Source organism: Acipenser ruthenus, chromosome 9, assembly GCF_902713425.1.
Source record: "Acipenser ruthenus chromosome 9, fAciRut3.2 maternal haplotype, whole genome shotgun sequence".
Classification (NCBI taxonomy): Eukaryota; Metazoa; Chordata; class Actinopteri; order Acipenseriformes; family Acipenseridae; genus Acipenser; species Acipenser ruthenus.
The window spans coordinates 57,215,104-57,273,824 of NC_081197.1; the positions used below are offsets into that span (position 1 = coordinate 57,215,104).

General features: G+C 39.3%; 1 protein-coding gene and 1 long non-coding RNA gene across 3 annotated transcripts in view; one reads left to right on the top strand and one right to left on the bottom strand.

Annotated features, from left to right (window-relative positions):
• Positions 1-554, top strand: part of LOC117406142 (uncharacterized protein C3orf38-like) — a 2,537-nt gene extending 1,983 nt beyond the window's left edge. The window contains exon 3 of the mRNA XM_034009982.3: positions 1-554. This exon is cut by the window's left edge and continues 215 nt beyond it. Within this exon, the coding sequence (XP_033865873.1) occupies positions 1-370 (370 nt within the window). The 3' untranslated portion in view covers positions 371-554.
• Positions 555-27,151: 26,597 nt separating this feature from the next.
• LOC131737945 (uncharacterized) lies at positions 27,152-43,251 on the bottom strand. 2 transcript variants are annotated; one of them, XR_009329528.1, is made up of 4 exons: positions 43,169-43,251; positions 37,347-37,543; positions 33,501-33,549; positions 27,152-31,221 (listed from the first exon to the last, which is right to left on the bottom strand). It is a non-coding gene; the product is annotated as an uncharacterized LOC131737945 (long non-coding RNA). The 2 variants fall into 2 exon arrangements; XR_009329527.1 differs by lacking the exon at positions 33,501-33,549.
• Positions 43,252-58,721: the final 15,470 nt, after the last annotated feature.

A 58,721-nucleotide genomic window follows, 5' to 3' on the forward strand; every position in this document is an offset into this window, starting at 1 on the left:
CTCAGAGCAGCAGTTTGAGGAGTACCAGGGGGCAGAGCTGGTCAGCCTGCGCCTTCTTGCACTTGTAAGAGACGAACTGCTCTTCCTTAACCCCAACCTGGATGCAAACGGGCTGAAATGTGTGTCCTCTCCCCACGGACTGGTGGTGGTGGCGGTAGCTGGAACCATTCACAGGAACACTGCCTGCTTGGGCATTTTTGAACAAGTCTTTGGTCTTATCCGCGCTGCGATTGGAAACAGCAGCTGGAAAATAAAGTTTGTGAACTTAAATATCACAGGGCAAAATGCTGTGGAAGATGGGGAGGCTAAGCACCAGCCACTGCCTACATTAACATACCAGTCCAGCGAACTACAGGTCTTCTATGGATGACCATGTCCACAGTTCCCCTCTCCCCAAAGAATGGCTGCCAAAATATATTGGCCATATATTGCAAGATAGGGGGAAGTTAAATGTTATATACTGTTCATGCAGGCTTTGTTTAAAGGCATTACTCATTTATGTTACAGAGTAGAAGTTATGAAATAAAACTTGTGCATGCGTTTTGGATCTTTCACTAAGATCAGGTTCTTTGTTATCCAGTATTTTGTAACTGCTCTGACTGAGGAACTCCAGCACGCTGCTGTCAGCAGTAACTGTGGTTTCTGTTAAACACACGGAAATGATAAGTTTTAATGTGGTCAAGCTGGGTTGATCTAGATACATGATCTTTCCCTGGTAAGTTTGTTTTTTGACAATTCACTCATAGCTTTAAACACTTGAAACCATTTTTTCTCTCCCATCCTAAACCCAGTGAGGCTCCTGGAGAGATCAACTTCCAGACCACTATCTGACCACCAGGGGGATTCTGTGTGACCACAAAAGACCCCCATACACACTTACCAGCCAATCGCTTAATTCATTTTTCTTAAAAAAAATCTAGTTTAACCTGGTAGGATAAAACTAAAAGTTAATCAAATTGAACCCTCATTGAAGATTATTGTAATAGTAGTTTCCAACAGTCAGTTCACAATCAGTTGTGACCGAAGGGCATATACATGAAAATAAAATAAATAGAATTATTGCACTAATTTAGATTATTACACTCATTAAGATTATTACACTCATTTAAATTATTGCGCTCATTTAGTATTATGGTTTTACTTTTTTTTTTACCTTCAACATGTTACAAATAACCCTGGGCTCACCAATTTTTTAATGAGTTCTAGAAATCCTGGATACAGGATTTAAGAATATAAAGGGATCTCTCTCTATCTGAAGATCATACTACTGGCAGAAAGAGGGGCGATTAAAAGGCCCACAATATGTCAAGGGTCAGTCTGACACCAGTCTCCAGCTACATCACCGTCACTGTATACAAATAAAAAAAACACACACACAAAACAGAAGCAAGTCCCTGCTGTGCTTGCCTCCCCGGCCGCACAGTAATACCGTGTGCACTCCAGTGTACAGTTACTTCCCTAGAAGTCAGTAGTTTAGCCTGGATTTGAAACCACATCCCTGTTGCAAGTCACGCAGCCTCTTAACACTGACGTCGTTTTTTTTTTTTTTTTTTTTTTTTAGAACATTTGGAAGAAGTGAGGAATAGCATTAAAAATAAATGATTCCTTACCTGGTGAAGTGAAATATTTCTATTTTTCTTTCTATTTCTTAATCGATATGAAACCGATCTGTCACGCAGCCTCTTAACACTGACGTCGTTTTTTTTTTTTTTTTTTAACCTGGTAGGATAAAACTAAAAGTTAATCAAATTGAACCCTCATTGAAGATTATTTTAATAGTAGTTTCCAACAGTAAAGTATTCCCTTCTAAAAACAAAAAAATCAGTCAAGTCACAACATTCTGTATTAATCAAGCTGGTTAATACGTTGAGACAAGCGAAGTAAACACAATTTTCGGCTAGTCGCAGTGTCTTCATGAGCCAAAATGTAATTTGATGATTGAGTGTTTAAAGCAATGGCGTATATAATCTCTACTTTCTCTGGAAGCAATAGGAGTGTACGCGTTTGTTGAAAAATGGCTTATAATAAGTATTGCAGTTATTAACATTTTTTATTGTATACAACAACAAAGAATGCTAAGTTTTAAAGAAAGGTATGCTGAGTGAAGAACTGTCCGTAAACCTGCATTGTAGCAAAGGAGCAGAAGGGTGTGTGGACAAAGGGGATGAATACTTGGCATGTCCACTCACATTTTCAACCTGAATTGGTGTGGGCGGCTCAAAGATGTCTCCTGTAAGGCAGAGAGGACGATACATGTCCATTCTGGGCTTCCATGGTTTCCAGTATTTGCAAAATGATTCTGCAGGTGAGGCTGTTCTTGTCAGGAGAACAATTGTACTGTTAAACACATCCAATGATCAGCAGCTTAGAATAGAAAGAGGTACTTTTATCACAAAACAGACGTTCTTGGAGAATGAAAGCTTTTCCAGAAATTGTGAGTGTCAGCCCATGCCATCAAGAGTAGACACTCTTGTTTTCCTTCATATAGTACACATGCCACTACATGTCTGCCAAGTTCTGTGCAATTCAGGCATGGGCAAAAAGAAGGCCCTTTGGACTTGCAAATCTTAAGGTAGGAGTCTGCGTCAGCATGAAAGCAGTAAGAGGCAGGTGCATTCCTCAAAAATCTGGCAAGGAACAATGAAGCAGTGCCCAATGCAGAGGGGATTCTGAGACACAAGGGTCTACTTTGGTTACTAATGGTTTTGCCAAACCAGTCCGTAATCTTCAGTTATTATAACCAAAAAAAAAATAACAATGTGATTTATTGTTTAACATTTTTACTTAAAAATTCTTTCACCTGTTTTTGTTAGTAAAGATAAATACAGTAAAAAGTATTGCATTCAAATGTTGGAAGGGAGTCATATGACCAATAACTGGAGTCAAGCGCACCACTGAGGTGTGATTTATGATTTTGCTTTACAGTGTGGCTTTTAAACTCAAGCATTTAATGCAGCTGATATCTCGTCACTGGGTGTCACTGGCTTTCAGTTTTCTCTAATATATAATACAAAATATATAATAGGCCTACATTGGAAAAGCACAATGCTTGAAACTTTGTAAATCATTGGTTTGTCTGTATGATGTTTAAGCATATCCAGTAAATGCTGTTTTTTTTTTATTGTAAATACATGAGCGTGTGAATAGTCCTATAATAACTGTTTCCATGTGCATTTTGAAGGGGGATGTGAAACAGCGGTGTTTTACATGAAAGCCGAGTGCCCAAGGCATTCACTGGCTTTGTAGTCTTCTGTTGATTTTGGAGATAGGAATAAACATGTGGGGAAATTATTTTGAGTCTTTCCTTCAAAGGCCACTGAACAGTCTCTGTCTTTTTCTGTAGGCTTCTTTTGAAACAATGTCCTTCCTGTGGCAACATTTCTTATAAAATGCACTGATCTTTTCACTGTATGAAATCTGTCCCCTCCTCCCATCTCCCTAGCATTTGGCATCTGTTTTAATGAGAGGCTTCTGAACAAGTTCAGAAATACAATTTACTGCTGTCTGAGGACGTCAGTGACGTTTTTAATAGAACAATCTGTTTGTCCTCAGTAACGTCTACTTATTTCTAGCCCTTTCATGTTTTTAATATGCAGCAACATTTTTTCCCCTAGTGTTTCTAAAGAAAATATTGGAAAATAATATTTTGGTTTTTAAAATAAAGTAATTGCAGATTAAAGCTAGCAAAAAAACACAAAAGAATACCCTATCCTTCATGTTGCTCAGTGGCTATTTGCCTCCCATTGCTCTCTATGTTGCGCAGAGTGCTCCTTTCACTTTTTTCTATAGTAGGACACTTGAGTGTTAAACAGGGTGTTCTATTCACTTGTTTCTCTAGTAGGACGCTGTAGGTACAGGGTGTTATATTCACTTGTTTCTGTAGTAGGACACTAGGTACAGCCAGTGTTAAACAGTGTGTTCTATCTGAAGAGACTCTATCTTGTTCACCCAAGGAATCGGGAGAATGTGCTTTTTGCAGTTTTAGTTTAGTTTTTTTGTAAGTTTAGCTTAAGTGAGTATGGGTTATGCTAAAAAAAAAAAGCATAACCCATTTCTTATTTTTATTTTTAACTTTGCATCACATTTTAGGACATGTTGCCTTTTTGTGACCAGATGAGCATTAGTCTCATTTCTAGGGGATGCCATGGCTTCTGATATATAAGTTCTACAATAAAACAGTCTTGGTATTTTATTTTCATTCGTAACATTTTTTAAGACTTTTATTTCCTGAATAGTTTTATTGGCTTCTCTGTAATGATTTACACTAAGCCAGCAGACAGTTTGAACTCTTTACTAAATAATAGACATGCCACTAGAGGGCACAACAATACTATCACATGAGTCTTCTCATTGCACCTCTCTTAGCAGCCCATATGGCAAGCTGTACTGTCTGTAGCAACAAGAACAATAGCAACCAATCTGCAATAGAAAACAGGACAGGTAACAATCAAGAATAATCAATTCATTCATAATATTATTCAAAAGCAAGACGCAAAAAGAATTGTGTAGGCTCTTCACAAAACCCATGAAGCAACATGCATGTGCATATCATTAGATTGTATGAAAGGCTTTATTTATCTATGCTAGTTATATAATACTGTATATATGCATTTGATGCTCCAAATAGGGCACCAGGGTGACTGATTGATCAATGAGTCTTGCAAAATAAAAGCCATGGCGATCAATAATCGATTTATAGAACAATTGTTGTGCCTTTAATGGTACTTAATAGAATGCTACTTGAACTTCTGTGCTGTGCTCTTGTATTTGTCTCCTTCATTGATTTCAGTGTATTAACTTGCAGTAAACAATGTAACAGTTCACTGTGGTACAATGATAAAAGCATACACAAGTTTAGTAGGAGCTTAGTCAATACTAATAAAAAAAAAAAAAAAGATTTTTCTATTTTTGCATCTCCTATGTAGTCCTGAGGCTCTTGATTTTAATGCTTTTGTTTCTTTACTGTGTGGTATTGGCACTTTGTGGGTTTTGTTTAATGTTCACTGTATGTCTTTTTGCAGGTCTAATATCTTTTTGTTTGTTTTACCCGTGCAAGCACTTCCTTGAGCTCTTTTTGTTTTGTTGTGCAGTTGTCTCTTTTGCGTGCACAATAATGCCCCTCTTTTTCCTGAGGCTTTGCATAACAGATCTGTTAAACCATTGTTTGTTTAGTTTGGACTTGTTAATCTTTTGGAATGACTTGGTCCTCCATTTCCTGCATGATGTCTCTGAACTTTGTCCATCCATCCTCCATGGAGTCACCTTCCAGTGGCAGGCTTTGAGTTGTTCCTGCAGAATTGGCCTTCTGGAAGTGATAGAGTACAGTTGTGGATGTTGCTGCCTTGCTTTTCCTGTAGACTTCACATTTGATCATGTTGTGAGTCTTTGTTCCCAGTGATCCCACTCTTTTAATTCCATTCCCTGTCTTGGTTGTTTTAGAATACTAAGTCTAGGCTGGTTCCCTCTCTAGTATGGACATTTGGTGTGGCTCCTGCACAGGTTTTAATGTTACTTCTGAGATATTTATAATTTTAATTAATATGAAATAATATTTAATCTGAATGTTGAATGAACATTCATATAAGAAAAAATATGTACAGCAAATAAACAGCATTACAGATTTTTTAAATGTTACTCTGACACATTCATATTTTTTTTAAACAGCAAAAAAATATATATTTCAGATACATTTCTTCTGTTGCTTTTTTAGCAATTAAAATAAACCAAATACTTAAATTTCAAAAACGTTTTGCTTGAAGCCTGTTTCATGAACTGAGCACAAATGTGTCCTGCTGCTGTTTCTCAGGTACTGTCCTGCTAAATGAATGGATCATTGACTTGAAGTAGTTCACTTTGTGTATCAGTAGAGGGTGTTGGAGGCATACAGCTTGCATTGCACCTTATCATAGCACAGATCATAAATGTATACTTGTAACTTTTTGATTAATTAATTGATGTTAAATTCCTTATCTTACTTTTGTTAGCATAATAATAATAATAAAAAGTTTCATTTTTATTTTTTTAATAAATTAAGTCACAAATGGAAAACAATTCTGCAAATATGAGTGACTCATTTAAGACACGAAAGTAAAATAAATAATTACTTCGAGGTCTTTAGATAAAATGTTCTTTATTTAAAAAAAAAGGTAATCTCCTCTATGAGCCACCATACAGATAGATCATGCAGTCCAGTGTTTAAAACTGTTTACTAACCTGCGTCTAGTGAATGAACTGACTTTGTGCTCAATGAAATATGCAGCCGCTGCTCCCACATACCCTACCATGACTAAATGCAATCCAGCACACTGTCTTAAATTCACATTGAGTCCACTCTGGGCTATATTCTCAGAACTATTGGTATGTACTCCGTATGCACCCAAGAAAGTACCAAACTAGAAATAAACATCGCAGACATTTCATTTAGGGGCTTATGAGTAGAAGTCAGTTCTTACTCATTTTAGAAGTGCAGTTGGCATGTTTCCTGTCAGACAAAAAATCTGCATGTGCTGATTTGGAGCAAACAGCTTTGAGAATCTAGCCCTTTGCTTTTTGTTTTTTCCTGAAGTCAATGTTCTTATAATTATCTTCAGTTGTGTTTCCCACTGTGTTAGTTTTAATAAAGTGTATATTCTTTTAATTTCTAGCTTTTATTAAAACAATGAGATTTCCCTTTGTCACAGCGTGTATAATTGTACCATCATGTTGAGTTTTCTGTCTATGTATCTATTTTATAATATAACTTTTGGCAGGGCAAGTTCTCAAACAGTTTGTAAATTTGTCGGAGAACATTCAATAATTAAACTCTGATGTTGAACTGAGAACACCCAGTATTTATTACAGCACTGTTCAGTCACGATTTTCAATGGCTAGCTTTCTGAAAAATATTCTGTAACTTGCTTTCCGATTGAATTTCCTGTTCTCGTAAGTTCAAAATAACAGGTTCATTAACATTATAAATTAGCCGTAGTACTCCCCAGATAACACAGCAGAGCGTGTTGTCTGTTCCTGGCTGGAATTAGAGAACTGGTTTACACATTACTGTTGCACTTTTTTTTTTTTTTTTAAATTTAGTCGTTGCCAATTAGTTTTTATTATTTTCTCCCCAATTTGAAATGCCCAATTATTTTTAGGCTCAGCTCACCGCTACCACCCCTGCGCTGACTCGGGAGGGGCGAAGATGAACACACGCTGTCCTCCGAAGCGTGTGCCGTCAGCCGCCCGCTTCTTTACACTCTGCAGACTCACCGTGCAGCCGCCTCAGAGCTACAGTGTCGGAGGACAACGCAGCTCTGGGCAGCTTACAGGCAAGCCAGCAGGCGCCCGGCCAGACTACAGGGGTTGCTGGTGCGCGGTGAGCTGAGGACACCCTGGCCGACCTAACCCTCCCTCCCCCCGGACAACGCTCGGCCAATTGAGCTCCACCCCCTGGGAGTTCCCGTCCACGGTCGGCTGTGGAATAGCCTGGACTCGAACCGGCGATGTCCAGGCTATAGAGCGCATCCTGCACTCTAGCGAGTGCTTTTACTGGATGCGCCACTCGGGAGCCCCGTCTGTTACATTTTTTAACATTCAGTAGTTTATTATAAAAAGAATACACAAATAAAAAAAGATTTGAAAGAAAGCATGAGGGGAGCTTGTATGAGTTTGGAAATTCAGCTGTTATTTTTTTTAATAAAACATTTCAGACACTGCTTGATATTTTCAGTGTTATGGAAACTCCTCAAACAAAAACAAACAGCACCCGTCGCTGTGTCCTGTACCTAAAATGTCTACCATAGTGGGGTTATTTGCCTTTTTGATTTCTGGATGATACTGTGGGTGCTCTATAAGTAAATTGTCTCAAAGCCTCATATCTCAAAGCTCTGGGCATATCAATAAGTGCAGGTTACTTCTATTGAGGTGACTGTTCTTCTTCTTCGTCTTCATCTTCATATTAGTGGTAGCAGTATTATCAGTGTTATTATTTCTATTAGTATTAGTAGCAGTATTAATAATAATAATAATAATAATAATAATAATAATAATAATAATAATAATGTGATATTTGTAGTAGTCAAAGTATTATTGGTGTTATTATAATGCATGTATTACTGTTTAGTGCTGTTGTTGTCTATTAAGACATCTTCTGTTGACTGTTCAATGTTTTAATAAGACTTTGCTGTTGACTGGTATACAGTTTAAATGAACTGGACATGCCTCATTCGGTGTACACCAGTGATTACACTCATGTATTTAAACTCCCAAAGACCTCCGCTTTCACTTTTTACCCGTGACATCACTGTTTGGACATTTGGATGTAATTAGCAGCGGCTGTTAAAAATGCACACTGTGTGGGAGTTTGTGTGTGGAAATATATTTGCAGAAAATATGCTTTGCAGATTCTCTTTGATTACAAAATATTGTCACCTGTATCTGCTCTCAGAAATTACAATAGCAACATTAGGGTGTAGACTGGGAACTGCTTTACGTTACATTGAAGAAGGCATTGAGTGAAGTGCTTGCATACAGTTTTACTAAAGAAATGGTACAGACTTAAAATCTCTAATTGCCTAGTATTAACGATACAGGCGAGTGCAGTGCTGCTAATGTATGTATTTGCATTTGCATTTGCGTGAAGTTTCTGAATAGAAACTCTAGCATTATAGTGACTGAAAAGGAAGAACATTTGATGACCAAGAGGTAAAAATGACTTTTGTTTTAGAAATAGAAAATGATCTGTTAAAAAAGGGTTTTACAAGAAATATTGTAATGATATCCGAGCCCTACTTAATGAGGTGGGCCACACAGGGGCTTCTCTACCTTCAGGTACAGTAGCTGGGTCCCACTTTGGGTGGGACCCCGGGCTGGGGGAGCAAAGTAGTGTTCAATGACATGCTAATTAGCGTGTTAGAGATGATGCTTGGCTCTGGTAGGTCAGACTGTACCCAGGCAGGGGGCAGTGGTATAGGTCAGGCTGTACCCAGAGGCAGGGGGGCAGTGGTCAGGGCCTGTGCGGTGGCTGGTGTAAGAGACAGTTCTTTAGGGTACAGTGAGGTCCCCAGTATGCACCTAACCATGCCTGAGAAAGCTGCTGATGTCCAAGTTCTCTGAGCCAGTCTGCCAGTGGAGTTCTACCAGGCAGTCAGACCCTGCTGCTGTTTGATGTATACAAGGAGGTCTCCTCCATGAAACGGTTCTTTCTTAGCTAAGAAAAGCTACAGTATTAATCATTTGTGAAGAGATCATTAAGGGTCAGCAGGTCGCCGCACTTTACAAGTGGAACGCAACCATTTGTCTGCGGTCCTACCGTGCTGGCTGCTGTTTTCATCTTTATGTTGTTTTATTAAGGCTAATGCAGGAGTCACAGTGGATTGTAATCACAGTAATTATGTTTGCTCGCTACATAAAACACAAGCATATCGTAATCAAAGTACAGTAGTGTCATTAATTAGACTGTAGTATTGCTGACAAATGAAACCCGCTGAAGTTATGAACATCCACTGAGCAGGACGTGAAGTAGCACTCTGCACCTCACTGCTCCTAGGACCTGTACTCTACTCCCCACAGTGCCTCCTGCACCCTACCCCATTCCGTAAACTAAACGTGAAGTAGCACTCTGCACCTCACTGCTCCTAGGACCTGTACTCTACTCCCCACAGTGCCTCCTGCACCCTGCCCCATTCCGTAAACTAAGCGTGAAGTAACACTCTGCACCTCACTGCTCCTAGGACCTGTACTCTACTCCCCACAGTGCCTCCTGCACCCTGCCCCATTCCGTAAACTAAACGTGAAGTAGCACTCTGCACCTCACTGCTCCTAGGACCTGTACTCTACTCCCCACAGTGCCTCCTGCACCCTACCCCATTCCGTAAACTAAACGTGAAGTAGCACTCTGCACCTCACTGCTCCTAGGACCTGAACTCTACTCCCCACAGTGCCTCCTGCACCCTGCCCCATTCCGTAAACTAAGCGTGAAGTAACACTCTGCACCTCACTGCTCCTAGGACCTGTACTCTACTCCCCACAGTGCCTCCTGCACCCTGCCCCATTCCGTAAACTAAACGTGAAGTAGCACTCTGCACCTCACTGCTCCTAGGACCTGTACTCTACTCCCCACAGTGCCTCCTGCACCCTGCCCCATTCCGTAAACTAAGCGTGAAGTAACACTCTGCACCTCACTGCTCCTAGGACCTGTACTCTACTCCCCACAGTGCCTCCTGCACCCTGCCCCATTCCGTAAACTAAACGTGAAGTAGCACTCTGCACCTCACTGCTCCTAGGACCTGTACTCTACTCCCCACAGTGCCTCCTGCACCCTGCCCCATTCCGTAAACTAAACGTGAAGTAGCACTCTGCACCTCACTGCTCCTAGGACCTGTACTCTACTCCCCACAGTGCCTCCTGCACCCTACCCCATTCCGTAAACTAAACGTGAAGCAGCACTCTGCACCTCACTGCTCCTAGGACCTGAACTCTACTCCCCACAGTGCCTCCTGCACCCTGCCCCATTCCGTAAACTAAGCGTGAAGTAACACTCTGCACCTCACTGCTCCTAGGACCTGTACTCTACTCCCCACAGTGCCTCCTGCACCCTGCCCCATTCCGTAAACTAAACGTGAAGTAGCACTCTGCACCTCACTGCTCCTAGGACCTGTACTCTACTCCCCACAGTGCCTCCTGCACCCTGCCCCATTCCGTAAACTAAACGTGAAGTAGCACTCTGCACCTCACTGCTCCTAGGACCTGTACTCTACTCCCCACAGTGCCTCCTGCACCCTGCCCCATTCCGTAAACTAAACGTGAAGCAGCACTCTGCACCTCACTGCTCCTAGGACCTGTACTCTACTCCCCACAGTGCCTGCTGCACCCTGCCCCATACCGTAAACTAAACGGCACACTCCTGCTATGACCAGCAGCAGCAGCAGGGGGGTATGAATGGCATCTGAAAGCTCTTCTGTACTCCGAGATTAGTTATTGAAACACAGACTACAATACTACATTATACATGTATTCCACTACATTCTTTGGCCTTGCCTTTGAGGTACCCCCTGCCCATAAATTAGCTTGCAGTTAAGTGGAGAGGCTGAAGGTAGTTCTGCTTAATGGATTATGTTTTGATTCATTTTTATGCACAAAAGTATTTAACCCACAAAGAAGCTTCGTGTTTTCTGTTTAGCCCAAGTGTAATTAACCATTTACTTTACGATGGTAGACTTAATTAGGCATTTTATATTGCAGTTACTATGGGAAGCACTGGATTTAAAGCTTGTGATGTCAGTGCTACAAGAAGATGGCCATTGCAAACCCACACGCGTAGTGTAAAACGAAAGCTCTACTGGCACTACTCCCTGTGCATAATTTGAGAGTTCTGATTGGGTGCGACTCATAAGATGTCCTGTCTTCCGATGACATTATTTCTACTTGCTGTGCTTGAACAGGTCACACAGAAGGGGTGATGTTGAGAGTGGATGGAGGATGTCTATATATGTTCTTGTCTTACTGAGGGGAAAACTCTGTTAGTCGATCGACAGATCTTAGCTTTTATTATTATTATTATTATTATTTATTTCTTAGCAGACGCCCTTATCCAGGGCGACTTACAATCGAAGAGAAATAATTCAACCCCATCTCCGCCAGTTAGAGAGAGAGAGAGAGAGACTTCTAGTAGGTAAAGCTGCCTGTCAAGTGTCTCATGCTTTCTGTGTTTTTGATAAATGTCAATTACACAAAACGCACATACACGCCACTCCACACCAAACTCTTTTTATCCATGGTGGGTCAATATTATTGTTAACTGTGGTGCCTCCAGGATACACACATCCTTCAATTCATGTCAGTCTCCTTCATTATCTCAAGCAGTCTCTCACACTCTTGGATGAGGAATTTAAACATTTCAAGTGAAAGAACAACTAATCATTTCACAGACATTTGCCCCCGAGTGCAACACATCACAACGATCTTCATGGCATGGGTGTTCCTGTGTGTAAAAAAGCTTTCAGAAATAATTTCCTCATTTAATGGAACTGTCAGGGATATCACTTTCAAACTGAATGAATTTAATGAATCAATAAATAAAGAATTAAAAGAAACAAGCAGCTACAAAAGAAAACACAGCACTTGAGCAGCTGCTCCTTTACTGCATCTCATATTCGAGGGCTATTTCACTACGTGTCACCTGCATCTGGTGCAGTAGCCATTCATATTCAAATTCATATTTATAATCATTTTAAATACAAGCCATTTTAAATACAAGCCATTTAGAACAGACACATTTAGGAGGCAGTGTGGTCCAGTGGTTAAAGTCCAGGGCTTGTAACCAGAAGGTCACCAGTTCAAATCCCAGCTCTGGCACTGACTGACTCACTGTGTGACCCTGAGCAAGTCAATTAACCTTCTTGTGCTCCATAGAATGCACAGTTCACAGCCTACCTCTGTAAAGCGCTATGAAAGGTACTATATAAAATTATTATTATTTAGTTTTGCTCCATGTCCCATGTATAATCCTATAGAGTTACACATTTTTTATTGCACTTGTTGCTAGTTGACTGCCTCAATACGTCTGAAATAGCAATGATAGAAGCACAAAGGATAACAAGCACAGCTTTCTCATCCTTCTCAGTCCAGCCCTTTAACACCTCATTGATTGTGTCATTATGCAATCCGCCTGCATTCAGCAGGTCCCAGTAAAAGAAACAAGGATGTCCAGTCCGGTTCGCATCATCCAAATCGATGTGACCAGCATTCCCTGCATTCCCCCGGACATTGCAGTCAGCCTTTTAGACGTCTCGGAGTCGCCAGGTGTCCAGCCTTATGCCACTGAATAGATTTCAAAAGCTTCCTGTCGTTCGACCTGCCTTTGGATTTCCTGTCTGCACTGTTTCATTCCACAGACAGTGTTAGCTCTTGGAAGTAAGAGGTCTACTGACCCGGTGAGGAAGTCCGATCACCAGAATGTATAAATATATTGTTAGACAAGTGACTTATACTTTTTGATAAATATATTGTAAGTCAGAAGCGATGCTTTAAATTAAAATAACTTTTGGGGAAAGCTGCTGTTTTATTCTGCCAAACTTAAATACTTTATTTGGGATTTTTTCACCTTGAAGCCAAATGTTCATACTTTGCATTTATAAATCAACTCTTACTAAAGGGTTAAACGCACCAGTAACTACCAAAAAAAAAAAAAAAAAAAAAATCAGGAAAAAACATATGAGACTTTCTAGTATCTCAAAAGGTAAACTAAATCTCTTATGTGACAGCAGTTGTAGTTGGTTTTATGTCAGACTCCAGAATTTAACCTGATAAAGAAGATGTGCTCCAAGCCTCCTCAAGATTGCTGCTTCAAACAGCAGTCCGCACACAGCATGGTTCACAAATCACAAGACCTTTTAAATACTTTGTACTCCTTAATGAAACAAAAAACTCCTTGATTCCAAAAGTGAATCTTCGAATGTGACAGAGTATGTCTACAGTGTTGCAGAAATTAGTTTCCTGCAATAGAATTGAACCCCCACAGATTTGTGTTCCTAGTTTCACAGGAGCACAGGAAGTGGGTACCTGATGTACTTTTTATTAATGCAATTATTATTATTAATATTATTATTTTTCTAAACAGTAGTTCTGCTGTAATAACACTGGTAATACACACTGCAGGCTCTGTAGGGCTATGAGTAATAGGACAAGGAGAACAAGTAGAAAGAAAACAAGAGAAGGCAATAAAACAGAAGCGGTGAAGGAAATAACCCATAAAAAGTGACGTTATGACTGATGAGCTTTATTTAGGAAATACCGGTGGAGGGAATGAAACGCTTAGAAAAATCAAGTGAAATACTTTGTTTTGCTTTATAGACATGTCTGACAGATTGAACATCTGTGGTTACGTTTTTTATTTCGGTGTATTTTTTAAACAGGTTTAGATTATGTATTTATTCAATCCTCGATTGTTCTGTTATGTTTTTGGGGTCATTGTAATACCATGAGAGACTATACCTATATACCTGAACCAAAATATAGTTGGCTGTAAATGAATTAATGTCCAGATGGAAATCACCCCAGAGACCTTTTTTTTAGCTGCACAGGTTCAGGTAACCTTACAGGACTATATTAACTACTTAGCAAGTCATCCATCGTCTTTAATAAAACAAAGTAGGGTCAAATTGAAACTAGAATGGGAAACGCAGTCCTTTATTATAAGCACTGATGTGTATGTTCTGCAGCATACCTCTAAAACAGCATTCTACCCTGTGAAGACTGAACAGAAGCCTTTAATATCTCTTATATTGAATTCCTATACATGTGACTGGGATATCAGAAGCAAATCTTTACCAAAATGTATCATTACAGTTTATCATGGGAATGAGAATTGCTCAAGGGTTTATACGTATTGGAAAATCAAAAAGTGATCTGTAAGTGTCCTGGATCTGTAAGCACCATCTATTTTACCAGATTTGTTACCTTTAATTATGTCTTACAAGAATCGCCTTTCCTCCACTTTCAAGAACAGTTATTCATGAACATCTGAGCTACAGAGGGGCTGTTGAGTCGCTAATTACACCTAATCACAGTTAATCACAGAATCTCATCATTGTTTGCTTGTGGAGCGTCTGTCACCTTTCTTGAATAGAAGCAACGCTTTCAAATCTGAAAAACAATGCAGTCTGATTTGTATTGTGAGAGGTACAGTAATGCTGAAACATTTTATTGCAAGGACCTCGCCGATATTATATAAATGATATGCTTTACATAATGTAGTTAAAGGGACAGTGTTACAGTAATGTGGGCCTGGGGTATTGGCCATTATTGATTCATTTTATTACTATCGTTTAAAAAGATTTTAAGCACTCTTCACAAATTATTGTAACTATAGAATACTGTATTTCATAACTGAGGCTTAGTAATGCCAGGCTGAGGCGTCTGTATGGAGCTAAGTGAAGTGATCCGTCACCACAGTAGACAATAATTGATTTATAGCATCTTAAGGATTTTCCTTTATATCAATGACATTTGAATGGGCAGATTGGTGCTAAGCTATAAAATATTTCTCCACATATCCTGTATCTCCAAACGTCCTTGTCTGGTTCTCACACATCCAAGTGCAAAATCAGTTCCAAGCCCAAGCCCAAATCCCAGGCTCATCAAACACTGGTAAATATAACCCAACCCGGTTCTTGACGGGGAGAGAGTGCCTCTCTGTTTTATGAGAATTAATTGGGTTTAGGCAAAGAGCCTGAAAGGAATCTGGAAAATACATTTCACAGAAAGTGGAGGAGATCGGGATCTAACAAGCGAACCATTTATCTGCGAGTCAGCATGTTGTCAAGTCAACTGTAGAAGTTAAAACTGGCTGTCACAAGCTGAGCTAATTCACAGTGAGATGTGTTCCAGTCAGATTCTGCTCTCTGAAGGAAATTAAACCCTCTAATGCATTCTATACACCCCCCCCCCTCCTCCTCCCAGCATGCAGAGGAATAGAGCAGTTATAGATAAAAAGGACACTTCAGAAGGAGTTTCTAAAATCAATTTGGCACTCCATAAATTAACTCTAATTCCAGTGCACACACGATAAGCAATGTTCACCTGATATATTTGTGTAGTTTTGGTCTGTTCTGGGTTTCTGTTCAGGTACTCACCTGTAACAGTTTTTACACTCTTCTAATGAATGATAATATTATATTTTATAGTTTGCACTTTACTGCCTACAGTACATCCACCAATGAAGACAGTATTTAATCACCTGTATTCTGCCATCAATAGCTTGCACACACTGAAGCTGAAAAGTACCATCTTCGTATTTTGTCATTAACAGCTTGCATAGACTGAAGCCTAAAAATGTCTTTGTTGGGGGGAGAGATGCATACGGCAGCCATTCAATAACAAACAGATGTGTATAATGGTGGAGAAAGCTAAAATAAAAAGCTAAGCATAGAAGATAAACCACACTTTGTTTACTTTATTCTTTTAGAACTAATACACACTAACAAAACAATGGCCAAACTGGCTATTCCGTGCCAAAAATATGCTTTTCATTACTCATTCAGCTAGGCCTCTGCTGGCTCAAATGTGTCGTTACTGCCCGTGTTAAACTACTAGTTAAAGAATGTTCTCATAAAAATAAATAAATAAAAATATTTGCACCATTCAACAAAAGATGTGTTTCTGGAGCGCCATGCTGCACATTCATGTATTAATTATATAATACGTTTTTGGCACAAAAACCTAACACACAAATACATATGAGTATTCTAAAGGCCACTGGAAACCTAGGGCAGCTCTGTATATGTGTGTTTACATGCATATTACACAGAAATACTATAAACTTCAAAACAGAATGGAAGGTGTGAAGGAGAGGAGTTCCTTCCTTTCTCTAATTTCAAAATGTTCAGCTTTCCAGATTGTCTCACGCTAAAGGTGATGCCAACACTCCAAGTACAGAAACATTCCAAGGTGCAAATTGCATATTTCACAGTAAAGCTCTGGAGGTATAAAATGCAGCCTTTCTCTAAGTCAGTGCAAAGCTATTCTTCTGTTTCTTTTTCCCTGGGGTGTCACAGACAAAAAGATTAGGCAAGGTAAAGAAGCAGTTCGTTCTTCTGAAGGAAGGTCACTTTGATTAAAAACATGTCTCTCAAATGGAAGATGCTGTGATATTGTGATCCACTTTACCTGTGTCACAGTCTGTATGGAAGAGGCTGTGATAGTGTGATCCACTCTCCCTGTCTCACAGTCTGTATGGACGAGGCTGTGATATTGTGATACAATCTCCCTGTCTCACAGTCTGATGGACGAGGCTGTGATATTGTGATCCACTTTACCTGTCACAGTCTGTATGGACGAGGCTGTGATAGTGTGATCCACTCTCCCTGTCTCACAGTCTGATGGACGAGGCTGTGATATTGTGATCCACTTTACCTGTCACAGTCTGTATGGACGAGGCTGTGATATTGTGATCCACTCTCCCTGTCTCACAGTCTGTATGGACGAGGCTGTGATAGTGTGATCCACTCTCCCTGTCTTTTGTGTTTGTTTGTGTGCTTGTACAGTACAGACCAGCATGCGGTGTGGAGTCTTTGATGATATCACTGAGCAGAAGGAAAATCAAGTGTTTTTTATTTGTGTGTGTACCAATTGCTGTTTAGCTGGTGCTTGCTCGGCAGTTGGTACCTCCTGCTGTGCCATTTGGAGATGCCTAGACCGATCACTTTTGGTAACACTTTAGTGTTTTTATTTTCTTTTTTTTTCTTTTTTTTTAATGAAATACTGAAAATATTATTATTATTGTAACAAGTATACAATAATGCCAGAAAAAAACTGTTGATATGTACTTGTGTGATTGCGACCTGTTTCACCAGGGGCAGATCAAACACAATCACTGCTGACATGCACTCGTGTGATTGCGACCTGTTTCACCAGGGGCAGATCAAACACAATCACTGCTGACATGCACTCGTGTGATTGCGACCTGTTTCACCAGGGGCAGATCAAACACAATCACTGCTGACATGCACTCGTGTGATTGTGACCCGTTTCACCAGGGGCAGATCAAACACAATCACTGCTGACATGCACTCGTGTGATTGTGACCCGTTTCACCAGGGGCAGATCAAACACAATCACTGCTGACATGCACTTGTGTGATTGTGACCCGTTTCACCAGGGGCAGATCAAACACAATCACTGCTGACATGCACTCGTGTGATTGTGATCTGTTTCACCAGGGGCAGATCAAACACAATCACTGCTGACATGCACTCGTGTGATTGCGACCTGTTTCACCAGGGGCAGATCAAACACAATCACTGCTGACATGCACTCGTGTGATTGCGACCTGTTTCACCAGGGGCAGATCAAACACAATCACTGCTGACATGCACTCGTGTGATTGCGACCTGTTTCACCAGGGGCAGATCAAACACAATCACTGCTGACATGCACTCGTGTGATTGCGACCTGTTTCACCAGGGGCAGATCAAACACAATCACTGCTGACATGCACTCGTGTGATTGCGACCTGTTTCACCAGGGGCAGATCAAACACAATCACTGCTGACATGCACTCGTGTGATTGCGACCTGTTTCACCAGGGGCAGATCAAACACAATCACTGCTGACATGCACTCGTGTGATTGTGACCTGTTTCACCAGGGGCAGATCAAACACAATCACTGCTGACATGCACTCGTGTGATTGTGATCTGTTTCACCAGGGGCAGATCAAACACAATCACTGCTGACATGCACTCGTGTGATTGCGACTTGTTTCACCAGGGGCAGATCAAACACAATCACTGCTGACATGCACTCGTGTGATTGTGATCTGTTTCACCAGGGGCAGATCAAACACAATCACTGCTGACATGCACTCGTGTGATTGTGACCTGTTTCACCAGGGGCAGATCAAACACAATCACTGCTGACATGCACTCGTGTGATTGCGACCTGTTTCACCAGGGGCAGATCAAACACAATCACTGCTGACATGCACTCGTGTGATTGCGACCTGTTTCACCAGGGGCAGATCAAACACAATCACTGCTGACATGCACTCGTGTGATTGCGACCTGTTTCACCAGGGGCAGATCAAACACAATCACTGCTGACATGCACTCGTGTGATTGCGACCTGTTTCACCAGGGGCAGATCAAACACAATCACTGCTGACATGCACTCGTGTGATTGCGACCTGTTTCACCAGGAGCAGATCAAACACAATCACTGCTGACATGCACTCGTGTGATTGCGACCTGTTTCACCAGGGGCAGATCAAACACAATCACTGCTGACATGCACTCGTGTGATTGTGACCTGTTTCACCAGGGGCAGATCAAACACAATCACTGCTGACATGCACTCGTGTGATTGTGACCTGTTTCACCAGGGGCAGATCAAACACAATCACTGCTGACATGCACTCGTGTGATTGTGATCTGTTTCACCAGGGGCAGATCAAACACAATCACTGCTGACATGCACTCGTGTGATTGCGACCTGTTTCACCAGGGGCAGATCAAACACAATCACTGCTGACATGCACTCGTGTGATTGTGATCTGTTTCACCAGGGGCAGATCAAACACAATCACTGCTGACATGCACTTGTGTGATTGTGATCTGTTTCACCAGGGGCAGATCAAACACAATCACTGCTGACATGCACTCGTGTGATTGCGACCTGTTTCACCAGGGGCAGATCAAACACAATCACTGCTGACATGCACTCGTGTGATTGCGACCTGTTTCACCAGGGGCAGATCAAACACAATCAATGCTGACATGCACTCGTGTGATTGCGACCTGTTTCACCAGGGGCAGATCAAACACAATCACTGCTGACATGCACTCGTGTGATTGCGACCTGTTTCACCAGGGGCAGATCAAACACAATCACTGCTGACATGCACTCGTGTGATTGCGACCTGTTTCACCAGGAGCAGATCAAACACAATCACTGCTGACATGCACTCGTGTGATTGCGACCTGTTTCACCAGGGGCAGATCAAACACAATCACTGCTGACATGCACTCGTGTGATTGTGACCTGTTTCACCAGGGGCAGATCAAACACAATCACTGCTGACATGCACTCGTGTGATTGTGATCTGTTTCACCAGGGGCAGATCAAACACAATCACTGCTGACATGCACTCGTGTGATTGCGACCTGTTTCACCAGGGGCAGATCAAACACAATCACTGCTGACATGCACTCGTGTGATTGTGATCTGTTTCACCAGGGGCAGATCAAACACAATCACTGCTGACATGCACTCGTGTGATTGTGACCTGTTTCACCAGGGGCAGATCAAACACAATCACTGTTGTTGTTAAGAACGCTTGTTTTTTTGCTGTTTCGCCATTTGGGATGTAAAAAAAAAGTCTCAGTTATAGAGGTAAGCAGTTATAGTTGATTAATTTTAAACAAAACAGAGGTATAATATGATTCTCTGGGGTTTCCCCATGTGTCAAAATACTATAGTGTTGGACAGTTGAGCAAAACAGTTGCTGAGATCTTTAAATGTATATGCGATGTTCATTACACACAATACTGTACTGTATTTACACTTGCAGCAGCTGTAATGTGCTTTCCCCATACTAACTGAGAGAAGGGACTAGGGTTATTTCTCAAGTGACTAATCACTACATTGTATTAATCTACTCCACAAGCAATTGCATACGGTATCTTTATATCTATGGCTGCCTACTGAGTTTGCATGTACCTTGTATATCCTGCACCTGGGCATTTTGCTTGTCTTTAATTCTACTGAATTGAAATTGTGTATCTGGCAAGGTCACATCTGGACATATTGTATTTAATAATACTAGTGCCAGATTGAATAATAAGAAGAATAGTGGATGAAGTATACTGTACTACCAGCCTGGATATGGCACGCGTTGATTTAATATGTGATCGCACACACAGTGTTTAAATTGTAGAATCCCATAGGTCTGTTGGTAGCATTCAATATTATTCATATTGCGTGAGAATACTCTTAAGGGGAGGCATTTTTTAAGATGAGGTCTGCCAGGATCCTGCTCCAATGTCGTATGCCTGCAAACACCAAGTGCTTCTAGAGACAAGAATCAAGCAGGTCAGACTGGGACACAGCAAAGCGACATATTAGCCTATATTCATAACCATGAGTGAAGTTCAAACTGGTATCAGTGCCTGAAAGAGAAAGGAGAATACAAAGTCCCTTGTACAATGTAGGACACAGGGCGCTTTGACAAAGTCACCCTGTTTGTAGACTAAAAGAAAGGGTCTCTTTCTATATTTACAGCACTTATGTTCTTCTGACCTCTGCATTATGGGGTCTCCTTCCTACTTTAATACTTGAATTCATTTCCCTGTAACCTTAACTGCCTTTCAGAGCTAAATATAATTAGCCCCTTGGTTGTGAATTTTATTTCTTCTTCTGAGAACTGAAGGTTACTCTTGTCGTGCTTTAATTCAAATAGCCCCCAGTATTTAGTTAACTTAGTGAACTTTTATAATTGCAACAAACTGTCTAAAATGATGTCCATCAATCAAATGCTTCCACTAAGGTATAAAGTTTCACTTCACACACTCAATAGGTACCGTTAGCCTCTGTGTTGCCCCCAGGCTAAACTAATCGTCCCCATTCCCTGTCTGTAAAGTTGAAATGGGAGCTCAAATTCTTGGAGATGTGATAGCATGTTATTGTCTGACACCAAAATGTAGTCTTGGCATCCTCCTAATTCCTGTATTAGGAACCTGGCACTGCTAGCATTGGCATTCTATCCTGAACTAATCCTTACGAGACTGAGAACGAATCAATATGTGTAGAACAGCTTGAAGATTTAATAACACAACTGTCCGTTTTGTTTATTTTCATGTCGACTATGGCAGGAAAGAGGTGTTATAAACCTGGTAAATCAATGAAGTTGCTTACCATATGGATTCATAGGCATGGACTTGTGTGAAAAACTTTTTGAACAAAAGCTAGGCAATGGTGTGTGTACAAATAAGTGAGTTTCAGGGCCGCGTCTGACAAACTGCAACGCATGGTAACCACGCCAGGTTCAAATGTAGCTCTAGCTTTGCTAGTGAAGCCATTTCGTTGAATGTGTGCTTTTGCAATACTGTGGTATTGCCATCTAGTGATGAATGTCTAATTAAACACGTAACGTATGTAAATATGGAACGCAGTTTTCCACACGTTGCCTCAGTCCTTGCACAGCAAACACAATGTAGTTACGCTTGAGGAATGTGTAACATGGTTTGGAAACTGTTATGCCTTTGCAATCCAGAAGACTGACACTTGGCCTGGAATTAAAAACTGTACCAATACCAACTATAGATCTAACTGAAATAGAATTGATGCAGACATTGTTACTAAGTATCATTGAGTTTACACACGTTTGTACAGTAGCCCTGACACAGAATCACTTTTGAGAACTGATATAGTTCAAGGTATCTCAATGGATTACCTGTGTATATCATTACTGCACTGTAGGTAATTCCACAAGGTAAGTTATGGAAGGCAACTAACACTAGGTAGCCTACAAAACGGCCTACGAGCACGTTTTAGTTTTTTCAATAGTTCAGAGTTCCAACTATTATGAAACTGCTACTGAGATGTTTGGTTTACTAATCTGAGTACAGAGATTAAAGCAAACACGATGGTGCCTTCAGCAAGCAGCATCACTAATTTATAATCCTAAATACATTACAAATGGATGATAGTTATTTAAACCCATTTATATGACTCTCCTTACACCTTCAAACTGCTCGTGTTGATAATTGAGCAGCAGCTGTCCCCCTTTTAAGTCAGCTGTAAAACTTATTAAATCTGGGGGGGGGTTTGGGACAAACATGGATTTTTGATTTTTTATGTTCAAATATAGTTTCAAAATTCTGATAAAAATTAGAATATTTTTTACATAGTAGAATGCATGTTACTTATTTCAGACGTCAGTTAAGGTTATGAACATTTGTCTCAATACCAGGAAAAATATGAAGAAACCACTTCTCTGATTTATACAAAAATCTCAGCCGGGCATGTTCCAAGATGTTATATTCGCCAACTTGTTGCTGACAAAACTGCCTTATTTTTGACTGAAGCACTGAATGCTGGCTGTAGTTTGTTGGGCTTTTATTTTCCCTTCAATCATTCCTTATAAACCAAATACTCTTTACCATGATATACTCATTGCTTTGCAGGAACCACATTTTCTCTTTGGAAATTAGTCTTGCTATTCTAAGAAAATGAATCATCAATGGCAAGGCAATCATATCAGCGGTTACTTGATAATACGACCCAATAGAACAGGGATATGGAAGTTAACATCAGTAGGGAATACAGAGAAATGGAGTGAGAGAAATGGAAAGAAAGGATGCATCAACCAGTTTTTCTGAAGTTGCCTCATACATGCCCTTTGTGCCTAATTCTCTGAGGTGGGTTTGAGGTGAAAGAAAGATGTTGCATTATTTTAGCATATGAATTGAATAGCAAGGGAGTAAACCCCATAATACCCAAGAGGATTGTATGGCTATGAGAGGTCTTACTTAGGAATGTGCACCAACCCAAATCCAGAATATTAAGGGTTTATTCGTTTGGTTATATCCTTAACAAAATAGTTAGGAATTCATTTTTCTTGGCTTTAAAATGACAGATGTGTAGTTGAAAACCTTATAGTTAAACTCATCTGTGTAGTGTTGCATGTTAACTAGATTTTGACTCGGCATGTAGCCCACAAATATTATTTACATTGCAGTGGGAAAAACATGAAAAGAGATCAGAGAGGTATTTAGACATACAGGAAAAAGACTTTGATTGGAGGTTTTGGAGAACAGGGCTGACACATGTTTAACAGAAGGTATGAAAGGTTAATAAAGTAATCTATTCTGAAAATGGAAATAATATGAACTGCAGGCTAGAATGACTTGAATAGTAAAAATGGAATAAGTGAGAGATAGTTTGAGACACAGCCTTTGTGAAAATGGAGTAAGTGAGAGATAGTTTGAGACACGGCCTTTGTGAAAATGGAATAAGTGAGAGATAGTCTGAGACACGGCCTTTGTGAAAATGGAATAAGTGAGAGATAGTGTGAGACACAGCCTTTGTGAAAAACGGTTCTACTTATTTCTCTGAGGTGGGTTGGAGGTGAGGAAATGCGGTAGCAAAGTTTAATGTTAGCACATGAAATGAATGACTGGTGGGTCCTCCAGTCTTATGGCTGAGCCACTGGTTTCAGAACTGTAACTGGGTTACTAAGATCCTACTTAAGCCCTCTTTGATTGACTTGGTGGGTGGTAAAGAGTAAAGTATTAGATCAGATCTCAAATAATAAAATCAAATCAACTGGAACTGTTTTCAACAGCAATATACATGATTATCTCACAAAGCACAAGTGTATTCTACAGGGTGTCCTATAAGTCAGACATCTGCGCCACACACTATAAATCTGTAAGAGCCGAGTCACGGCACCAATGTAAGGGGAGAGATTGGGCCACTATGCTAAAGAGCCAGGCTCCTCTGCATGTCCGTTAAACAAGCATGGTGTTGAGGGGAACCTAGGTAAAGGAAGTGCCGTCCCTCAGGTGTGATGCTTCACTCTGTGGTGTCCAGGTTATAAACAGTAGGTTTTAAAACTATACTGACATCTGCTAAATCTTCACATCAATTCTTCCAAACCAATTCTGAAGTACACCCGACTGTGATAATATATACCTCAAATGTTACTGAAGGTTTGGATCCCCAAGTGGCTCACCTGGTAAAAACACGGCTGCGCGGTCGACAGGGAGAGTTATACAGCCAGGTGAGCGCAGGTGAGCATCCGGGCTGTGTAAAGTCGCTGGTTTTCATGCTTTTGTGCTTGTTTCTCCTCATTGTGCTACAGAGGACCCAACTCGTCATTCGCCTGGTGGGCTCAAGCAGACACCTGCAGAGAGACAACAAGGTTGGTCATGGGATTGCACAACTGAATCAAAACATAATTTGCCAAAAGTTATTTGAACAAGTGCATAAAGCCAATCAATGTACACAATGCCTTAATTGTATGTTAGCTCTGTGTTATCCTGGATCTCTTCCTACAGTCTGGGAGACGTGGTCCGCATATGTTTCTGGCACACTTCCATAGATAGCCTGGGCACTAAGCTCCCGGAGACCTTGAACTGAGACACTGCTGCACTTCCTGCTAGCTGTGTTCAATAGCATTTAGATGAAACAGGCCCCTCCATCCCCTTGGCCTTTATTTAAGTTTTATATTGTAATAAGACATGGGTTCTGGACCACAAACCTCTGCCCAACAAACTTCCTAGCACTTGTAAATGTGTTGGACATTGTTTTATGTGATTTAGTGTTTCACAACATCCCTTTGGAGTTACACCACAGTACTAGGCAGCAGGAGCACTGCCGATGGGTCAGAAACAATCCTAGTGGATCTCTCTATTAACCAAGCCTAAATTTTCCCATCACATTTATTTCAGTAATTTTTCTTCCCAGTGTGTTTTGCCAGAAAGTATCTGGCTTCTAGGCATCAGCTCTGGCAAGATCAGAAAGTACTGTACTGCCTCTGCAGATTACCTGGCTTTCTAGTACCAGTCTCGACAGTGACTTTTGCACAAAGACATTTTCTGATGGGGTTAAAATCACAAACAAATGTTCCGCTCAGTCGTTCTGCCCTGGTAGTAAACAGGTAATATTTGAGGTATCACGGCAATCATTAGTTGTCATCATCAACACAACACTATTATTTCCGGTAATTGTATAACAGAAAGCATTATACAGTATGATTGTCGTTCTTGTTTCAAAGTTCCCAGTATAAGTAAAAAAACAAATCATAGTATAAATGCTGCATCAAATGAAAACCACATGGCAGCAAATGTTCAAACCAGAAACTGCAACAGAGAATGATACAGCACATGCAAATGCAAAAGGGATCTTAAACAAGTAAGAAATGCAAGATGAAGAAAACATACAGCTGGTAAAATGCCTTCTGATAGGCACACGTTGCAAAGATTTAAGTATTCAGGAATCTAATTACAAATAGCAAATGAAAGATGCAAGAATACCAACAGCAATAAAGACAAAACACAAAAATGTGACATGATTGTAATAAACAGATTGTCAAAGTGACTTTGAATAATGCATCGACTTCAGTGCTCTGGGCTTGTTGATAAAGTACCACCTGCTTTATTAACACACAGGATTTGAACCGACACAAGTGTGCACATTGTTCTACATCAGCGGACTCCCCAAATCAACTGACAGGAAAATCCATTAATGAGAACATATTTCTAAGCTCAACAGTGTCTCAAAAGACAATAGCATATGTCTTCCAAAGACATCCATCCCCATTATGTTGTGAGAATACACCTCTGTGAACTTCACTTTTTTCAGAAAGTGTTGAGTGGTATTTCTTGCTTTTGGCATGAGAAATTTTCAATTAACACATTTATTCATTCTGTTAAAGTCTTTTGCTGACACCCCTTGTCACACATACACACAAAAGCAAGTTCTCTATTTATAGTTTTGAGATCGTTGTAGTTTTAGCCTTTTTTGATGCCTTTTTCTTTTTTGCTAATTCAATTATTTGACTCCATCACATCGACGCTGCAAGATGCCGGTCAGGAGGACTGAGGATCAAAGTGCGACCTCCATCCTGGCAGTAAAGGCAGTAATGATTTCATCCAATGAACCAAAGCAACTGAACCTGTAGGCAAGGACCAATCTGGCTAGTCTCCGCCTGGCCTCCTTGTGTGCCTTACTGGTAGGGGACACTGTGACATGTTGGCATATGGCGGACCACCTCTACCTTGCTATAGATTAACTTTACTTCCACACAGTTTCAGCCGCTATCCTGGAAACAGCACAATGACTGTGTGAAAACAGCAGCTGTGATGCTTGTGTCATTGGGTGTTTAAATGGTCGGCATTATAAAACCCAAACGTGGAGGTGTTTAGATTGTTTGAACAGGGTCTTTATTCAACCACGGCATTTATACCATAAGCCATTTTCTAGTTGCACTGGTTTCACTGAAATACATATTTCATTTCTCATGGACTATAACTGGGGTACATGCTGCTCTTTTCAGTTTGGTTGTAATTAGTATTGCATTCAAACCATTTTCAAAAGGATGCAATTACAGACCAATCAAATCGGTTCTTTCTGTTAAAGCTTTGTTTCTCCAGTATGTCATTGTCCACTGTTTGCTGGAGTGGTGCCTGGATACCTTTGTGTGGCAAGTCCTGTCTCTTACCATGAGCACCCCATATTGTTAAACATAATTTTCAACCAGAGCTTTCATTTGAATACGGGTAGCAGATGGCAAGGCCCTAGTGCCATGGCAACCCGGGTGCTGTGAAAGAACATGCATGTATTAGTACGTGTTAATAAGAACAACCCTAACCTAGTAGTTTTACCGTACTTGGTTGTGATTTCAGTTTTTTGGTTTCCCGGCTAGTCTGAAAGCCTCTATCTGTATATTGAAACGAGTGCTTCCAGCTGGTACCACATTACCACAAGTCCCAGCACACTGACGTACAGTGTGGCAGGAGGGGGTTTTGGGTGGGTACCCTGAAAACAATTACAGAAAACCAGCTTTCCTGTACAAATATAAAGACTGCTTACCGTGCAAAGGACCGCGCTGGGTGATTTAAACACAATTAAAGCAGCATGGAACAGCTGTCAGTCATAGTCGGTGTGTATTTATTCAGAGAAAAGAAACAAAAAACATATGTGTTGATAAATATAGACACTGTGTTCATTTTCATGTGAACATGGCACAATAACCACCCCGAGTCTGTCACTGTACTAAAACACAAGAGAACTGGAGAACACAACATTGGGTGTGTTGGAACTGAATCATGACACATAAATGGTATCTAATTCAATTGTGAACCAAGTTTAATTCTGGGACTGTAGTATAACTGCAAGGCTTTTACACATTTAACAGAATAGTTTCAGGCATATTTACATGGTGTGGGTTGCATTTGTGTTGCTGTTGCATAGGTGACTATTGCTGTTAATAGGTTATTACTACATTGAAGTAAACAATGATAGGTAGAAGGGTTAACTTGTTTTGCTCACCTTTGTTTTGTGAGTTCCACCTTTTCTCAGATGTATTGCTTGAATCTCATACTGCATATTTTTTTAGCCTTAATCTGTAAACCAGATGTAGTCTTTTCTCCTTTTCTATAATGTGCATCTGATAGCCCAATGCACAGTCAACATTTGAAATGATCTGCAGTCTGCACACTTATGTAAAAAAAAGCTTAATTCTTAATCATGATTGTATCACCCAGCAATTATTCTCCTGGCAGCTATGCACAGAAAGACAAACACAAAGTATAACGGATACTTCATCTTTCAAGGCAGAACCCTATCTATCAGATAACGCCAGTCTGCCTCTTTTTGCAGGAAATTAAGTTGAATTGGAAGTTTACCGCACAAGATTGCTGTGGTGCTTCCCATAAGGCTTGCAGCTGCCACACTCGCAGAGCCGGACTGCAGTCTTATCAAATCCTATGGAGACCCATTCTATCTAAGCTCTTTAGCTTCCTAGTTCTGTCTCAGCTCCAGACAAACACAAGGTTTTAAAATCCATTTGCTTATCTCCAATTGCCATTTGAAGCATTCACCCAACCCCTTATAAACCTTTACCATGATATTTTTGCACCGTATTCTTGCAGTTTTTGCATGGTTACGCTTTTATTATGGTAACCTTTTATACAGGACCTCATTTTAACAAGACCTGTGTGGCTTTGCTTGTTTTGTATACTAATTCAGGATACACAGCTGTAGATAAAAAAAAAAAGAGAATTCAACTTGTCATCTAATCACTTGGTGTTCAGAAGGTCACATGGTGTGAGTGCAGCTGGAACTTTGCAGTAAAACTGAGAAATGAAAGACTCTGAAGTATGCAATACAAGGATAACCAATAGATCCTAAGCAGAACAAATGGGGCAGCAGTGATAACATATTGCTTGCTTTACCCTCTTTGACTTCTCTTTAGTTGCAGCATCTTGTGAAAGGTGGAATGGTTGAACATATAGATGGTGGAAGGAGCCTTTTATAAGAAACAATCCCACTGTTAAGAAGTAAACTAACTTACCCACATGCACAGTACAGGGCAAAGGAAACACATTGAAAATGTACATTTTAAAACCCAAACAGCATCTGATTTAACAGTTGATAGCAGGGCTAGTGAAACAAACTTACAATCCACTTTTTTATTTCTCTCTTTATTTATATGGATGCTGAGATTTGAATTATAAACAGGGCTTCCGATTTTCAGTGTCTTCCGACAACTTTTCTACTCTCTCTCCCTGTTAAGCCATTCATGTATCTCAATCACAACAGAGAAACATGTTAATAGGAAAATGTATTTAATTTATGTTTTTTCTGTGATACAACGAAATTAGCTTTTAAATTGGCCAAATCTGAATTGTTGATGAACAAGCAGAACTGTACAAACTAGATTGCAACATGTTAATAAGCGACTCATCTTTATTAAAGCTAGAATGAAAAATACAGTATTTTTGCTGGACACACTTTATTGCAATTGTTCTGCGTGACTGTATTTATATGAATAAAGAGAAGTCACTTCTGCTTTGAAATGAAAAAGTAAGATTTACGATTTAAAAGCCCATTTAGCTGTTTCATGGAAAAACCCTGGAAAACACTGACAATCAGAAGCCCTAATTATAAATCACACACAGCTGTTTGGAGTAGTACACTTCATGTCCCAATACCAAAACTACCATGTATGATATATGAATACAATCATTTTGTATAAATTATTACAGCTGCTTCTATACAGTGCACTTATTCAGCTACCAGACTTACATAAAAAAATAAAAAATAAAATCAAAATAAACAAATATTAAGAGCAGTTTATCCTGGCACAGTTTGAGCAGTTTGATTTTCATATGGTGTCACACAACCCTCGGATCCAATCTCTTTCTCTCATAAGATGTTAATTAGAAATAGTTTATAGACACCGCTAGTATATTATGTAAAATGTATGAATACATTATTATTGAACAAGATACAGACTATTGTAACAATGATTACAATTGAAATACTGTAGTAGGATTTTATAGTAGGATCTATGGAACCCAGAACCCCACCCGAAAAGCACCCGAGTCACGGGAAGACGAAATTGTCTGATAAAAACCTTGATAAGCAAATGGATTTTAAAACCTCAATGTAGCGTATTGTCATATAAAGACATCGCTCCTCATAGAGGTACAGATACACTATGGGAGATGCTTTACATGCCTAACAATGAAAGCTGGAAAAGTAACTTTACAACACTCGTGATCCGAGCAGTGAACTTGCTTGCTGAATTCCGAATGTTACTCTTTCATCATGGTGTGGTACAGTATCCCTGTTATATAACCCTGGTATTCAGTGCAGGCTGCAGAGGCACTGTGTATTCACCATGGTGCTAATCAGCAGTTTGCATGTGGAATCCAAAGCATGTGTCTCAGTACCTTTGACTCACAGCTCTTCCTAAGCAGATGCCTGCTTCCTCCTCTGCCGATTGCAGTATAAACACCTTGTCACAAAGAGAATTAGATCCTGACAGCTTTTTTCTCTGTGGTTAATTGAGGTGATAGATACGCTTGACATTTATCTAAGCATTGTGGGAAGATTAAGACATATTTTTCCACACACACATTCCCCCTATTAAAGGAGGTCACTTTCTGGGGTCCTTTTAATATGCCTGTGCAATTAGTAACTCTCTAATTATATTTTTATATCTCAGCATCTTTAAAGTTCCCTTTTCTATAGACGATAAAGCCGCTTACACTTCAGAATATTTGCTTGAAAAGACTAATCATTTTTCAAGTTCACCCTCTGGGCATATTTTTTTCATTTTTTCCCCATCCGCCTAAAAATGAACACTCACTGACAACAATATAAAGGTTAACCAGCTACTGTAGTGTAAAGGCCCTGACTTTTATGGGTATTTAATTATTCTTGATAAATACCTGATTTTGCCTTAAAGTGGTTAGTGTGGGCGATAAAGCAGTAATTAAATTTGAGATAATACTGGCAGCTTATTCTGTTTCACAAAAAAAAATACTCTTACCCCTGCTATTATCCAAGCTAAAATTGTTTTTTTATTGCAGAATTCTGCTGTTCCTCTGCTTTTTTCTTTCTTTCTTTCTTTCTTTCTTTCTTTCTTTCTTTCTCTCACACAGCTAGTGTAGGAGTTATGATATATAGATGCCCCTTTCTTGCAAAGTATATAAGTAGCTTGTTTGGATTGGTATGTATCATTTTTCTATCTATTTGAACATTTGCCCACAGATAGACCTGTTTGTGATTAAGCTATCTCATGTTTGAGATGATGACAGCAGAATAGACAGATGACAGAATACAACATAGAAGAAAAAATAATTGGAACAGACAAGTAAAAACATCTTCCAGGATTTCAATTTGAAGTTTGCTGATGTTTCAAAGGAAGCCGCATAGAACACAATAACATAAGAAGTTCTAGAACGAGTATGCCAGCGTGGTCTGTTAGCACTCAGGAGAGGAAAAAAATAAATAAAACCAAACCAAGTTAGTAGGGGAAAATGAAACCTCTGGGAATCTGTGGCTAAACGGACCGCATCCAGTCTATTCTTGAAGGATCTGATAGTCTCTGCTTCAACAACTCATTGGAACGGCAGCCTGTTCCAATGGTTCACCACCCTTTCTGTGAAACAGAAAGGGTTCTGAATATGCCCTTCTTCAGCTTCCACCCGTGGCCCCTGGTTCTGTTCTCTGGGACCTGTGAAAAATAATTCTCAGCAGTTACTTTGTTAAACCCCTTGAGAATTTTAAATACCTCTGTTAAGTCGCCTCTGGTGCTGCTTTCTAGGCTATACAGATTGAACTCTTTCAGTCTATCTTCATATGACATATCCTGGGATTAATCGTGTTGCTCTCCTCTGTACTCTCTCCAATGCCTCAATGTCTTTCTTATGATATGGGAACCAGATCTGTACACAGTATTCTAGGTGTGGTCGTACCAGTGCATTGTATAATTTTACTATAACCTCTCTTGATTTGAATTCAGCTGTCTTGGCTATATAACCTAACATTCTATTTGTCTTTTTTATAGCTTCTCCTCACTGTCTAGTTGGCTTAAGAGATTCATCCACTATGACCCCCAAGTCCTTTTTATACATTGCCTCCTCTATTTCGTTACTATTCATATTGTACTTGCCTCTACTGCCACGTGTCAGCCCAAGCTTGAATCTTGTCTAAATCTCTTTGTTTTATTAACACACACACACACAATCCTAAGATTAGACCAAAAAACAGAATGCCTGCCATGTACAGTACAGTGTTTTACCCTCGCTAATTCCAAATGTCTGGGAACAGATTCTGGTCACATGAGTAATTTTGGAGTACTTATTATTTATTTCTTAGCAGACGCCCTTATCCAGGGCAACTTACAATTATTACAAGATATCACATTATTTTTACATAGAATTACCCATTTATACAGTTGGGTATTTACTGGAGCAATCTAGGTAAAGTACCTTGCTCAAGGGTACAGCAGCAGTGTCCACCACCGGGTATTGAACCCACGACCCTCCGGTCAGGAGTCCAGAGCCCTAACCACTACGCCACACTGTTGCCCTACTTATCCTAAACTGTACTTATAGTCTTTTGCTGTGTCTATTTGTATTTCATCAAAAACAGTAATAACCCCTTGTTAAAAAAATATAGATCCACTTGTAAGTTCTTTACATACTTATATAATAATGACGATATTGAAGTTCACAAAAAGAAGATTTCAAAATAGGTCATTTTACGAAGATCAAAACAGTGTTATTATGGTTTTTTTTATTTTTTATTTTTTACCTAAAACCTGTAAGGAAGTTGAAGATGTCTGTGTGTATTGTATAAAATAGAGAGCAGTGTACACATGCAGAATGAATGCATTACGCAATAGAACCCTAAAAAAAGGGCATTGTCATGTCATCTGCTAGAGGTTCTATCTGAAAGTTCTGTGGTTAACTACTGTGTGGTGGTGTCCTGCAATGGAGCTTCCTGAGTGGTAAATGGCAATTCTGAGGTTCCTAATAAAAAATAATTGCCACCAATTTGACACCCCCAGCATAAAATTAAAAATAATACTAAAAAAACAAAACAAAAAAAACAGACAGGATTCCAGGATATTTTTCCAATTACATGTTTTTTCTGGTCTGGTTTATGTGACAGTTCTTCAGGCTCAGCTGGTTGATCTCTTCCTTACTGGCAGAGTGCTGGCGACTTTATCAAAACAATATTCCATTCTCCCCTTCTCCTCTTAGGTCATTTATTAATGTAAGGACCCAAAGAGTCATTTCATTTTCCTCACACCTGCAGAATGATTCATAGACTGCTTAAAAATTCCATATTATAGTAATTAACAAATAGCACACAAAGATCAGTTGTTAAAAACAAAACTCTTCTGCCTTTCAAGTGTGTGAAGTCATTCATTAGGCTGTCAGTCTCTATTACCTCTTTCATATTTCTCAAAATTATCGGCCAGAAAAATAACACATTCAAGGTTGTGGGCTGACCCTTGCTATACAATGCTTGCCAATGACGGATTTTGGCAAGAGACAACTTATCATATCCCTTGCCTAGCAGCTATTGGTAATTGGCACTTGGTCGCTTACAAACAAAAAAACGAAAATACTTCCATAGACCAGGGTGCTGTCAGTCATCTTAATTGGGATTCAATTATTGTATTTTTTTTTTCTTTCTAAAAACACCTGTCTTTAGTACACTGCTTTTAAAGGATTAATGCAGTATACCCTAAAACATCGGGAAATGCAGTAAAGCATGGTAAAAACATTAAAAAGTACAGGCAAACATTGTAAATAGCAAAGATTTATGGTTAGGTCTGTAGTTTTCTATGGTCTAAAAATAAATATTTCAAGTTATTTCACAATTAAACATAATGATCAAAAACAGAAAAAAATACTGTCACATTCAAAATGCATAATTTTCTCTAGAGTTATTATACAACAATAATAACGTATGTATGTTCCTAAATATTAAAATGCTTACCTGAAAAACATTTGCTAAATTCTGTTTTCCCCAGCAGTGAATGATCAAACTAAATAAAAACATAAATAAATATAAAAATGACAACAGACAAATGAAACCTTCTTGTACTGGGCAGAATGATCGTTAGTAGGAATATTTCCCATCTTTGATGCAGCTGGTGTCTTTTTTGTTGAAGACATTTTAAAGAAACTGTGCAGCTCTCTGCATTGTGTGTGCAGGTTCCTAAATGCAGTGTAACAGGCAATGCATCAATAAGGCAAACGTTTGCTGTATTTATTTATTTATTCTAAAATTTAGTAGTCGCCAATTCGTTTTTTGTTATTTTTTCCCCAATTTAGTAGTGTCCAATTATATTTAGGCTCAGCTCACCGCTACCAAATGGCAATGGGTAAAATATTGGTGGTTTTATGTAGCTTGAAACTCCATTATATAATTAGTATCTGTAGTCAATGTTCAATTTTCCACTTTCTGTTGCTGACTAGTGTTTATTGAGGATAGTTTTTAATACAGCCGTGATTGTTTTTATCCTTAGTTCTGTTTTCTTTTTCTCCAGTTGGCCTGCAGACTTTAGGAGCCAGATTTTCAAATATGCCTAAAATTACTCTTTTTTTTTCTAAATTAGATAACTTCTACAGACCGGATTTTCAAAGGTGTCTGTATAAATGTATGTTGCTAAAGACAAAGGTATTTAAAAGTGAATTGGATTTTCAGTTAGGAGCAGTAATCCTCCTCCTAACTGGGCTGCATATAAAAATATCACAATGCATGCAAAAGGAATAGGAAGTGATGTAGTCTGTCTACATTTCAAAAAGTGCACCTGTGTTTGTGCCCCAGTCAGTGCCTGTGCATCTGTGTTTGTGCCCCAGTCAGTGCCTGTGTATCTGTGTTTGTGCCCCAGTCACTGGCTGTGTATCTGTGTTTGTGCCCCAGTCAGTGCCTGTGCATCTGTGTTTGTGCCCCAGTCAGTGCCTGTGCATCTGTGTTTGCTCCCAGTCACTGTCTGTGCATCTGTGTTTGTGCCCCAGTCAGTGCCTGTGCATCTGTGTTTGTGCCCCAGTCACTGTCTGTGCATCTGTGTTTGTGCCCCAGTCAGTGCCTGTGTATCTGTGTTTGTGCCCCAGTCAGTGCCTGTGTATCTGTGTTTGTGCCCCAGTCACTGCCTGTGCATCTGTGTTTGCTCCCAGTCAGTGCCTGTGCATCTGTGTTTGCTCCCAGTCACTGTCTGTGTTTCTGTGTTTGTGCCCCAGTCACTGCCTGTGTATCTGTGTTTGTGCCCCAGTCACTGGCTGTGTATCTGTGTTTGTGCCCCAGTCAGTGCCTGTGCATCTGTGTTTGTGCCCCAGTCAGTGCCTGTGCATCTGTGTTTGCTCCCAGTCACTGTCTGTGCATCTGTGTTTGTGCCCCAGTCACTGCCTGTGCATCTGTGTTTGTGCCCCAGTCAGTGCCTGTGTATCTGTGTTTGTGCTCCAGTCACTGCCTGTGCATCTGTGTTTGTGCCCCAGTCACTGCCTGTGTATCTGTGTTTGTGCCCCAGTCAGTGCCTGTGCATCTGTGTTTGCTCCCAGTCACTGTCTGTGCATCTGTGTTTGTGCCCAAGTCACTGCCTGTGTATCTGTGTTTGTGCCCCAGTCACTGCCTGTGTATCTGTATTTGTGCCCCAGTCACTGCCTGTGCATCTGTGTTTGTGCCCCAGTCACTGTCTGTGTTTCTGTGTTTGTGCCCCAGTCAGTGCCTGTGCATCTGTGTTTGCTCCCAGTCACTGCCTGTGCATCTGTGTTTGCTCCCAGTCACTGTCTGTGTTTCTGTGTTTGTGCCCCAGTCACTGCCTGTGCATCTGTGTTTGCTCCCAGTCACTGCCTGTGCATCTGTGTTTGTGCCCCAGTCACTGCCTGTGTATCTGTGTTTGTGCCCCAGTCACTGGCTGTGTATCTGTGTTTGTGCCCCAGTCAGTGCCTGTGCATCTGTGTTTGTGCCCCAGTCAGTGCCTGTGCATCTGTGTTTGCTCCCAGTCACTGTCTGTGCATCTGTGTTTGTGCCCCAGTCAGTGCCTGTGCATCTGTGTTTGTGCCCCAGTCACTGCCTGTGTATCTGTGTTTGTGCCCCAGTCACTGGCTGTGTATCTGTGTTTGTGCCCCAGTCACTGCCTGTGCATCTGTGTTTGCTCCCAGTCAGTGCCTGTGCATCTGTGTTTGCTCCCAGTAACTGGCTGTGTATCTGTGTTTGTGCCCCAGTCACTGCCTGTGCATCTGTGTTTACTCCCAGTCAGTGCATGTGCATCTGTGTTTGCTCCCAGTCACTGTCTGTGTTTCTGTGTTTGTGCCCCAGTCACTGCCTGTGCATCTGTGTTTGTGCCCCAGTCACTGCCTGTGTATCTGTGTTTGTGCCCCAGTCACTGGCTGTGTATCTGTGTTTGTGCCCCAGTCACTGCCTGTGCATCTGTGTTTGTGCCCCTGTAACTGCCTGTGTATCTGTGTTTGTGCCCCAGTCAGTGCCTGTGCATCTGTGTTTGCTCCCAGTCACTGTCTGTGTATCTGTGTTTGCTCCCAGTCAGTGCCTGTGCATCTGGTTGCCTCACCACCTGGTCTGTGGACATAAAACACTTTTATACTATTAAACTATTCTATACCTAGAGCAGTCTGGTATGACCATACATACATTTTCTATCTGAAAATGACATTTCGGTGACTTTCAGTGTGGTAATGTATACATTCTCTGGATAAGGATGTGAAAATTCCCAATCATAGAGAAAAATGAAGTGGGATTAAGCCTGGGAATTAAACCCCTGGTTTTGATCACCGAGACGAGGGAGTGTTTTTATCATTTCATTCTGAGCAGCTCCTGGTGTTCTTCCAGGGTGTTTGTGTTAATGTATGTTTGTGTTGTTCTTCTGATGTGTTTGGATCTCTCTGCAGAAGCCCATTGCATCAGAAGCCCATTGCATCCTCCAAAACAGATGGGCAGCCCTGCAGGTGTTTGCAGATTAGTACACGCTTCGCTGTAACTGATAACAAGGTGCATTCTTATAGCACACAGAGCTGTAACACTGTTTTCTATGCAACAGGCAGGTGATGTTCAACTTCCTGTCCCTGCAGCTTCCAGTTATCGCATCTGAACCTATACAATGCTATAAAACTTCATATAGGTTTAAATTGAAAAGGGCCACTAAAAAGTGGCATGCGCTGCGGATCTGTTATATAACAGACGTCTGCCCCTTAGCAAGTCAATCTTACTGCCATCACTTTTTTTTTTTTTTAAATAGGAAAGAGCTGGTTGTAAAGGTTCAACTGGTCATGCTGGTTCAAGAGCTAGTCATCTTTAAGCAATAACATTTAAATATTAATTTCCTTTCACAGAATTAAAATGTTGAGAATACTACTGTAATGATTTAAACAGTGGCAAATATAAAAAAAAAACTGCCATCATGTTAAAATAATTACAAATAATTACAAATTAACTTCCACATAAACATCCCCTTCTAATTTTTATTTCACATTTCTTCTGGACTGGTTCAGGAACAAGTTGGAAACTGAACAGGTTCAAGACCACTTACATTTTGGCAATGATATTTAGGACTTCATCTGTTTTAGCTTCAACAAAAACGATCAATAACTTTACTTTCCGTTGCTGGTTGACATTCCTTAGTTTTTTTGCATTTTTGTTTTTCTAATGCCAGTTTCATGAACATAGTCCTCACTACTATCTTCGCTTACAACACTTACATCATTTTGTCTGTGTACTATAAGTGGGATTTCAAACTAAAACTCAGAGGAACATTCTCACAATGTGAGCGACAAACATGTTAGCTGTTTGAAGTGCAACAAAAGAGCAAAAAACAAATCTAATTACCAAAGTGAATCTCTTGCAAGATATAAAGAACCAGCATCGAGGAGCTGCATGCAGCCAGCAGGCATCACTGCCTCCTCTTATCCACTGAACTCAGCTCTGCCTCGCAGTCAGCCTGGGGATTTCAGCAGCCTGCATGTTCACAGACGCACTCCCTTCTGTTTTGATGTTTTGGTGGTTTCGTGATTGCTACCAGTTTCCTGCAGCCAAAACATAAATTTGTCATAACTTTAGCCCTGTGAAAACGAATTGAAACAAATGAACCGTGACCACTTAGGGACGATTGTGACAGCCAGAGCAGGGGAATGGAACATCATAATTAGTTGCCATAGCACTGGTGCTCACCTGATGTTTTTTTTTTTTTTTTGCACAGCTTTAGGCACACTGGATTGCTTAAGTAAGTATTTGCACGCAAACTGGTGATATCTGATCCACCTCAGTGTCAAGTGCTTCCATAACTTTAAAAATTAAAGAGGAGGAAAGTCTCCTGTGGTTTTCAGCCGGCAGTTTGATTCAGATTTTATTATCCACAATGGTTCTATAATAAGCAGGAACTGTCCTTTCAGATTAGCCATGCTTGATAGGCCTCCTGTCCCCCTCGCTGGAGGAAATGGATGCGCCCACCACCAGACTCTCTCTTGCAAAGCAGGCTAGAAAGTAGGAGGCTGCAGGAGGGGGTGCAGCCACATGAAGTTAACCCTTTCAGCCTGTGCTCCTGTCCTGTCTGTGGGGGTGTGGAGGGGTTCATGCTGGAGGAGGGGGTGGTGGGGTTGGGGGGTAGAGAGATTTGGCAGAAAAAGGACTGTTTTTCCAAGGTCCCCCATACCAAATATATATACAGTATGTATGTATATAATATACAGTGCCTTGCATAAGTATTCACCCCCCTTGGACTTTTCCGCATTTTGTAGTGTTACAACCTGGAATTAAAATGGATTTAATTAGGATTTTTTGTCACTGATCTACACAAAATAGTCCATAATGTTGACGTGGGGAAAAAAATTTACATATTTTTCAAAATTATTTACAAATAAAAAACTGAAAATTCTTGATTGCATAAGTATTCAACCCCTTTGCTGTGACACCCCTAAATAAGCTCTGGTGCAACCAACTGCCTTCAGAAGTCACATACTGTAATTAGTTGAATGGAGTCCACCTGTGTACAATTAAAGTGTCACGTGATCTCAGATTAAATACACCTGTTTCTGGAAGGCCCCAGAGTTTGTTAGAGAGCATATCTAAACAAACAGCATCATGAAGACCAAGGAGCTATCAAAACAAGTCCGGGATAAAGTTCTGGAGAAGCACCAATCAGGGTTGGGTTATAAAAAAATATCCCAAATTTTGAACATCCCCAGAGCACCGTTAAATCCATTATTAAAAAATGGAAAGAATATGGCACAACCGTGACTCTGCCTAGAGAAGGCCGTCCACCAAAACTCAGTGACCAGGTAAGGAGGGCATTAGTCAGAGAAGCAACCAAGAGGCCAATGGTAACTCTGAAGGAGTTGGAGAGATCCACAGCAGAGATGGGAGAAACCGTCCATGGGACAACTATAACCCGGACGCTCTACAAAGCTGGGCTTTATGTAAGACTGGCGAGAAGAAAGCCCTATCAAATCCTGTTTGGATTTTGCCAAAAGCCATGTGGGAGACACATCAAACATGTGGAAAAAGGTTCTCTGGTCTGATGAGACCAAAATTGAACTTTTTGGCCTTAGCGCAAAACGCTATGTGTGGCGTAAAGCCAACACTGCTCATCACCCTGAGAACACCATCCCCACGGTGAAGCATGGTGGTGGCAGCATCATGTTATGGGGATGCTTTTCATCGGCAGGGACTGGGAAACTTGTCAGGATTGAGGGCAAGATGGATGGAGCCAAATAAAGGGAAATTCTAGAGGAAAACCTGTTTCAATCTGCAAGAGACCTGGGACTGGGGCGGAGGTTCACCTTCCAGCAGGACAATGACCCTAAACACACAGCCAAAGCTACACTGGTGGTTTAAAAACAAGAACCTGAATGTCTTAGAATGGCCCAGACCTCAATCCGATTGAGAATCTGTGGCAAGACTTGAAAATTGCTGTTCACCAACGGTCCCCATCCAACTTGACAGAGCTTGAGCAATTTTGCCAAGAAGAATGGACAAAAATTGCAGGATCCAGATGTGCAAAGCTGGTAGAGACTTACCCAAAAAGACTCACTTCTGTAATTGCTGCCAAAGGTGCTTCTACCAAGTATTGACTCAGGGGGGTGAATACTTATACAACCAACAAATGTCTTTTTTTTTTTTGTTTAATTAACTTTTGTGTAACAATATTTTGCACCTTCAAAGTGTTAAGTATGTTGTGTAAATCAAATGGTAAAAATCCCAATTAAATCCATTTTAATTACAGGTTGTAACACTACAAAATGTGGAAAAGTCCAAGGGGGGTGAATACTTATGGAAGGCACTGTGTGTATATATATATATATATATATATATATAGCAGCTTCTTATCAGCTTTTATAAGAATTCAAGCTGCCCCAGCAGTGTGTCTGTGTGTTAATGATGTCAGTGGATATCTACAAGAGCCCCGAGATGCATTGACTCGCTGTGAGCTCCCAGGTGCAGTAGGTAGGTGCTTTCTTAAGCAGTCATTCCCACTACATTGCTGTTGTGCATCTGTAGGATTTTCCCACATGTATAATGTAGCTCGAGTTATGACAAATTGTATCCATTTTATTCTGAGCAGCAGAGGGCTCTAATACATATATATGTTCGGTAAAAGTCAGAATCTGGTCAATCTAATGTTGAAATATATATTTATTTCTGGATATACATTTTTCATTAATAAAATAATTATTCATGAGCTTACAGTAATGCACAATTGAGCAATTTAAAGTAGCTCAACATGGTACTGACCAATATTGTGATCCACTTATGTAGAACAACATTCTGGTAAATTTGCGTATAAATCAATTCACAATGGTGTTGAATGCTATTGTACACCAAATACTTAGTAGTTTGATGAAAAATAACATTCTGTTAAATGCAAATGAAATCATTTAGGACCTGCGTTTTTTCCACCAAAAATGTAACTCCGGTTATGCCACAAAGACAGGCAGTTAATAGATATATTGACTCACTCACTGCAGTATTTTGTAGCACTTGGAGTTACACAGGACACCTGAAGCCTTACAAGCAATTATTATTTATTTATTTAGTAGATGCCTTTATCCAAGGCGATTTACAGAGACTAGGGTGTGTGAACTGTGCATAAGCTGCAGAGTCACTTACAACAACGTCTCACGCGAAAGAAGGAGCACAAGGAGGTTAAGTGACTTGCTCAGGGTCACACAATGAGTCAGTGGCTGAGCCGGGATTTGAACCTGGGACTTCATGGTTACAAGCCCGTTTCTTTAACCACTGGACCACACAGCATCCTGATGCATGAAAGCAAGACATTCGATCATTAGCTTAAGCCACTTGGTTATTGTGATTTACCGGTAAATGTCTGAAGTACAGCGTTATCATGTTTATTTCGGACATTTACAGTTTTGCTTGGAAAAATGATGACATTTACCAGTAAATCTTAAGATCTGCCAATATTCTGACTTTTACCCTAACATATATATGTTGGTCAATATAGGCACTTTGAAAATCACGGGTCATTTCTATTAAATCAAGTTGCAGGCTTACCAACCAGTCAGATTGCTGAATGTTCTTCCTTTAGCTGATTATTACACAACTGAAACCCTGTTATTTGAGAAATAACTTGAAAGTGCATTGAGTATACTGGTCTGAAAAATCTAAATTCAAAGCAAACGTGGAGAAGTACTGTGCAAGCCTGCCCGATAACGCAGGTAAAGGCATTAAGGGAAACGCACAGTATGTAAGCTTGAGTTTCTTTCAGTTGTGCCCCCTTAACAGAGGCTGGTGAATTACTTGAATTACAAAATGATGCAGATCCCCGGTCTAGAAATTCACAACGGTAACAAGAAACGAAAAGGTTCACTTATTGAATTTATTAAGAGAGCATGGGACCAACTGGTTCAAATATCAACCTCATGAATAAAATCCTATAACCCCCTGCAGAAAAATGACAATAATGTGGAATTTTTAAATGCGCGCTGCAAAGGGATTCTTTTGTGAGTTTGATTGTCAAGATAGCCAGGCAAAGCATTCAGAACTGCTTGCTTGTTTTGCTGAGTCTCTCAGGTTTACTGCATTATTAAATAATGCATCAATTATTCATGGCCTTTGTATCAAACAAATATTTTGCAACCTGCACTGACTAAAAATAGAATGACAGTAATGTATAGATACATTAAGAACTTAACATATGTCTCTTTGAAGGATTATCTTTAAATCCCCCTTTTCTAGTTTGTATATGAAGACTGACGTGCTTTGAACTACTTTAAATGTACATGAGAAAGGGGCTCCTTTTTTTCTGACGTATTACACATATTAGGATATTTTAAAATGCTTTCATTTTTTTGTTTTTGCTCTATACTGTATCTTTAATGCCCTGTCCTCACTTCCAGCATGAAAGTATAAGGGATTCAATGTTTTGTTTCATCTCTCTCTCTCTCTCTCTCTCTCTCTCTCTCTCTCTCTCTATCTCTCTCTCTCTCTCTCTCTCTCTCTGGCTTGGGCTGAATGAAAGATTCTTTTTTGGTTCCTAATATTGTGCTATGGCTTGCATGGTCAAATTAGTCACACTGCTATGAGCAGTTTAAGGAGGCCTAGAGAAATAGCTCTGTCTTATCCCAGCATTGCTCTGGAAAGCACGAAACAGGGCTGGATGGAGTTAACAGAAAAGCTAGGTGAAAGGTTTTTGATGCGTTCATAGGTATAAACCAGAAACATACTCCTCTTTTACCAAATGACTGACACCAGCAGTGGTTCTTGCATTCTCTTAGAGAATGATTTATAGATGTAAGGTTTTTATTGTACCTGTACAGTTCCAAAGGAAGCCATTTCTATATTTGGTAGCATGAAAAACAGAAATAAAAATAAATGTGTACAGTTTAGAGTATATACTGTACATGTTCCAATGGGCCAGCTGTGTTGCTATAGAAACCTATATGTTGTATATGAAATACAGTAAGTATAATTACTGTTGCACAGTATTTATGGTAATGAGTTCATGTTTTAGGAGTTGGAATGCTTAATTTTTCAATTTTTATCTCCATCCCAATTTATAGTTTCAAATTTTCAGTTTAAAAAACAAACAAACAAACAAAAAAAACCTGGATGACCTGGTAAAGTTTTACCTTCTAAAATTATTAGTGAAGCTTAGTTAACAAACAACAACAACAACAACAACAACAACACAAACAAAAACCTCCCAAGGCAAAGTTACTTTTAATGATGTATTTTTGCCAATGGTTTATTTTACAGTTTGTGAAATAATCTGGCAGATATGATTTTTCATTTCCTAATTGCTTTTATAACAAAAAACAGTGAGGTGAGAATGTTATTGTACACTGCAGCTGACAAAAAAAAGAAAGCTTGAATAAAAATCTGCTAATGGAAAGTGACGTGCTCTTTATTAGCAGGGCTTTTCTGTACACCGCGTTATTCCTTTAATCACTGCAAGTGCAGTGTATCTGTTACCTTATATCAGAGAAAAGCCACATAAATGTTTATTTCATAGCAGCTATAATTTGCATTAGTTAAATCTAAGATTTTTTTTGTAGTCGTAGTAGTAGTTTTCATTTAGTTGGCACGTGTGCAATGTCTGGAAATACAATTTAGCATGTTATAAAGTTTGTTGCCTGGTGTAGGTGATGTCCGCTACCTTTTTGATTAATTTTATTTAATATAATTTATACATTTACCTTACTTGCTTCTGCGTGCGTACAGCTCCTGCATATTTAAAGGCTGGGTATTCTGGGAGTATCTGTCATGCTCTCGCTTTGTGTTCTGGTCATGCAAGGAGAGGCTGTTATCCCACATACGGGAACCTTGGTCGAGGAGAGATCAGCTTCTGCTGCACGCGCCCTCTGCTGCACGAACGACACGAATTTCCAAACTTCTTTCCTCACGCAACTGCATTAGCAAAGCTTTCAAACTAATAGGGCCCTGCTCCTGATTAGCAAGCAATCTCACTGAAATGATGCTTGCTGGCAGTGGTTTGTGCTTCAGAACTACTCTACTTACTCACAAGCTAGTGTCAGATGAATTTAGAAAAGTGTCATGCGGTTCTACCCTTTTTATTAATAAAATGCTAAATGCTGCATTTAGTGAATTTCTGGAGTTACTGTATTACCATTCTTACATTCATGTTCTGATTGAGAATATTTATTATGTTTAAAAAAAAAAACTGCTAAGAAAAAATAAAAGGTCAGTAGAAAGTTTCCCACAAGCAGAATTACAAAATGACAAAAATTTCCACCCAGACTATTCTGGGCTTATACCGTGCATTTTTCTTTTATTTTTTTGGCAGCTTAAGATTTTTTTTAGTTTTTATTTAATTTTCATTCTGTTCTGCAACAGATTTCTGGTCGATATCTACTTGTTTAGACCTTAATAAACCAATGACGCCACAAAAACTAGTTCAACGTTTCAGCTTTTTATAGTCTACTAGCTTTCAGCATCCCTCAGACAAATTACCAAAGCAAATCCTCGTTTCTAGCTTGATTTAAAAAAAGCTTAAACTCCGAGGCTGCTGTATATAAAACACACAATCCTAACATTCACTTTAATGTAACCTTAACAAATTAGACATTTGGAACTTCAGAAAAATTCTTAATCTTTTGTTTTGTTAAAGTTTGAATGTGTTAAGATTTGCTGCTATCGATAAAACAATTTTCAAAATATGCTAATTTAACACCTTCTTGAAAATTGCACATACTGAAAATATGCTAATTTAACACCTTCTGTCTTGAAAATTGCACATACTGTATGGTAAAGAAAAAAAAATGAATGAAAGGTTTTTTAAATCACATATTCAAGCTACACAGTAGCTGTGTGCCTGTAAGAGATCTGCCTCCTAAAAAGGTTATAAACAAGCTTGTACATTCCAGGAATAAACTATTTTAGCTGCATAAAACAGCAGTAGCAACACTGCCGCAGTATCTGCAAATAAAGCATTTCACACTAGTGTTATAATAGTTGTTTAATCACTCTCAGAACATTACCTTTTGTTTTTGCACTTAAAAAATGTGTCCCTTAAAGTTCTACAGCTATTCTACAAACTTGTTGCATCACCCTATAGAATTAACTCATTTTGCTTCATGAAGTCAAATGAAACCTGCTGAATAATGTTACGTTAACATTTTGAATTATATACCGCTTTGTAGTTTTCCATATACTTAATAAACAACTGACAAAAATCTAACATGAAATACTGTACTACTATTATTAAATAAAATATCTAAATTATGTTAAAAAAAAACGATGTAAGCAAAGGTGAAGCAAAGCTTTTGGCCAGAGCTGTACATGTACAAGAAATAAACACGCCACACAGCATGGCTTCACAGCAAACAGGATCCATCTTGAGCTACGGCTTAGACAGGCTTCAGCTCAGAGAGGAGATTAAAACAGAGGTATAGAGTGAACACTGAGATACGGAAAAGCTGCTTGAACTTTGAAAGGACAGTTCAATGAATGCAATTATTTAATATTAATTAAAAATATATATATACGCTTCCTGAGCTTGTTATCAGCTTTCTGACCCAAATACATCCATTTGCACTGTCAGTAATTAACTGACCAACATGCACTGGGGAACCCTTGAGACAAGTTCACTGGGCATATTTGTATTGAATTATTGTTTATACATGTGTCACTATATAAAATGGTGATCTACTTTTATTAATAGTCTGAATGTACAGTAACATGCTGCATTAGTTTAGCAATATATGAATTCAAACCTTTTAGATAGCATGACTCATATCCTGAGAAACCAGCGTGCACATGCAATATGACTGCTTATTAACAACAAGATTTTCAAATTACAAACATATTAAAACCATTGCACTTTTATACTGCATGCACAAATACAGTACTGATTTGTACTTGCAAATGTAATATCGTAGCTAAAATGGCCTTTTTAGTATTGTTGACCAAATCATCTAACTCGACTTTTTTTAAATTATTATTTAATTCTGTGTATCAGAATTAAATACAGTGTAGTTCAGATTATTCATACTGTATGAAACCACTCATAACTACAGAAATTAAGAGAAGTCTTTTTCAATGTCTTGATATGTTATGTTAAATATTTGTTAGTGATTTTCTTTTAGTAGTACTACAGTATGTGTAAAATCATGGCATATCCTTTAAAAAGCATTTAGCCTATTCAGATTAAGGAAATATTGAAAACAAATGTATTACGCTGAAAATACTGTGACACACATCTGCTCATACGAATGATATTTCGTGCTTCATTAAAATATACCACCAGTATATATTAACAATTATGAATTCACTGTATAATATATATTAATTACCATATACATCTGATACAATTTATTTTAAATTTACTTTAATTCCAACCCATAGTAATTTGTTTTATCATTTACATAAATATAGATCCAGCAAATGCAATATCAGTTTTCAAAATATAATGTTACGCGTTACGCAAAATTAGAAGTAAACTATTGGTAGTTGGTAAGTTGGCAGATATTACGGAGCAAAACCATTTATCAAATGGGTTTTGGAAAATATATATATATTTCATATACAGGTTCTATATTTCTTTATATAAATATTTTATTAATAATAATAATAATAATAATAATAATAATAATAATAATAATAATAATAATAATAATACAAAACAAGAAAATAATTTTGAATTGCATGCTGATTGGATGGTGATCTGCAGCAAATGCATCTGAAAAGTGCTGCACTGAATTAGAAAATCTGGCCATCTAAAATGGAGTTTACCTTGTTGTGAATTGAGTGGTAACTGTGTAACTGGCACCTACCAGATTTGTTTAAGCTGATATTAGAAAATGTCAAATTTAAAAATGAAAGACATACACTTACTTTCTGTTGATTTTAGTGGCTTAATGGTTATGGTAATCCAATCAAATCAATTTTAAAGTAGATGTCTTTCTTGTTCACAGCCCATGACAGCCCAATCCAAAATAAAAGCATTGATACCAGATTACAATCCATTTATATGCATTAATTCGATATTACAAACCGTTTACAGCCACAAAACTTCTTTTTAAATTTTGAAATGCATACCAAGGAGGACAGACCTGCAAATTGCTTAACTTATTGAATTTAATAAGACAACATAATTAAACAACAAAATGAATGAAAATATAATTTTGCTAAAGAAAAGCTTCACACACAATATCAAATAGTGATTCTGAATTTGAAATGGCAAAGAAGTCCACAATGTCTGAGTCACTTCATTACTAGGTCTGTCAGTGATTGGGGGATCTGGACGGTGCTTCTCAGTGCTGAACTGGTCTGTGGCACGATGCAGTTACGGGTCAGAGAACTTGTTATATTGAATGCAGAAATCTGCTGTGTGTCAAGTCTTTCAATGATAATAACCAAAACACTGGGTTAAAATGTTAATTGCAAGTGACTGGTCACTGCAGCAGCAGACTGGTCAAGTGTATACAGAACCCATGATGTTTTCAAAAAGAAACCGACATGTATTAATATAGCTTGAATGTTTCAATAACTTCTGTATGGTTATGCCCTTTACCAGATTGCATGTTTGTATGAGTTTATTATAAAAATACACACGCACAAGGGAATATATAAACACTTAGATACATACAATAATAATGAAACAGTTAAAGAGGATTGGGTATGCAAATCTTTGCTAAAGGAAATGTACATTTTTGATTAATCAAACTATATATAGAAATATTCTTGATATATAAACGCAATGGGTTAAAATGCACGTGTCAGGGTAAGAAAACGAGGTTAAAATGAATCTGTAATTGAAACCCTGCTCTCTGTGCTGTCATTTAAATTTACTCACAACATGAATTTAGGTCAGGCCAGAATTCTTTCCTGATATTTTTCACCCACTTACATGTTTAAAAAGTACAGAGTACAGAGGCGTTTCAATGGGTTCATCCTGAAGACAAACTCATATTCAAATGTATAAAACGGGGTATATATCAACTGTATCTTTTTACAGCTGTGATACTGTATAGCCCTGTCTAAAAACAGTGTGAGCTTGCAGCTTGAGGTGTAGTGTTACACTCAGCTTCCTGAATGAACGCTGGGACAGCTGGAATGCTGGGGATTAAGAAAACTGTGCTGAGCTGTGTACTGTACAGGCTGCATGACTGCACTCAACTGAACTGCCAACAGTGTAAAAGTGGTTCTTACAATCTTATATCCTGAACATTAGCTCTGTTCCTTACAGCTATGGCCACAAGTTTAGCATCACCTTATAGAATTAACTCATTTTGCTTTCGCATGAAACCTGCTGAATAATGTTACATTAACATATTGAATTCAATGCCTCTTTGTAGTTTTCCATATATTTAACAAACAACTGACAAAATCCAACATGAAATACTCCACTACTATTATGGCTTCTGGTAGACTTTTGTGATATTGTTTTCTACTTTCTTTGATCACATGATGTTAAATAAAAGATCTAAATTATGTTCATATTGTTTTAATCCTACAATTCTAGGCTATGTAAAACTTTTGGCTATAGCTGTATACATGTAGGTGGACTAGCATTGTAGAACCACAGCCACTCTTGACTAAACAGCAATGTGACTGACTGCCGAGAAAAGACGAACCAAAACATTATTGCCCGACCTCGAATGACATATAGGCAGCCATTTTGAAAGAAGTGTCATGAGCTTCCTGATAAATTCAAAGAGAAGCTTTTACAATTTTAGCGTTTCTAACAAACAATACCAGCTTGGACAGATCGGAAATGCTAATCAGACCCCTGTATTTTTCGACAGGCCAAGCAATACCACAGTTCACAAATTGGGAGAGAAACAGGTGTGAGTAATGATGACTGGAAATGAGAAGCAGCACATAACTGTAATGCTCTGAGTGATAGCAGACGGCTGCAAACTGCCTCCATATGCGCAATTGAAACTGTATCTTTGTAAACGCATATTTATTTGATGTTCTATTTTTTCCTTCAAATTGTGGGTGGGAAATTTGGTCTGCATCTTAAATTTGAGGGCGTCTTAAATTCGAAGGATTAACAATTTGCTCAGTCATTTGTGATTTTGTTAATCAGGCTAAAAATGCATGGGCAGAATTTTAGATTCTAGTTAAGCAATACTGTAAAGAGAAGAACATACTGTATTGACAAATATATATTTTTTAAAATATTTTTTCTTCCCTGTTTTATGCTGTGCTAAAAAATAAATAAATAATGTCACTTGAAAAACCACTATCGTAGTTGCCAGCACTGGCAAAGTAAGTAAACACGCAGTGTATGCAATAAAATGCAGAACAAAACTAAACAATTACTGTAAGCAGGGTTCTTTCATAGCCTAGCTCGATACTTTCTTGTTCACATTAGAAGGACATTTGTGAATTTGACTAACTCCAAAAATAACTGCAGTGTAATCAGGTAGTTTCAACAGCAAATTTAAAACAAAACCAAATCTCGAAGTGTGTGTGTGTGTGTGTGTGTGTGTGTGTGAAGGCAAGTACTGTGCTAAAAGACAATATTACAAGACAGCATCTGTACTGCACACGCTTGTTCCTTAGTGATACATAAACATCTGCTCCACGCTGCTTGGATCTGGGGTTTGTGGATACTTCCCCACTGTGTATAGAACCACAGCTGAAGATATGACGGCAGGATTGAGAGAGAAGGTTTGAATGCACTTGTAAATAATGGTAAATGCAGATTAACTGGAAAGGGTAGCAAAAGTGTTAACAGTGAACTGTTTAGTGCTGCTGCTGTTCTCTTCATTCCTTTAGGAGGGGGCATATCTGAGGGGGGTTCCTGGGGTCGGAGCAAAAGTTTCCCTGCTCTCGGGGACCCAACTGGAGATTGGACGGACAGCCATCTTGCAACCTTGCATTCTAGCTATTGCAATGGCGGCGGGGGGGGGGGGGGGGGGGTTATGTTTATTTTGAACTTTGCACACTAGCCATTGTTATTGCGTGTTATTTTGTTCATTTATTGCATATTTTATCTATATATATATTTTTTTTTTTATTGCCAGTATATTTAATAAATTGTTGTTTCAAAAAGTGCCCTTTGTGTTTGCCTTCCTTAGTATGGTTAGCACCTGTCGTGGTTCCCAGCTGGTCACACTGTGCAAGCCTATTAGAATCCGGGTCTTGGTGCCCAACCTCCACCATCTGGCGTAGTCGGCTACTAATAAAACCAAATTGATCATAAGTTTAGTGCAGACAAATTGAGTACCCTTGTGCCGTGACACACAAATCAATCAAATGAACAGCAACGTCAAATACACTTATTGCAGTGGAAAATGTGGAATAAACAAAGGATATTGAATGTAAAAACAGAACAAGAAGACAATTCTTAACTTTAGGGACTGAGATCCATTACAGAAACAGTGTGGCATGCATAATAATCAGGGGTTCAGATAACTGGTACGCATGCGCACAAATAAAAAAAAAAGCAGACTTCCATGTTGTTTTATTATGGAATAATGTGACCCATACCTGCCTATCCTCCCGATTTTCTATTGAGTCTCAAGATTTGTGGCATCTGTCAGTGATCTCCGGGTAACTGAGCTTATTATCGCTGACCATAATTAAATACCAGTCCCCATAGTTCACTTAAGGCCGGAGGGTTCCAATTCATTAAAAAGTCCATCCCAGCCAGTGCTATAATTGGCTGCTGGTTTTATAAAAAAAATTGTTTTCTTTTAAGCTCGCTGACGCTTCACTTCCCAAACTGAGTACAGGGAGTGGCATTGTGGAAGCTCGCTGACGCTTCACTTCCCAAACTGAGTACAGGGAGTGGCATCGTGGAAGCTCGCTGACGCTTCACTTCCCAAACTGAGTACAGGGAGTGGCATCGTGGAAGCTCGCTGACGCTTCACTTCCCAAACTGAGTACAGGGAGTGGCATTGTGGAAGCTCACTGACGCTTCACTTCCCAAACTGAGTACAGGGAGTGGCATTGTGGAAGCTCACTGACGCTTCACTTCCCAAACTGAGTGCGGATGAGAGGAGAGGAGCCATTAGTTTTAACAAATACATTTACTTGAGCATTTTATTTCAAATATTTTGTTTCCCCTAGTTATATCCTTCTATAAATACCATTGTGCTGTCAAGCTAACGTATTCAACAACACTAATAAAGTGAAGAAGTTTTTTGCTTTTGAATCCCCAGGGCTGGAATTTGGTGGTAGGCTATGGAAATAAAACAGAGAATGCGTGATGATTTCTTAATTATAATAACCAGCAATCCAAACTCCTACATTCATACATTATTGTTGTCTCTGACAATGACATTAACCCTTTAAGACCGTGATCGTGTAAACATGATCATACTGAAGTGTCAGTCTGGGCCCATGATCGGGTAAACGCGATAAAAAACGTACTTTGTTTCTTTGACTTCCTGGGCCACCATACATTTGCAGTACATCTTGTTAATGCATATCAGTGGATATGGGAGGCATTGCCTGATTGTTTGTTTTTTCATGTGACGTCACTGAGAGGGCATTTCATTTTTAAAGGGTGGAGACATTTCACAGCAGCACGCAGAGACAAAACAAGATACAGGAACTTGTTTAAGAAAAAAATGGGGAAACACTATAAATCTGATGCATTTGACTTATAGTTATATTAGAACATGTCATTGCAATCACTCAGGTGAAACAATATCCTGTACTTTGCCCAAACATCAGTATTTTTCAACAAAACTTTCAGGAAGTATTGGAAAGTCATTCAGGTCATAGAATAACATGTGTTTATACATGTATCTCTAAGCAGAATACATAATAATACAAAAATATACAAAACAAAATATTGTGTTGATAAAAAAAGTGAAAAGCTTGTATGGTTTCTGTAGTACTTTATAATGTTTCCCAGAGTGTTCTAAAAAAAAGAACACCAGTTCCAAGATGCTACTGTAAAACAGATTTTTAGTGAATTGTTATAGGAAGATAGTCAACTACAGCCAAAAAACGCCTGGTCCTGGGGGAGCATCCCACTGAAAAATGCATGGTCCTGGGGGAGCATCCCACTGAAAAACGCTTGTCCATAAAGGGTTAAGCAGTGCTGCTTGTGAGCGTGGGTTTTCGCATGTCAACATTTTAAAAAACAAATATTGAACCTGCCTATCAGCCTCATGCCTTTTTGCCCTGATGCATATCATATGTGTAAGATAACTACTGAAACCTCTGATGCTTAACCCAGCATCGTCGACAAGGGTGCAAATCATTTTCATAATTGGTGCTAAACTTTCAAAACAGTGAGTCTGCTGATGCTAAATGATTAAATACCGCCCTAATCAAGCGCCCCCTTATAACTTCTCACACGGCACAAACCTTCTCTCCTGTGTATGTGGATGAGTGTGGGGGGTTCATGTGAGTAGTCCAGACCCAATGAGAAACTGTCATCATCTATGGTTGAATAATAATAATATAATAATAAGAATACATCAAACATATCTACTGGAGACAGAATTTAATGTCGCTCGCGCTATATGAGGTACACTGGTGCTAGAACCTAGCTCCAAATTTGCACCTCTGATCTTTGACATCTCAATTGTTTGAACTGTCGGAGGAGGAGGAGGAGGTGGCGCTAGCCAGCGACTTGGCTGATAACCCCTAATTTTGGTGCGTACCAAACCATTTCTGCTGGTACTCACATGAGAACCTAAAGTTAAAAGTTATGTGAACCTGTGATGATAATGCTTTCCTTACTGTGCTAGCAAACACATGTCAAATCATGAACCAGTATTTCCAGCTGTGTTTAATAGGACCCGTTATATCAACAGCAAGGCTGAAAGCAAAAGGGCCTTTGGGCTACACTGCTATAAAGATATTGGTGTAATTTGCCTGGAAAATATAAGACCTGACATTGCACCCCTGGGACCAGGGTTACAATAATGGGAAGGCTGATAGCACCTAGATACATCTGGGATGGGGCCTTCTAATTCAGTCCCACGCATTCATTTAGACAACACAAGCTGGAATTGCCAGTGAAGTCAGTGACCTCTACCAATGCAGTAGTAGATTATCATGGGCTATAGCCTTATAATAACAGGAGGGCTTTGATATCAGCATAATGCCATGTAGCTGCAAAGACAGTGTCTGAGTTACTGATCTCCAGTAAAGCAGCATTTCATATTATGTTTGAGAAGCAGGCCCTTATTTCGTGTCAGTTGATCTTATTTGCCAATATATTTACTGCAGTAAAAAAGAACATATTATATTAAGTGCTATCCATTTGGCCTGCTTGCATTTATTATGTAATGCATTTACTACACAAAAAGTATTTTGAAAACGGTACACAGGCCCTATAGCTTTAATCACAGAAATGCTTTCTCAGTCACACAGACATCATCCTCAGCTGCAACAGAAATTTCATCAACTGTACTGTTACTCCGATGGGGCTCCTTTTTAATTCAGAAACATATCGTCAGAACTAGAAAAACTACCAAATCAGATGTTGCTCCTCTAAAATCCCTTTAAAATGTAAATGCATTTGCAGCCCTTGTTTAAAAGTGTTACCTTGCCTTATTTGGTTTTCACAGTGGTTACTGTCATTACAAAGGAATGCTGCTGGGGTGCTCCATTTGCATTCAGGGGTCATCACAAGTTCAAATCCTATACCCCTCCCCAGTCAGGCCAGACCTCAAGTCTGGTTCAGGGGCAAGGGGGTCTCTTAACTCAGGCACGTCGTGGAGTTAGTTGTTATTATTGATCCCTTGACCAACAGCCAGCCACTCAGATGAGCCAGAGTGGGTATACTTCATCCATGCATTGGTTACTGGTCGCCCCATTAGGTAGAAACACATGTTTTCATGGAGGTAGTGGTGTATGGGGATTATAGGAAAAGTAAATTACAGTTACAAGTCATAAATGTCTTTGTGTCACTTAACAAGTCAATACAAAAATGAACCCGAGACAAAATGTCAATTCTAGCATGAAATTGTTGAAATTGTATGAATGTATGAAATTGTTTTGGCATCACTGTACAGTATGTTGACTCTATAAGTGTCACCGATTAACATACTGAGGTGCAAAATAGTCCTCAGCATTCATGTTGGCAGCATATTGAAAGTAAAGTGTTAGTTACTAAATTGAGTTCAACACCAGTGATATCCTGCAGAAGCTGTTACTGCACAAATGTAGAAAATAAAATCTAAATTGCTTTTGAGCAGACTGGATACCAGGTGCAAATTTCATTTTAATCAGAAGAAAATTCACTTGTTTGCCCAGGGGAGTCACTTATCAGGAACTCTCCAATGAAATTAGGGTGCAGTCAATTGGTCAAGCTGTTTTACAACCCAACAAAAATGAGACAGTGTGACCAGGAAGACACCCTTTGACCTTGATAATGCCAGCTTTAAGACTTCAGTTATATAGGGCTCAATGAACAGCCTTCTTGGATCAGAATGGGTAGCCTTTAAAATAATGTAATTGGTTGTGGTAAAAAGGCTGTAAAAAAGAAAAGAAAATGCATTTGCTTTTGCTGTTACACAGAGATCTCCTCCAAAGGTGGGTGCCTTGAAGAACTTCTGATGTCGCTCCCCCCCTCCTGTCATTCGTATTTCACACCAATCTGTCACAGGCCAGTGATCAGGTTAATAGTCTGAAGAAAAAGCTATCTTGTCAAGGTAAACTAAACTTTCATCTTGACTAGATCCCTTCTGCGGCGAGATGTCAAATAGGGAAATTGGAAGAAACCTCTTTAATGATCCATTCAATTTATCTCACCAAGCAGCTGCTGCCAGAAACACATGCCAGACTGACTGACAGCCGGCACTTTCAAGAAATGTCTATTTATTACCCCCCCCCCCCCCCCCTCCTCTCTAGCGTTCAGAAACAGGAGAGTGGGTGAACCAGGCTTTATGCACAGAGCCGTTATCAGATATTTGCAACCCTGAGCAGCGCTTTTAGCGTTCATGATTGAGATTGTGTGAGCCGCTCGGCTCGGAAGCTTTCCAAGAATCTCCAGGCTTGGCTTGGCCGGGCCTCAAAACAAGCTGAGATTTAATTGAAATGTTAAGATGGACAGCTGCCTTTCATGCTTTCATTTGAAATCCTAATTACAGAGTTTCTTTAAGGTGGATAGGATAGTAAGAAAGTTCGAAGACACTTAGGAGCACGTCCAAATATTAACTTAGCTGCTTAAGAAGAATGAACCATTTACAAATAAAGACATCGGCTGGAATTTGATGATAATGAAACAAAGGGGATATCTTAATTAACATACACAGCAAAACTCGGTATTTATAATTCATGACTGAATGATCGTATGCCTATACAAAAACAAAATACATCGTAATGGGTGCCGAGTAATGGGTACAAACACGTATTTGTAACTAGCATGGACACACCCACACTCTACCCAGCCAAATATGAGTCATTGAATCAGTTTATGGCTCCAGTAGGGCAAGGGGACTGTCAATCTCAAGCCTAGAGAAAAAGCCTATCCTGGGGGTAAGGAAGAGGGACCAATGTGACACAGTCTCTGACACAGTGGAACTAAGCATCTTTCTATATCGCATGAGTGAGGAGGTTAGACAGATGGAATGTTCTGCTCAAAGTCAAACTCTTTTCAAAGGTGTATTGCTTTCACTTTGAAAAGGGGATTTTCCACAAGTTTTTTTCATCAGAGAAAACGTGTGTATTTGTGCATTTTTGAGGTAGCAGATTCAATAAGCAGCCATTAGCCTAATATTGAAACATATTATTTTCTTTTGTGTACACAAGCACCTCTCCATCACAATAAATACCTGAAAATCACAAATAACACTCAAATCATAAACAGTATGTCTTTGCTGTATTTGTGATTGATCTTATCGTCCTTTACTATGTGCTGTACACAAGCACCCCCGCAATCACAATAATCCCAAAAACAATTAGTAAATAAATAATAATAATAAATACATTCTTCTTGCAGTTTTGTAATTTGGGCTGAGTGAGCGCAACTTCAACCACGCAATCTCAGGCATCCCATATAATTTCATAATAAATAGTCTTGCTCAACAAGAATTAAAATGACACATTAGGACTTCAAAACAATAAAGAAAATGTGATATTGTTAAATAAACATTAAAACACTATGCGGTCAGTTTCTGAAAAGGGATTTTCCCAGTACTTCCATTAACGTCGCCTGAGTAAATCTGAGTGTGAGTATTCGTATGAGTATTGGTTTCCAAGTACAAGTAATGGGTTCTTTGCACACCCCTAGATCTTTAAACAAAAGGTAATGCATCTTGATTTTTTTTTTGTACCATACAAACCTTGACAGAATGAGCTGTCCGTTATTGTTTTTTATTAGCAACAACACTCATTATTAAAAAAAGTAAATCGTTTTTTCCAGCATTTTTGGAAATAACTATTGGGAACATCAATTGGTTACATTTTTTTATAGGAGTATTGTTTTTCAGTTATAATATAAAGAAAGAAAGACATCTCAAAGATCGTAATTGAAATCGCATCATTCACTATTTGCATCAGTTAATATCTTGTGTATCAAATTGATTTGTCAGAAATGTAAAAAGATGACTATAATGTGACTTTGTTCGCATCACCTTCAGTGATCCCATACAGGAATGCTATGCTATGTGCTACAAGTTTAATTCTCTTCAAAATGACTACAGTAGCCTTCTCCTAATATGTAACTTTAGCTTCAGTGAATGCATGAACACCTGCCAGATTGTAATGTAATCAGCTAGTAAATTGTATGTATATGTCAGGAATCAGTTTACAGCACTGAGCAGTAAGGAATTCCAGAAACGTCTCTGTTAAGTTGAGGAATCCACACTATTTAACCTCAGCCTTTCTAAAGATTCCATGCCGTCCTCGCTACTCAACCTACTGTACTCTAGCTCAATCCAGAATTGTTACAGCAGGGCTAGGAGTATTGCCATTAGGCACAGCACACAACCAGGGGAATCTAAGAGAGCAAAAGAAAAGGATGCTGGTGGCTCACAGGGTTCCTCTGTGTCTGGCTCAGGATTTCCTCAGATATTTGCCTTCTGTGGAATGGTCCTTTGAGCATATGAGAGGTGGGCAGGTTGAGTTCCAGCCCAGAGGTGATAATTCTGGCCTTGTAGTACTGACTGGGTCTACCCATTCCTATCAAGGTCTAATGGTATGACTGCAGGCTTCAACAAAGCCAAATTCCAACACACTGAGGAGAATACCATGCCAACTCCATAAGTGATTCGATATCAATTCCCAACTAAATACATTGTCCATCAATGCTCTCCTTTGTCCAGGTCCCATCCTGTGGCTCAGCCACATTGTTTGTTTTAAATTATACATTAGGCTGGAGTGAGGGGGATTTTCAGTGTCCCGAATCCATCATGTTGGCAAATTATAGGTGTAACATAGATTTTGTTTCAGTCTCCCACTAGTGTGCCTGCCATGGGCTTTCTACCAAATTGCAATACAAATAATAAATAACATCGGCCTCTTTTTCAATAAATCCATTGGCTGTTCGGTTTGAGATCAGTCCTTCATTGTAGTATGTGACCTGCGTACCAAAAAGCACCCCAACACACCTCCTAAAGTTGATTGATTTGTATTCCCACAATGCTGGTCTACTTTCTGGGCACCCATCACTCAGTTGGTTGCATTCCACACCTGATTTATCCTCTGCTGAGAGGTGGGAAGGTCTGGCTGAGGGCCAAGATGTCATTTACTCATTTTACACTGCCCATATAGTCAACTGACAAGGTGAGTTCATTTACTCATTTTACACTGCCCATATAGTCAACTGACAAGGTGAGTTCATTTTTCAACTCCACTATGTTTCATGTACACCTGTAGACATGCATTCCTTTACAGGGCATTTTATTTGGGACTCAGAACCCTTATAATCGTATTGGAATTATTTTTTTGGAGACATCGGCAAACTTTGGAAAAGCTCTCTCTTTGTTAGTGGTTGGCTCTGAGAAAGCTGATATCTAGGGTTGGAAAGTCTCCCTCCTTCTCAGGCACAGACACACACACACACACACACACACACACACACACACACACACACACACACACACACACACACACACACACACACACACACACACACACACACACACCACGGATGAGATTGTATTCTCTCTGAGCTTGTGGAATTATGACTCAAGCCCGAGGATCACAGTCAAAGAGATTTACTCATGTAGGAGGAACATGGAAATCTGGGGTAACAAGTTAAACTTTCTTTCCCTGCCATAGTCACAGTTAATATTGGTTCAGAAGAAATTTATATATTGTGACAGAGTGGTTCGTGGGACGCATGGTAAAGTATATAGGGACTTATGGTTAGTTAGCACTCCTTGTTGGAGTAGGTTTTTGTTTGTTTATTTTAGTTTTGCCAACCAACAACTGTATATAATAAATGTACGCCACGGCGTTTCACTGCAACTCCTGTGTTTTGCGTATTTCCTATTGTGGTCATTGGTCACTCTACCAATATATATATATATATATATATATATATATATATATATATATATATATATATATATATAAATAAATTACAAAACAGGAAGAAGTGGCCGTTGTATCTCGATACACTCATTACACTGAATCGGCATCCACTGAAACAATAGGGATGTTAAAAAAAAAGCTAGTATGGCTACTGCAAAGGCATAGTCGAATGAAACCTGCTGAATAATGTTACCTTAACATATTGAATTACATGCCGCTTAGTTTTCCACATAACGAAAAGTGGACATAAATTGAAAAATGTGACATTTCGAAATCTAACATGATATACTGTACTACTATTATGACTTCTGGTAGACTTCTGCAGTATAGTTTTATAGTTTCTTTGATTACATCATGTTAAATAAAATATCTAAATTATATGTAAATTATATATATATATATATATATATATATATATTTTAATTATGTCTGAATCCTAAAATTGTAGGTGATGCAAAACTTTTAGGCATAGCTGTATACTGCATATATTAAGATAGGGGGCCTCAGTAGCATAATGTCCATGTATTAGTCTCTGACCCATCAAGCAAATATAAAGTACAGTCAAGCAAGACGTTGAGCTCAGTAAAGATTATTGCTGACATCACTGCCAATTTTCAACATTTCAATTTCAGATGGTAGGCTTATTTTATTATCGACACAGGTGCAAGATAGAGGTTTGAAATGTAAAATAGTTTTTTTTTTTTGCTATTAGAAGGTATTTTTAATGGGTTTATGTTCATGTTTTCATGAAGTGACAGTTTCCGAGATTTTAATAAGAATTTACCACCTTTTGGAGTTAACAACCTCACTACTTTTTCTACTGAAGATCAA